This window comes from Macrotis lagotis, chromosome 1 (genome assembly GCF_037893015.1).
Source record: "Macrotis lagotis isolate mMagLag1 chromosome 1, bilby.v1.9.chrom.fasta, whole genome shotgun sequence".
Classification (NCBI taxonomy): Eukaryota; Metazoa; Chordata; class Mammalia; order Peramelemorphia; family Peramelidae; genus Macrotis; species Macrotis lagotis.
The window spans coordinates 10,805,289-10,877,377 of record NC_133658.1 but is presented as its reverse complement, the minus strand read 5'-3'; the positions used below and the strand labels follow the sequence as shown (position 1 = coordinate 10,877,377).

At 39.0% G+C, this 72,089-nt stretch overlaps 1 pseudogene; it reads right to left on the bottom strand.

The window, feature by feature from the left end:
• Positions 1–13,251: 13,251 nt before the first annotated feature.
• Positions 13,252–50,888, bottom strand: LOC141505829 (surfeit locus protein 6-like; annotated as a pseudogene).
• Positions 50,889–72,089: the final 21,201 nt, after the last annotated feature.

Here is a 72,089-nt window from a genome sequence, read left to right as displayed (position 1 = left end):
GCGCATACCCTTTCCTCCAGAAATATCACAACTAGGTCTATACCCCCAAAAGATCACAAAAAAAGGGAAAGACCCACATGTAGAAGAGTATTCGTATTAACTCTTTTTTGTGGTGCCCAAGAATTAGAAATTGAGGGAAGAACCATCAATTGGAGAATGGTTGAATAATGATATATGAATATAATGGATTTTTATTGTTTTATAGCAGCTAGGTGGCATAGTGGATAAAGCACCAGCCCTGGAGTCAGGAGTACCTGGGTTCAAATCCAGTCTCAGACACTTAATAATGACCTAGCTGTGTGGCCTTGGGCAAGCCACTTAATCCCATTTGCCTTGCAAAATAAACCTAAAAAAAATAAAAAGAGCAGGCAGATTTCAGAAAAACATGGAAAGACTTATATGAAACAATGTTAAAGAGAGTGAGATCTGGTTCACCTTAGATAATGATATTAGTCCTTCATTTTTGAAGAAGACCATGACATCAGGGAGGTGATGCCATGAAAAGCACATGAATTGGTTTTGAGTGGGGGGGGGGGGGGCTGTTCTAGATCTCTATCTTTACTTTCCCCTCCAGTGTCATCTAGGTGTCATCAGAGACCAGACATGAACCAGGATGACTGCAGATGATTTGGGATATGAAACAATCAAGGTGAAGTGATTTGCCCAAGGTCACATAACTAGTAAGAGTCCAGTGTCTGAGGACAAATTAAAATTCTCATCCTCCTAACCCTAAGGCTAATGTCCTCTATGTCACCTTCACAACAACATTGTGTAATGATCAACTATGATAGACCTAACTCTTCTCAAAACTACAGCAATCAAAGACAATTATAAAAGACCTGACACGGAAAGTTCCATATCCAGGGAAAGAACAATGGAATCTGAATGCAGATCAAAGCAGGCTATTTTCACCTTTTTAAATTTGATTTTTTGCTTTTTCCTTCTCATGACTTCTTCCTTTTTACATTTGATTAATTTGAAAATATGTATAACACAATTGTACAAGAAAATCATATCAGATTATTTAGTGGTGGGTAGGGAAAAGTAGGAGGGAGAAAATTTTACAAAAATGACTGTTGAAAATTGTCTTGGGGCAGCTAGGTGGCGCAGTGGATAGAGCACCAGCCCTGGAGCCAGGAGGACCTGAGTTCAAATTCAACCTCAGACACAATAATGACCTAGCTGTGTGGCCTTGGGCAAGCCACTTAACCCCATTGCCTTGGAAAAAACAAAAAAAAAATTGTCTTTAGATATATATATATATATAGATATATATATATATATATATATATATATGTATGTATATATATATATATAATTAGAAAAATAAAGGAAAAAATTAAGAAAAAGATAAAAATTCTTTGTGAAGGAGCAGAGAATGAACTAAAGCAACAGACATTTTCAATGAGGAGGAGCAGAATAAATAAATGAACCCAATCTCCTTTGCTTACAATGCACAAAGGTACACACCATAGAGCCCTGCCCAGATACCTATACTTGCCATCTTCTGAGAAATTGGTTTACCCTGACATCTTTAGGATCAACTCATTTTCAAAGGATTATGTGCTTTTTAAAAAGTTACTAAATATTAAATGTTTCATGGCAGAGTAGAAAGAGCAATAACTCTGAAGTCAAGGAGCTGAATTCAAATCTTACCTCTGTCACTAACTACCCCTGGGACTTTGGGCATGCCACTCCTTCCTCAAATCTCAAATTCCTCATCTCTAAGGGTTTGGCCTAGTTGACCTCTGAGGGTCCTTCTACCTCAAAATCTATGATCCTATGAATCCAACATCCAAAAATATTAGAAGAGAGGCAACAAGAAAATAAAATTAGCACTGACTCTAAAGATAGAGGAAATGAATTCAAATCCATCTCCTTGCTGCCCATTTCCCCTTAGGCAAAGTCAAATTCACTCCCTAGACCTGATTTTCCCAAGTCTAAAATAAGAAGACGAGATCATCGTCTTCTACAACTACAAATCCCTCATTTTGTGTTTTGGTACTTCCCCACCCTGGTCCAGGCCCACAAATTTCTGGAGATACAGAAACAAAGCACTCTAAGATGGCTGCAGTAGAAACAATAGCTAAGGAGCAAGAAAAGGCATCCTGTAAGACAATGAGCTACATTAAGGATACTGAGATAGAAAGGGACATGGGGGGAACTTTCCAGGAAGTGGGGATAGTCTGGAGGAATGCAGACAGGAGAGAGCATATACTGTTCAAAGAAAAACATGAAAGCCCATAGGTCTGGGTCATGTAATACACAGAAAAGAGGAATGATAAGTCTAAAACAGCTTATTTAGATTGGAAAGGCCTTGAAATAGAAACCAAATTTGAATCTAGAGGCAATAGGGTGTCAATGAAGCTCATTGAACAAAGGAGTAACTGGTCACTTGTGCTTTAGAAACATCAATTTGATCATTGTGGTGGAAGCACAGAATGGGGGTTGGGGAGAGCAGTCATTTGGAAAGGAGAGAAAATAAAAAAAGCATGTTCTTTCCTCACTTAGTTAACCCCATTGTACAGATGAGAGGACTGAGGTTCTGAGAGATAATTAGCCACTGACCACACTTGTCTGTCATGGTTGGGGCTCTAAACCTGCTCTTCTGACTACCACACAAAACCTTGTCAGTGACTTTAATAAGCTGACTCCAAGATGTACAAGTCACCCTTTTAAAAAAAATCTATATATTTGCCATATGTATTTGTCAAAGTAGATGCTGTAACTGGACTCCCAATTCTTTTGCTGTCATTGTGGATATAGGAGGAATGGGAGACTTTTGTAGAGCAATGGTGTGACCACACTGCCATCTACAGACAAAATAAAGACTAGTTCAACTAGTACCAAGACCTTCCAAATACAAGATTTCTCATTTTTGCTATGAATCTATAAGCTAACTTGGGTGAAGAAGAGGAAAGGAGTCTGTAGCTGAATATCATTCCCAGGAAGGATACTTCTCTTTCATTATTATATGTTTCATTTTGGATCTAATAAAAATGGCATTCCCAAAGCTGTGCCAAAGTGGAAAGTGAAATAAGTTTGAGGCCCAGGAGTAGAGTCTAAATCTTGGGCACATCTTTCTGAGGAGTTTAAGTGATTTGCCCAAGGCTGAATGGACAGCAACTGCCTCAATTTCAATAGGATCTTAACCTCATAATCTGTAAAATGGGGAGATTGAACTAAAAGACTTCTAAGTCCCTCAGTCTAGTTCAGAATCTGGGATCCTGTGAGATTTCATTCAATGAGAGGCAATTTGGTAGCATGGATAATAGGCAGCCTGGGAGGTATAAAGATAGGATTGAGGAAGTTTCCAGTCATGGTCATTCTTGAAGATACTCTTTGAAGACATAGAGGGGTTAGTCATGGAGTGAGCAGACAACTTAGATTCAAAAATATCTTAACTCAAATCTCCCCATGGTCAGTGGGACAAGTCATTAAAACTTTCTTTGGTGGTCTTAGAGCTGGGGCAGACATTGAATCATTGTGTCATGGACCATCAACAGTTTTCCCAACTTTTGTCTTGCTACTGGACTTCAATTACTCTGAAAGACTGGTTCTTGTCCTTCATTATCAAAGAAGACCAAAATGACATCACTGTGTTTGAGACAAATGACAGTGTGTCTGACTGTGGCTGAGCAGAGCAATATAAGCTCCAAATGTTCTACCACAGGTTGGGCACAAATAGTCCATGGGAACCCCTGGGATGGGTACTCTAAACTTATGTATGTCACATTTCCTTTGAGCTGTTTCCATTCTGCCCTTCTCATAGAGTACAGCCCCCTCACTGATGAGGGCACATCATACTGGGCAGTCTTGTGCCAGTATCTCCCCTACTGCACAATCAATTCCAAAGTTTTAAGAGAGACCTTCAAGGTGTCCTGGTATCTCTTCTTTTGACCCCTTTGTGAGGACTTGCCCTGTGGGAGTTCTCTATAGAATAGTCGTTTTTGGCCAATGTACTTCTGGCATTCTAACATGTCCAACCCATCTTGGTTTCATTCTCTGTAGTGATGTTGGAATGCTTGGCAGTTTAGCTTGAGAAAGGACCTTAGTATCTGGGATCTTCTGCCAGGTGATCTTCAAAATCTTCCAAAAACAATTAAAATGGAAGCAATTCAATTTCTGACTTGGCACTGGTAGACTATCCAGGTTTCACAAGCATATAGGAATGAGGTCAGCACAATGGCTCTGTACACTTTCAGTTTGGAAGTTTGTTTAATACCTCTTCTCTCCCAATTAACACCAAGAGCACCCAGGAGCTCCATCAGCCAGCACCATATCCTCCATATGAGGAACCACTGAAGACAACAAATGGAAAAGGTTTTGAGTACAGTGGACAAATTCACTCACCTTGGCAGTGTCCTTTCCAAGGAGGCATACGTTGACAATGAAGTTGACACACGCATTGCCAAAGCTAACTCTGTATTTGGGAGACTCCAAAAGAAAGGGTGGGAGAGAAAACTTGGAAAAAATAGAATGAGTCTGACAGCTGTGCAATTTTCCCTTCGATCCAACTCACACATGAGTCAAGACATCACCCCATGAGGTCACTGACCTCTTTAAAACAAAGGACCAACAAGGGCCATTTCTAGTTGTCCTGATTCCTAGCGGGCCCCTGGACCCCGAGGGCTCTGGAGGAGAAAGTGAGGTTGGGGACTTAGCACAGAACCCCCTCGCTCAGATCCAATTCATGTGCTTGCCATGGCATCACTTTCCTGATGCCATGGTCTTCTTTGAGGATGAAGGACTAGCATCCTTTTCATTTGTAAAAATGAGGTAATAATAGTCCCTACCCCTAGAGTTGGAATGGAGATCAAGTGAGATAACAAATGGAAAATATTTTCCAAAACTGAAGGTGCTAAATAAATACTGGCTATTGGTCTTAGAGTTATTACCACCCCTGATAAAAGAAGCCTGCAAATTATGAAGTCCTAAGGATCATTCCAGATCATGTCACGAGTCCCCTGGCTGAGAATGCTAATGGTATTAGTTTCCACTGATAATCTTAGGACTAACATCCCTGGTCTCAGGTTTTGCATTTGGAAGGAGTTTGACTTTCCTGTTTAAAAAAAGTATAACCAAGTCTCACTAACTGGAAACAACTTATTTTAGCAGGTTCTGAATAATGGCATATTTTTTAAACAAAACTACTCCATCATTTTTGAATGCAAGCTTCAACTCAAGATAGGCTTAAAATATCTAACCTTGCAAAGGTTTTTCAAGGATCTATTTTAATGAAAAGATGGCCTAAAGAAAGACTGGTTTTGATTGCGATAAGAATACATTTTCAATGCTCCAAAAAGGAGTTGTTGAAATATTTTCCCTCTAATCTTGAGTACACAATTGATTTGCTTAGTCAATCCTTTGTCACCAAAAGTACCAAAGTAAACTTCAATCTAGCTCAGGAACAAATGATCACGAATTCCAAATTAGTAAGCTCTAGGTTAATGAGGTTTTACTGTAATGTCTCGAAATTTTCAGGGAGGAAAGTATAAGTCAATATGCAAAGATTAACCACTTACTGATAGAATTGGAGGAAAATCATTTTAATTTGTCACAGCCTCTTAGTATTGAAAGAGATTTAGAGGACATCTGTCCTGCCAGAAACATGAGTCTCCTCTGCACCAACCTTGACAGATGACCAACAGTTTTTACTTGAGTACTCCCATTGACAGGGATCTCACTACCTCCTAAGACATTCCTTTCTCATTTCTAACAGCCTAAATTGTTGAAGGTTCTTCCTTATATTTAGTCTAAATCTTCCTCCCTGTAATCTCTACCTGCTCTTCTCTTTTTTTTGAAAGGCAATGGGGTTAAGTGACTTGTCCAAGGTTACACAGCGGTCTGAGGCTGGATTTGAACTCAGGTCCTCCTGACTGAAGAGCTGGTGCTCTATCTAATGTTACATCTAGCTGCCCCCCTACCTGCTTTTCTTAATTTGACCCTCTGAGACCAAGCAAAACAGGTTTCATTTCTCTTCCACACAACTCCTCAAATATTTGATGGAAGGGGTCGGTGTTGTGTTCAGTTTCACCTGTGAGGAGTTTGCCCACTTAGTCATTCTAAGTCACCCGAAAAATTGTCTATCAATACCCTAGGTATTTGGAATGGGTGAGTAATCATGACCAGGTCTTTCTTGATCCATAGCCTAACACAGTTCCTAGAACATACTAGACCCTTAAAAAATTCTTGCTGACTTATTAAACCAGACAGTGGATTTGGAGAAATAAGATTTATATGAACAGATGCATAATGAAGAAGAACCAGGAGAACAATTTATATATTGACAGTGATATAGTAATGGCAAACTCCTTTAAAAGAATTAGGAATCTGAGGTGGCTCGGTGGTGCAATGGATAGAGCACCAGCCCTGGAGTCAGGAGAACCTGAGTTCAAATCCAGCCTCAGACACTTAATAATGACCTAGCTGTGTGGCCTTGGGCAAGTGTCACTTAATCCCACTGCCTTGCAAAAACCAAAAAGAAGTAGGGATCTTATGAGCCTAATACCCATCCAAAATTTCAGAAGACTAATGATGAAACATTCTCCTCACCTCCTGTTATAGAGGCAGAGGACTCAGAATGAAGTATGAGAAATTTATATTTTGGACCTAGATGATGTGGAAATTTGTTTTGATTAACTGTATGTGTTTGCAGTGGAGCTTTATCTTTGTTTCTTTTTCTTTTTATTTATTTTATTCCTCAAGTGGTTGTAGAGGCAGTTTTTTGCTGAATGTGTATGCGTGTGTGCGTGTGTGCGTGTGTGTGTGTGTGTGTGTGTGTGTGTGTGTGTGTAAAGCAGTGAGCATAACATCTGAATGACAAAAGTAGCAAGAAGCATCTTTGGCTGAATTATTCTCCACCCTGTACTTCAGCTTCTTTCTATCCAACTTTGTCAGACACATTAGGAGCGTTAATCTCTTCCGCCTCCAGATGGCAGAATGAATAGAGTCCTGAAACTGGAATCAAGAAGATCTGAGTTCCAATTCTGCCTCTCATATATCCTAGATGTGGGATGCTGGACAAGAACAATAATCTCTTTCAGTCTCAGTTTCCTAAGCAAGAAAATGGGAATAATTATAGCCTATGTCTCACAAGTCAAATGAGACCATATATGTAAAACTCTGCTGCACATCAAACTCCATTTTGGTGAGATGCACCCTCCCCTAGATCTCCTCTACATCTCTGGGAGACCTGTGGTCCCTTGCCTCAAAGACAGAGGCAAGGAATGATCTATAACATTCTCTTTGCTGGAAAACTTCTTTGCCTTTATGGTGATTGCTGAGAATCATATTTCCTATTTCTACAAGTCATTTTCGATGGATTTGTGTTTGTCCTAAAGTGAGAGTTCCCCCCCACACATGCCTATGGTGGTTGCTAGCCATTCTCTATCCTTCACCCTCTTTGGTGTAGATTCATCCATTGTCCTATGGGATTCTATGCTAAAACTCCTGAGAGTTGTTTTCTGAGTAAAGGAATCAATTGCACCTTGAACCTACCTATCAGAAAAGATGTATTAAGTACCAACCCTGTGCCACTTCCTGTGGTAGTGGCTAGAAATGCAAATACAAACGTATAGGAGTATAGAAACAGCTGGAAGGGATTTCAGGGAGAATGTAATACCAACACTCCTTTTACACCTGACAAAACTGAGGCCCAGGAGAAGGGGTTAAGTGATTTGCTCAGTCATTTCAGTCATGCCTGACTTGTCATGACTCCATTTAGGTTTTGCTTGGCAAAGATCCTAGGGTGGTTCACCATTTCCTCCCTAATTTTACAAATAAGCAAACTGAGGCAAACAGGTTGTGACTTGTCCAATTCCAACTTGAGTAACTAGTCCACGGCTGAATTTGAACTCAGGATGATAAGTCTTCCTGATTCCTTATCTGCTGAACCACCCTACTTATTCAAGTATATATATATATATATATATATATAGTTTTTAAGGTGGGATTTGAACCCAGACCCTCTATATCCAAAAACAATGTTCACTTCATCTTACCACACTGTCTCTCACAAAATGTTCACCGTCCTCAAGAAACTTACCTCTACTGAGAAGAAATGAGCTTTCAAAGATAAATTTTGAAATATATATATATATATATATATATATATAAATTGGGGCAGCTAGGTTATACAATGGATGGAGCATCAGCCTTGGAATCAGGAGAAACTGAGTACAAATCTGACCTCAGACACTTAATCATTTCCTAATTGTGTGACCTTGAGCAAGTCACTTTACCCAATTGCCTTAAATAAAATAAAATTTAAAGGAAAAAAAGAAATATATGCAAATTATGTACTCAGTAATTAACTAGGGGTATTACAGAAAGTCATTTTACTGGAAAGTATTCTTGAGCTGCGAGTTGAGTTCCAACAGGTAGACAGGATGAAGGAGAGTATTCTCACCATGGGGGAGTGCAACCTAGAAAAGTTAGGAAATGAATTAGCCCTTGCAGGGGATAGCAAGCCAACCAGTAGGTTGAAACAGGAGTTTTCTCCTGAGTGGAGAGGAATAATGAAACATCAGGCTGGAAAGAAAGATTGGAACCATCCTGGGAATGGCTTTAAATGCCAAATAGAGAGGTTTATTCAAGCAGAAGAAGGGCGCTATGGATATTAAGTAGGGAAGTAACACGATCAGGTCTAGGCTTTAGGAGTATCAGTTTGACCATTCTATAGGCTATGGCTTGGAGTAGAGATAGACTGAATACACATACAACAATGAAGAAATTAATTTTTATGTAGGATTTTAAGATATTTTAACAAGCTTTTGAGATAGTATATGATTACACTAATTTCACATTACAAAAATAAACGAAATTCAGAGATAGGAAGTAATTTGTTTAAAATCACTGCTTCAGTGGACAAGCCATGACTCCGACTTCTGACTTCAAGATTATGACGTGCTGCTAGGTGAAACAACGTTACGGGGACGCTTAATACAGCATATAATGTTGCAGTAGAAGGTTGTAATTTTACAAGGAGTTTGTTTCTAATGCATTCGTGACATTGTGGCGAAATTGTTTTAGCTAATTCAGTTTTAAGTGAGCCATGCCCCGTCTTCCGATACTTTGAATCTTTGCAAACCATATCCCCCTTGAATTATCCCAGAATAAATTTCAATTCAATTCAATAAAAATATTTTATTTAATTCTTAATCAATCAATTAGTGAAAAAATATGAATTAAGCAAGTATTGTATGCCAGTATCAGCTAAGTAATTTTGGGGCATACAAAGACAGGTCCTACCCTCAAGAAGCTTATCGTCTACTTGAGGAGACATAAATATATATAGTATGTGCATCAGCCATACAGAGAATAAAAAGGAACTTCAGAGAAGCAAATGGCTAGGGGGTGAGGGGAGACTGAAGCCACCTAAGGAGGTTTTGTTTGAGTTGAGTCATAAAGGAAGTCTGGGATTCTAAGAGGCAGAGGGGAGGAGGGAAAGCCTTCCAGGTGTGTGTGTGTGGGGGGGGGGAACAGCTGGTGCAAAGGAACAGAGAAAGGAGATGAGAAATCTTGTCTGAGGAAGTCACATAAATCCCAGGCTGGTCCCTGTTCTCATCTTGATAAAGGAGAAGTACTCATATCTATGAGTACAAAACAAGCCAGACCACCAACAGGGCACAGGAAAGATCTAGACATAATACTTTTAAAAAAATTGAGGATAGAGAGAACACATTGAATGGGGAAGTCCAAGAAGGCTTCATGAAGATTTAATATACATACAATGTGATGGTACCCACTACTAGTACACAGATCTTGGCCAGCTAGGTGACACAGTAGATAGAATGGCAAGCCCAGAGTCAGGAAGACTTATCTTCCCGAGTTCAAATCCAGCCTTGAACACTTATTAGCTGTGTAACCCCAAGCAAAGCATTTGATCTTGTTTACCTCAGTTTCTTCAGCTGTAAAATGAGTTGGAGAAGGAAATGGTGAACTACTCCAGTATCTTTGTCAATAAAACCCCAAATGGGGTCACAAACAGTCAGACATGACCGAAAAGACTGAACAGTGACAATCAAGTTGGATTTGGAGTCAAAGGACCTGGGTTTAATCCCACCTATGTGACCTTGGATAACCTCTCTGTGCCTCAATGCTATTCTCTGTAAGAAAGGGCTGGATTAGACAGTCTCTAAGGTCCTTTGTGATTCTATGAACCTAGTAGGATCTGGATCAAAAGGATTTTTAAAATAAAAGAAAAATTCTTTGTAATAACTCAATAATCAAAGGACTTGGGTTCAAATTCCATCTCTGATGGTTAGTTCCTCTTTGACCTTGAGCAACTCATTTCTTCTCACTGAATTTCATTTTATTACTCTAAATAATGACAGGTTGGATGGAGTAGACTCCTGGTTCCTTTCACTTCAGATCAATGAGTCTTTCTTTCCTGCAGAAATAACAGAGTTAAAAGGAAGAAAGTCAGCTGAGACTAGGAAACAACTAGCTGGTGGTATACTTTGGCTGGCAGACAAAGCCTGTGAAGGGAAAGAATGTGAAATCAGACTGGAAAGATGGGAGTTGCATGGTGAAGGACATTAAAGTCTGATTGGTAAGGCTATATTCTCACCAACAAACAAGAGAAACATTAAAGATTTTTGCCCAGGGGAGTGGCTTTTTCAGACTTATGTATAAATGTCTCCTGGTGAACATAGAGAAGGAATAGAGAAAAGCCTTCATCCAATGGATCAGCGTGGAAAAAGGGGAATAAGGCCTATCTATAAGTCAGGGTTTCTAGAGCTGCTGTTCATGGTCCCTGCCCCAGGTTAGTGGGTTTCCAAACCTCAATACTGTGTCTGAGGGTCAGGTGTCCCTGTCAAGTACAGAAGTAACTTTTCCTCAGTGTGTCTAGGCTGTCTTAGGTGTGGCCCTCATGTTCCTACCATGATGGTTCTAGGGACACTCTTACTGATGTCAATGAGAAGTCCAGGTCCTTCAACATTTCAAACTCTGCTTGATCATTGGGGAACTTCAACCTTCCCTTCTCCAACAAGGCCAATTTCATCTACCATTTCAACATCCCCAATTTCAAACTATTTCTTTGAAGCCACACCAATGATGATGATGATAATAATAATGATGCCATAACATGCCGCCAACTTCATTTTTTCCCCCTCTGCTCTGGCTCTCATTTGGATCTAAGTGTCAGATATGTATCAGAATACTTGGAAATGGCCCTGGAATCAAGGCAACCAGGTTTAAGTGACTTGCCCAAGGTCACACAGTTAATAAGTATCAAGCGTCTGAGACCAGATTTGAACTTGGCCTTCCTGATTCTAGGGCTTTGTCATCATATGCTTTTGACTAGTATCAAAATACTTCATTTCTCCCAAAATGAAAAGAGCCCACACAAACCTAGTTTACACCATTAATCAATCAATACACTCAGCAGGCTGTCGTTTCTGTGTTTAAATTAGTTGGGGTTGGAGGTATGTGGGAAACATCCACATTTACATGCAAAATGAAAGGATTGGACTTTGGAGGACTCTAAGGTCCATTCTGCTCTTTGGATCTGCTTACTTTTCTGTATAATTGGCTTAAATGGACTCAAGATAGTTGGACTAGATGATTTTCAACGTCAATTCCCTTCCCTGATCCTCAGTTTCTTCCTCAGTAAAATATAGAGCACAGCAGCTAGGTGGTGCAGTAGATAGAGCATTGTCCTTGGAGTCAAGAGGACAGGAGTTCAAATCAGACCTCAGACACTTGACTTTCATTAGCTGTGTGACCTTGGGCAAGTCATTTAACCAGACTGCCTCACATCCAGGATCATCTCCAGTTGTCCAGATTCACATCTGGCCACTGGACCCAGATGACTCTGGAAGAGAAAGTGCAACTGGTGACTTAGCACAGCTTCCCCCACTCAAATCCAATTCATATGTTTGTCATGGCATCACCTCTCTGACGTCATAGTCTTCTTCAGAAAGGAAGGTCAAGCATTATTAAAACATATAGACATTGTAGGACATGATTTCCTTCTTTTTTATAAAATTTAATTGCTTATTCTAAAACCCTCAAATGCAATTATTTCCATCCCACATAAGATCCGAGAAGGCTGGTCCAGCAGCTCCTGTAGTAACTGGGAGAGGGAAAGGTAGGTGAAGGACCTAGTCAAATTCTCCTTTTGACTTTCCAATGGGACTATTCAATCCAATGGATGATCAACATGTCTCCAGAAGGAATACTGACAGTTCTTAAATCAATTCTGACTCATGTAACCACTATTTGTCTTAAGATTTCAGCACTACATCTCTATAACAGGGATTATGGTTCCACAAATGGTTCTTTTCTGGTATTTTTTTAGGGTTTTTTTGCAAGGCAATGGGGTTAAGTGACTTGCCCAAGGCCACACAGCTAGGTAATTATTAAATGTTTGAGTCTGGATTTGAACTCAGGTACACTTGACTCCAGGGCCAGTACTCTATCCATTGCGCTACCTAGCCACCCCAATTTTCTGGTATTTTTAATATGAAAAATGTTTGTGTTTGCTGATGTTTATCCACATCACAATAAAAATATATAAATGCAAATTTACAAAACTTGGATAAAGACACTATTCCATTGACTTTTCTGGAGTCCAAAAAGCTTAAGAAACCCATGAGCAAGGGGAGGCTAGATGGTGCAGTGGACAGAGCACACCAGCCCTGGAGTCAGGAGTACCTGAGTTCAAATCTGGCTTCAGACACTTAATAATTACCTAGTTGTGTGGCCTTGGGCAAGTCACTTAACCCCATTGCCTTGCAAAAAAAAACCAGAAATCCATGAGCAACCTTCTACTCCAATGCTGTGGACCATGTAAATGTCCTACAAGACTGGAGAACCTTCGATTCATCATTCATGGTACTGTGCCCTGCTGCAAACAGATGTCAGATTCTGTATCTGACAGGTGTATCGCCCCATTCTGGAGCCCTAGAGATGGCCCGAGGGCTATTGGGAAGGAAAAGAGGGAATGGAAAATAGGTACCAGAAGCAAGCACCATGTGTAGAAAGCTAGGAAAATAGCATTAAAGCAAAGATTTTACACAAGACTTGAACTGTGTCTTAAGGGACTCCTTGAGGAGGTTTTAGATTTTGTCATTGAATGCCCAGCTCCTAGCATGGTGCCTCAGACATCGCAGACACTTAGGAAATGCAGTCCTCTTTCCAATGCATTGGGCAACTATTGGCAGGTATCCAGAGTTGGAAGAAAATGCATGACTGTGGTTAGGGAGAACAGGTCTCCTGGAGCTGTGGGAGGATCCCCACCCCTCAATTGAGCCCAACCTTCTCTAAGGACTCAGGCAGGATGTGGCCCATATTGCAAGCCTTGGTCTTGCCACAGTCTATGTTGGCCATTTTCTTCTTGCACAGGTTGTTGGCTGCTTGTTGTCTTTGCAGCATCTCCTTCACCATGTTTACCATGTCCTTTTCTCACTGCTGCTTCCTCTGGACCCAATGGCTTCTCCTGGGGTTTCAAGCCTGCCTTCAGAAGCTCTTAGTGTTCTGAGGCTTTCTTGGTCCTGTACAAGAAGTTTGTCCACTTCATTTTGGTCTCCATTTCCTGAGCCTCCTCCTCATCCTGTTCCTTCAGCTCCTAGATCTTGTTCTTGCAGGCCTGCCCACACTCCAACAGCTGCTTTCTTCAGGAGAGTCAGGTCCCCCTTTCCTCATATCCTCTTCTTTATTCTTGGGTCTTGCTAACTGGCCCCTCTTTTACCTCCAGGTTGTTGAATACCAGTTCAATCATGTCCTAGGATCCCTCTTTGGGGCCTCTGGTCTAGCCTCCTTAGCTTCAGACTTGGCTGCCTTCTCCCTAACCCTGAGCTCCTTACATTTCTGCCTCTTCCTCTCCCATTCTGTCTTCCTCTGCTGCCTCTTTTCCATGTGGCAGGAGACAGGTCTTTGGTATGGCCCTGACCACTGGCCTCCTGTATTTTCTCATGCAACCACTGATGCAGATTGTCCATGGCTAGGAAGGAGCCCTGCCTGCCTGCTGGCAGGACAACTGGGGAGCATCTATTAGAACTGAAACTTTCTTCTCCACTATGCTTGTACTTGTACTTTCTTGTACTTCATATTGGTTGATGTCAAAGGGCTTATTCTGGACCCTGTTGGCTTTTCATCCTGCTTTTGGGAATCTCTTCCTTTTTTTCCTTTCTTCTTTCTCCTTTTTTCTCCTCCTCCTTCTCCTTTCTTCTCCTTCTCCTTCTCCTTCTCCTTCCTCCTTGTCCTTCATTCCAATGGTTTCCAAGTCACCAGGCTTGGGAGTCCATTTTCATTTCTGTGGCTCCAGTCTACCAGGATAGTTTTTCTTGCTTAGATTCTGTATGTAGGCGTCTTTGACTACCAGCAGCACTACTGGGAAAGGGAAGGAATCACTGAACTCTTCTCAAAATCCTCAACTATCCCCTTGAAAGGCGTAGGGCATCCATGGAAGAGTTTTCCCACTGTTCTTGGTCTCCTGCAGGTGCAAGGTTACTCCTTTCCTGGGAAACCCCCATAGACAGGCAGACTAGGAGAATTCCAAATCATGCAAGAACTGAACTCTATTGACTGGGTTTACTAGGCCCACTGTAAAATGGGATTGTGGAGGACCACTTGTACACATGATTTCTAAGGACCTTTTGCTTCCCTGTGCATCCATTTCCTCTTCTGACCATTGGACTGAATGGTCTCCCAGGTCAATTTCCTTTTCTGCTTTTCTGTTGCCACCTTTATAAAATGAATACTTTCCAACAAATGGTTTCCAAGGTCGCTTCAAGCTCCCATGATTCATTCCTGAGCATACTCCCAAGAAGAAATTTCAAAACTTGAAATGATATTGGGTCTTCATATAAGCTCTGTGTCATTTTTAAACTTTTAAAATATAAATTTTAACAACTTGGGGTGTAGATATAGTAAAAACAATTTGTAAAAAGGCATTTAGAATTAAATTGAATTTTCTTCTTGCCTCTAAAGTGCATTTCATATTTCTGAACTCTAGGACATAGAATCCTGGCTCACCTCACTTGGTCATGTTTTACCTGCCATGTGACCTTAAATTCAAATGCCACACATCCAGATAGGCAATGTGCTTGGCCTCAATTTCAATCAATTTGCTTTCCATCAATGTCTATAATACTTAGCATCTTAGAAACAGCATCAACTTAGCAAGAAAAAAACTGGACCTACAGTCAGATAATACAGGTTAGATTCCCAGCTCTGGCACTTCCTAACTAACCAACCCTGAACCAGTTACCTTCTTTTGGGGGGCCTCAATTCCCTACTTATAAATAAGGGAATGATACTATATAATCTCTAAGATCCCATCCAACTCTGTCATTCTATTTTTGAAACTCTTCAGTTCTCTCTTCTTTGTTCCAAGGTTCTGTTCAGCTCTAGTGTGATTTTTCTTTGTACTGGGGTTCCTTTCTGCAGCCCTGACAAAGTTCTACCTAGAGACATCCACTGATGGAGAGCCCACTTTTTCCCAGAGCAACCCATTTGACTCTGAGCTATATCTCAGTGACAGGAATTTTTTTTTCATTATAGTAAACCTAAATCTCTCTCCAGTTTCTACCCAGTGCCCCTAATTCTTCCCTCTGGGACCAAACAGAATTCCCCCTTCCATGTCTTTCCTCCAGGCTAAACAGCTTTGCTTCCTTATATTTATTCTACTGTAGGATTGTGTCCTCTTGCTATCTTTGCTATCCCTACCTCTCTCCTCTGAACACAATCTAACCCATCAGGCTCTGACCCTCTCTATTCTAAGATCCAATTATGACCTTTATTTTTCTTTCTAATGTCCCTTCCAATGCTGACCTTGTCTTCTATGACCTTACATAGTTTTCTCTTTTCTGTATTCACAGGTCACTTTCCACCTCTGATATTCAATGCTCTCTATCCCAAAGTTCTTTCCAATTTTGAGTCTCTTGTATTCTAGGTTTCAAAATGATTCCTGGATTTACTTCTATAATTTTTATTCTTGTCATAAGTCCTCTCAACTCTAAACTGTGAGAACCCAAGTTAATAGGCTACAGAAGTAATTGAATAAAGCCCAATATTTAGTGTTCTCAGGAAGACTATAGTTTACAGCAACCCCAAAATCCCATTTAGAAGGAGTCTTTCCTTCCTTGGATCTCTCATGTAACTTTTCCATCTTGTATTACTATCTAAATGCATATCCTACCTCCCCAAGTAAATATTAACTCCCAGAGGGCATGGATAGTGTTATTCTTCATACCCTCAGAGGTTTAAAAGATCTGTTATTTCCTCGAAATGTGTCCCATCTCTCAATGCAGACGTTTTCATAAGTTGCTGTACTTAACAGAAATATCACCCTTAGGTAAGCAAAATGACTATCTTTGTCTTCAGAGTACAGATATTCCCTTCATGCCCAAACCTAGACCTGTTTATTCTATGAGATTTTTAAAAAATTGGCAGAGATCGAGCTCCCCTGAAATGAACTTCAAGAGTCCAATGTCACTATCGAAGTAGGGTAATAAGGGAATAGACTGCATATAGTAGGCACTTAATGAATTCTCCAAACTGAATTGGATGACATTAAGACAGCTAATAGTACAATGATTTATTGAATTGATTTGGTGGATAGGATACTTCTTGGAGTGGAATCCCGTGTATTGATCGGGAGAATATTAATCAACTTGAGTTGTTGGATAGGGAGTGAATTGAAATGAATCAGAAATTAAGTGAATCGACATTAACAGAATGAAACAGAATTCAATTTATGGATATCACGTTGAATTGAACTGAACCAAACATGACTCTAAAACAAATGAAATCACTAGATACATCCATTGGATTTAACTGGATGAATGAGTAGGGCACACAATGGCATTGAATCGAAGGTTTAGGACATACAATTGAATCGAATTGAACTGAATTGAGATGGAACCAAGCCAACAACCAGAAAATCTTGGGCACAATGAAGACACCCTTGTGGCACTGACATGTATGACCGTGCATGTTTCTTGGAAACAACTGCACTTAGACTTGAAAAAAAGGAGAGAGGGTTCCATTTTCAGATACCTGTGGAGTCTATATTTTTCTGTCTCAGAAATGGAACTGCTAAAAGGGAACCACTCAAATACCATCTTACTCTTGAAAAAAATAGTCATTTTCTTGCTATCATCACATTTATTTCACAACAATGACATCAGAAGACCTGAGTTCAGACCCTAGTTCCAACATGTCCTCAATATAAGACCTTAGGTGGGTCACACTAACTCTAATATTTGTTGCCTCCAACACAGGAATGCCCACTGATAGAGAGAGAGAGAGAGAGAGAGAGAGAGAGAGAGAGAGAGAGAGACCCATATAGAGAGAAACATCCACATTCAAAATTCTGAGTATGTACACAAGGAGAGGATCTTATACACAAACATATATGCAATGGTCATGGTAGAGATCTGGATTAGTATCCCCCATTTTATGATCTCTTAGAAGATTGATGTCAAGAGCTTTTAGAAGTATATTGCAGCCTCACTTCATATACCAAGATAAACTTGAAATGGATATGGGACTTAGATATAAAAGGTCACACCACAAACAAAATTAGAGGGGCAAAGAAGCAAACAGATTTCTTTCACCATTACAGCCAAGAGAATAGTTCATGACCAAACAAGGAACAAAGAGGATCAAAGAAGAGAAATGGATAATTTTGGACAGTTTTTAAAATAAAAGTAAAAAGGTTTTGCACAAAGAAACCGGAGTAGTTAAAATTATAAAGGTAAAATCCAGAAGGAAAAACAAGAAGCATCTAATAAGTACTCACTGTCTGAGAGACTCTGTGCTAAATGCTGAGGATACAAAAGAAACAAAAAAAAATAGTGCCTGCCCTCATAGGAATTTATAATCTAATAATGGGAGATAACATACCAAATGGATCTGAAAGGCACAGGAAGGGGAAATGAAGGTAAAGAGAATAATAGATAAACAGCATCTGAGCCCCTATTCAATATGGAAATCCTCAAAAGAACTCATCAAGGTGAAGCAAAAGTTGACATATTAGATGGATGTTCCAAGGGGAGGAGACCTCAAATAGTAAGAATCAAATTTTCAGATTTGGGTTACAAACAAATTTGATTTGAAGAATCAAAGTGGGGGCAGCTAGGTGGCACAGTGGATAGAGCACCGGCCTTGCAGTCAGGAGTACCTGGGTTCAAATCTGGCCTCAGACACTTAATAATTACCTAGCCGTGTGGCCTTGGGCAAGTCACTTAATCCCATTTGCCTTGCAAAAACCTAAAAAAAAAATCCAAATTAACAAGAAAAACATTTTCAAGTCAAAAAAAAATCTTTAAAGTGTTTGATATCCTAATATATGAGCAATTGAGTCAAATAGAGAAGAAGATAATCCGTCAAAGGGTAGGAACAAGTATTTATCAAAAGGAGAAATACAAATTATTAACAAACTAATGAAAATGTTCTATAACACTCATAATAAGAGAAATGCTCATTCAAACACCTTTGAAATTCCATCTCATGCCTATCAAATTGGTAAAGATGGCCGAAAAGAAAAATGGGAATCATTGCAAGGCTACAGGACACCAATAAGGCACTGTTGGTGAGGCCGTGATTTGGTCCAATTGATAAAATTCAGAAGTCTGCCCTAAAGTCACTAAATTGTGTTTCCCTATTCAATGATACACAACCAAGTTTATAACTAAAAGAGGCTAAATATAGAAGGGAAAGACTCACATGTATAGAAATGTTTAGAGCAACTCAGTTGAGGCAAGGGCCTGGAAGCTAAGAGAGTTTCTCAACTGGAAAACTGCTAGACACATGATGATAGAGGAATCTAATATAATTATTAGAAGAAACTATGGAAAGGACAGTTTCAGACAAGCCCGGCTCAGAGTATGAACTGAGGCAGAATGAGCAAACTACCCAACTTGATAAGAAAAACTTTCAAAACTTTAAGATAGCTAATCGATAGAATAACTAAGTTTCCAGAAGAATGAGGATGAAGCAGGATGCCTACTTTCTGTCAAAGATGAGATCGTCTCAAGACAGAAGAAGATGCACAGTTTTTTAATTTTTTTAGGTTTTTGCAAGGCAGTGGGGTTAAGTGGCTTGCCCAAGGCCACACGGCTAGGCAATTATTAAGTGTCTGAGGCCGGATTTGAACATTTCCTCCTGACTCCAGGGCCAGTGCTCTATCCACTGTGCCACCTAGCCGCCCCAGGATACACATTTTTTTACATGACCAAATATGGAAACTTGTTTTGCTTGATCCTGCATTTTCATCACAAAAACTTTGGTTTTTCTGTTTGGAGTCAGAAGGACACGCCAGAAAGAGAATGACAATCATGAGATCATGTTTAATACAGGAAGGATAGTAGAAAAACTGAAGAACAGGACAGTTTGGAAGTCTTGTTAAATTTATTTATTAAGTTAAAAAGAAAACAAGTTTTTCTTACTACATATTTCCAGATTCACATAAAATTCTTTTTTTGATTTTGGATATGGAAATGCTCATTTTATTTGTTTTTTTTTAAGTTCAGAATAAAACAGGAATAAAATTAAGAAGTAACCTTAAAAACACTAAGTCTGAAGCATTTTTGCAATAATAGGAGGAAATGAAGCTGTCCCTTCTCAAATCTTGCTGGTTGTCCCCTACTTTGCTTTGACAAAATCAGACATGGAAAATGCTTTGTTTTCACAGCCCTTGGTTTTTCCCAGGGGAATCCCAACGATCTCATGTTTTGACTTGCTTTGTTTGTGGAAGCGGGAGAGTTGTGGATTGCTTTTATTTTTTCTCCAAACCTCTGATTTTATCTTTTGTTCTTGTTTTTGAATTTTTACAAGGCAATGGCATTAAGTGACTTGCCCAAGGTCATACAGATAAATAAGTAATTAAGTATATGAGGCGAGATTTGAACTCATTTCCTCCTGACATCAGGGCCAGTGCTCTATCCACTGTGCCACCTAAGTGCCCCATGACTAAATTTTGTTTTTGTGTAGAACTGACAGGAGAGAAATTCCCAATGCAAATTGGTAACTGTCTTGTAAAGTTATCTGGAGGTTTAGGTGATCTGTCCAGGGTCATATTGCCAAGATATATAAGAGGCAGGACTTGAACCCAGATCTTCCTAACTCTGGGGCTCTTTCTCTCCCCTAACCTACATTGGTTTCCCTTTTATTATGGCATACAAAGAAGTCAATCCTAAAGGTAAAAGATTCCAGGAGTACTAAGAAACATTGATAGCATGTGAATTCATGAATGTGCTTCTCGCTATATGTATTGCTAGATAGATTGGGGAAAGAAAAAATAATGATAATCATAATAACAAATTGCTCTATAATCTCCAGCCTAGAGCATTGGACCTGAAGTCAAGTGGCCTTGTATTCAAACTGAACTTCAGATACTAACTGTATGACCCTGAGTAAGTCCCCTAACCTATATCTGCCTCCATTTCCTCAACTGTAATATGGTGATATTAGAACCACTTATCCCAAAGAGTTATTTGGAAAATTAGATGATATTTATAAAGTGCCTTGCTAACTTTAAAGAACTATAAGAAAGAGAGCTTTTATCACAACCCATCCATATAAAAATAATACCTTGCGCTTCTGTATGGTAATTGGGTTTATATGATATTTTCTTCCTTTTCACTTAGAGGAAGAGAGAAGAGAAAGAGAAAAGTATGGCTAGCTGAGAGCCAATTTTGCCTTAGATAGAGAACCACTCATGAAGCCAGAAAGACCTGGATACAAGTCCTGGACGAGTCACTTGACTTTCCTATGGTCTAGGCAAATCTCTAATAATATAATTTGCATTGGCATCGGAGTATTTTATTCATATGAGTTGTCCCTACATCAGTGAACTTATTGGTTCACTCCGTATCCCACTTCTTTTCTCCCTGCTACAGTTTTACAAATTAGAAAGACTAGTATCATTATCTCCTTTTTATAGATAAGAAAACTCAAACAAGAAAACTGCCTTGCCCATGGACCTACAGTGAGCAGTTAATTGAGCTGGAATTCACTCTGCCCTCCCAAACTTGCAGACTCTAACTTGAACACATCTTTAAAGTTTTGTATTTTTGATGAAAAGATAATTTTAGACATAATTGTGGTATTTTTCCCAATAATTTAGACTAATTCTGCCTTCTAATTGGTTTCATTGTGAGATCAACATGAGCAAAAAGTGTGGAGACATCTGGTATATGGAGAGGGAGAGTTTATTTTAAGTCTAAATCTGAGTGCTTTTTTTTACCTTTAAAGTTTCAGAAAATGGTTATCCCATAAATAAAAATTTTAAGAATTCTCTCCTTTCCTGACATACAACTTGAAGGTGATTCATTTTCCCTTTTTAGTCCTATCTTCAAAGACTCTTTAATGTGAAAGGGACCTCAGAACACATCATTTCCAGCCTATATCTGATACCAGTATACCATTCTCAACAAATAGCCATCCAGTCTCTGTTTACAGATAATCAGTCATGAAGAAGCTGACTATTTAATTATTAGGAAGGGTTTTTTTAATATTCTTTAGACACGCCCATGGATCTCTGATCTTGCCAATCCACAGCTCCCTCCGATGATACAAACTAAATGTGTCTTCTCCTCCATGGACTCTTCATCCATGTCTTCCAACAAGCAGGAAGTCTTTTCTCCAGATCTCTCAACACTGCATGGCTACCAGAGAGGAAAGAAAATGTTGGAACCTACTTTCTTTTCTTCTACTCTCAAATTCTTCAAAGACTGAGAATTCCATGACTTGATGTCACATGATATGACCAGAAGATTCAAGGAGATGCTTGGGACAATTAAAAGTATTACCCCCATTACTTCTCCCCTTCTTAATCTATTACCAGTCTGACTCAACATCTGTTCTGTTGATTGGCCACCTCCATAGTTGTCTATCTTAATGTAGCATGATCTGGATTCCAGGTGTTTCAATTCCCCCCTCTCATGCTTTCACAGAATCTGTCCCCTATTGCTGGACTGTCCCTTCTCATTTCAATCTCTCCAAATTACTCTCTTCCTCCATCCCCAACTCAACTGCCACTTGCTCCATGTTGATTTTCTAATTATGAGTTCTCCCACCTCTCTCTAAATTACCTTGAGTCTACTTATGAGAAGACTTGAAAGAAACTTCAGTGACCATCAAGTCCATAATTTTCTATTTTTTAGTTGATAAAACAGAAGTACAGGAAGATTAAGCAAACTGCCCAGGACCACACAAGACAGTATAGGAGGTAGTATTTGAACCTAGATATTTCCAAACTGCAATGCTCTATTCATTATATCACACTCTCTCTTTACCACACTTATTTCTGTGCATGTTACATCCCCCAGAGAATATAAGGTGATTTGGTTCAAAAACTACTTTATTTTGTAATTGGATCTCTGATGTCTAGCAAATTGTCTGACCCGGTAGGCATTTGGTTGTTTTTAACTGATTTAAGTTTAGTTAAACTAGAAGCACTGAGAGGAATTTGTAGAGTGAGGCTAAGGTTTGAGAGAAGGAAAACCTTTCAGCTAGCAGGTGGATAGAGGCATAGGGCCTGGAGTCAGGAAGACCCTTCTCCCTGAGTTCCAATCAGGTTGTAGATACTTGCTAACTGTGTGAGTTATAACCCTGTTGTCTCACTTTCTGCATTTGAAAAATGAGCTGGAGAAGGAAATGGCAAATCCTGCCAGAATCATCGCCAAGAAAGCCCTACATGGGATCAGAAAGAGTTGGACACAATTGAAGCAATTGAACAACAACACAAATAAAACTATATCAAAGGGGAATATGGGTCCCTTAGAGGATCAGTGGAATCACCTTCAGGAGAGTCCTTCAAGCAAAGGCCAAATGGTCATTTTTTGAAGATGTGATAGAAGACATCTTGGTACTAGAACGGGCTGGACTCAATGGTCTATATTGAAAGTTCAAATAGCAAACTCTCTGAAGCTGAATGTCATAAATAGAGAACAGCAGCAATTACACATATTTATTTTTTATTTATTTAAGACAATGGCGTTAAGTGACATGTCCAAGGCCACACAGCTAGGTAATCATTAAGTGTCTGAGGTCAGATTTGAACTCAGCTCCTCCTAACTCCAGGGCTGGAGCTCTATCCACTGTGCCACCTAGCTGCCCCATTTACACATATTTATTACAATATTATTATTATTGCTTTTCTCTTTTAAAAAGGGGGGGTGTAAGTGAGAGGAAGAAAAAAATAATTCTCAGCAAAAGAAAAAAGTTTAGAAAAGGAAAAAGAAAGAAATAGATAATAGCAATTAAGTCACCTTGTCTAAAATTTAAAATGTATGAATTGAATATTATATTGAACCTCAAAAGCCAGTCTGGGACTAGATTATAAAAGGCTGAAAATCCAAACAAAAAAGTCTTTAATATTTTACTAGAACTGAGAGGGAGCCATGGAAACTTCTGGAGCAGAGGAAGAACATGAGCAGGCCTATAATTTAGGAATATCACTTTTGCAGCTGTGTGAAGAACGAGCTGGAGAGGAGAGGAGAAAGAAAAGACAATGTGGATGCCACTGAAATGATCCAGGTTTGGAGATGATTTGAGGCTTTGTACTTAATTCATATTAGAGATATCTTATAGTCTCTGTTAGATCTGTTAGATCCCATTAGACTGCAAGTTCCTTGAGGCCAAAGATGGTATTTGGGTTTAGAAGAATGGAAACCTGCTCCTTTTTTATGGCTAAAAGCTAGTCTAAAACCAGTTGTTGGAGCTGTGGCTGATACAAATGCCCATCATGAGCAACGGTGACATTAATTAGTAATATGTTACATGAATATGGAATATTAATTGGAATGGTTACATTAATTTGGAGCATCTGGAGGAAAAACTGAAACAATAGAATCCATCCCAATTGGCATGGTGGAGTCTATACATGGAAAACATTCCATAAGCAGCCCCAAAGACGATAGGATCACAGATTGCAATCTGGACAGGGCCTTAGGTGTTATCTAGCCCAACTTCTAACTTTTATAGGTAAGGGGAACTGAGCCCCAAGAAGGTGAAGAGACTTGACCAAAGTCCCACAGCTACTAATTGCCCAATATAATATTTGAACCTAGGGCCCCTGACTCCAGAGTTAGGGATCATTCAGCTACTATAGTCTCTTGTTAAAGGAATGAATGATTGCTGAACTGATGAATTAATGCAACATCCTTCTTATAGGGTCATCTCTAGAGGACTGTGAGAAGGGGAGCTAAAAAAAGCAGCCACTGGGCAGTCCAAAAATGAGATCTGTGGCCATGGGAAGACAGCCCCAAAGGCCTCACTCTGTCACAATTACTACAAAGAGCAGGTGCACCATGAATGATTGCTGAGCTCAGCCAGCAAGACGGAGGAGGCCAGCTGCTCCAGTAATGCTCCAGGCCAATGCTTCCACCTAATACGGAGACGCACAACGGGGATAGCGTACCAGCATCTGTCTACTCGGTGATTCTCATGAACCTCATCATTCAGTTGTTGGTGATGAGAAATAGTGAGTTGTGGGTCTCCCAGAACTTGGGGGTGGACTGGAGCTCCTCAAGGAGGACCGTTGATACTCTCAGAAAGTCACAAGCGAGTTCAAATGAAAATAATTGTTTTGTGATTAGTATTCTTTGTTTTGAGAAAAATGTGATTTTTGAAAAGCTACTCTGAAGAATTCAAGGACATTAAAATGAATTAGAGTGATATTATTCAACATAACAAAACTTCTATACGTTTGAAAATGGTATAGATATGGAGAAGAGTTCATATTCACATAGTAGCTCATTCAGGTGAAACATAATGCTAAGTATTTTACAAATATTATTTCCTTTCGACCTCAAAATAACTCAGATACAACTCATATACAAGTTTCTGTGTATCTCTATGTATAAATAAATATATGTATTTGTACATGTATTATAAATGAATATATAAATATATATATTATATATGACTATATAGAGATACATAAATATTCACATACATACATGTAAATATGTTTAAAATACATGTATAGTCTTTATCAAGAAAGCATATGTTCAGGGGCAGCTAGGTGTCACAGTGGATCAAGCACCAACCCTGGAGTCAGGAGAACCTGAGTTCAAATATGGTCTCAGACACTTAATAATTACCTAACTGTGTGACCTTGGGCAAGTCACTTAACCCCATTGCCTTAGCCTAAAAAAAAACCTAATAAAGAAAACATATGTTCAAATACTACTTTACCACCTTGGATAGTTTCTAGCTATGTGATTTCAGGCAAGTCACAGGATGCAGAGAAGTCAATTGTGGTGAAATCCTCATCCATTAAATGGGAAGGTTGTACTAGAAAACCTCAAAGGTCTCTTCTGGTCCTAGAGCTGGAATCCTATGAGTCACAGACGAATGGTGAGTCAACAGAGTGGGCTTCAGTATCCAAAGTCTCCCACATCAATCTGCCCACTTGTATGTGTACAATTACTCATTTGTTATGTTCATCTTTGGATCTCAAGGTACCTTCAAGACCTTCAGGGGCCTCTAGTGATGTACTGTCCTCAGGTTGGGAGTCTTTTTGCCAGAGCAATAAGCTAAAGGAGGTCTGAAAAAAAGTAAGTCTATTGATCAAAAATAATGGAACCTCTGGGGCTGGGGAGGGAATGAAAAGGCAAATTCGCATGATTACTGCATTGTGTATTTTTTTAAACATCAAGCTGTGCATAGTAGATTTGTAGTTTCATTTGAAAAACATCTTTTTTTAATTATACTGTTATGTAAATGTTTGTCTTATTCCATAACTAATTTTTAAATGGGATCATAGAGGCCAACTCCGAGGCCAAGTAGTCCAACCTACTCTTTTTAACTGAGGTCTAAAGGACAAGTTGGGCAGTTAGGGTGGTGCAGTGGGTAGAGCTCTGGGCTTGGAGTCAGAAGGATGGGGTCAATTCTGACTTCAAATACTTGACACGTACTAGCTGTGTGACCTTGTACAAGTCACTTAACCCTGATTGCCTCACATCCAGGGCATCTCTAGTCATCCTGATCCATATCTGGCCACTGGACCCAGATGGCTCTGGAGGAGAAAATGAGGCTGGGAACTTAGCACAATATCCCCTCACTCAAATCCATTTCCTGTGTTTATCATGGCATCCCCTCCCTGATGTCAGGGTCTTCTTGGAGAATGAAGGACAAACATTATCATTATCAAAGGTAAAGTGACTTACCCAAGGTCATGTAGCTAGTAAGTAAGTAAGTAAGTAACTGAGACAGGATAGCCACCTAGGACTTTCCAACTACAGGACTACCACACTACCACTACCACTACCACTCTACATATATGTGTATACAGGCATCTACACACACACACACACATATATACTTGCATTGGATGCATGCTTTTATGTTTGTTCATCTCTATCTATGAATATATATTTCCAGCAGAGCTAAAGCAGGAACCCAGGTTATCTGATTCCAAATGTCTCCTTGTACCCTGTATTCTGCTATGCTGCCAAGTACACTGATGTTTATGATGCAAGCTAGAATTATAAGAATAACTCACCTCTCTTTAGGAATTTAAGAATGTGCCTCAAAGAAAGCCTGAAAGGTGGTGGATAGCACAAGCATTGGCATTCCCAATTTTCAAATGCAGATTCTAAATTTCTAAGAAGGGCAGAGATTTTCGGAAGCTTTTCAGCATGAGGATGAGATTCTGCTGCAGAGCCAAGCTCATCTCTCTTTAGATAGTATTAGCTCTTCGGGGTCACTTTGACTAGACTACAGAGTGAGTGAGGGTGGAGATGTGAAAACAGTCCATGAAGACCACAACATGATTCAGGGCTTCAAATGGAAAACAAAGAAGCTCCTCTCTTATCTTAAGTCCAATAGAGAGTTGCTACAAAAGCAAGATCCCTATGTCCAGTCTTTCTATAACATTTAACTCCTAGAGAAAGAGTCCAAAACTATTCTTTAGGTGAACAGTTCCTTTAATAGTCACAAGGTCAAGTTTCCCCCCAATTAATCATCAGTCAATAAATATCGATCCCGATCCTTATGATGTTATTCATTAAGGATCAGCAAGTCAACCTATATAACTGAAAAGGGGGGAAAATGGCAGCCTTTGAAAAGCTCTAAATGTAAACTAAATGATATTTGAAATTTGATAATGGTATTTGATTCTGAAGGGACTAGGGAGCCACAGGGGTTTAAGGGAATCAGTGTGTTTTGTGTGACTACATTACAAAATGTGCATGAAAGAAGGAAAGGGAGCATAAAGAGAATGTATGGATTAAATTGAGGACTAGCAGTTTTGCAAAGGTGAGCTCTGAGGTCACAGGAAGAGAAGAGCCTGCAGGTGAATGGGTGAGTAAGAGGAAGAAAGGAGGGCAGCTCTGCCTCAATGAAAGTTCCACTAATGAATGCTCCTATGGAGGAAGAGAGATGTTCTGTGAGAGGAGGGGACCTTGCCCTGGGTATGGTCTGGGAATCTGGTACTTGAAAAGACCACTCATTCAGGGGATGGCTAGGTGGTGCAGTGGATAGAGTATCGGCCCCAGAGTCAGGAGTACCTGGGTTCAAATCCGGCCTCAGACACTTAATAGTTACCTAGCTGTGTGGCCTTGGGCAAGCCACTTAACCCCATTGCCTTGCAAAAACCTTTAAAAAAAAAGACCACTCACCCTTGAGTATACCTGATCCCTGAAGGGGGAATTACTGGGCTAAGAATGAAACAACATTCCAAATTTCTAGAAAGTTGCTTAAAGTAATCCTTAGGGGAAAGTTAATTTCCCTACAAAGAAACAATAACAAAATAGCAAAAGAAAGGATTAATAAACTTAATCTATTCTTTTTTTAAAAAATAGAAATCCAATAAATAAGTTTAAAATAAACACAAAAGAGATTTTAAAAATAAAATATGGATATAAAATAAAACACAAAACTCTAGAAATTATGCATACAACTAAAAATGAGCTCTTTGAAAAGACAAAATTACTAACTCTTTATACAATCTGATTAAAAAGTAGAGGAAAGAAACTAAATCAAGAAACCAGCAAGTGAGTGATGTGAAATCACAACAAAATCAGAACTTTTTTTATTCAGAACATATTATAAATAGTTATAGGTTAACAAAACTATACAATACAAAAGAAATAGAAGAGTGCTTTCAAACTCTTAGAAGATCAGAAAGAAATCTTAAATAAGCCAATCTTGGAAAAGGAATTACATTTATCTGTCAAATTCTGTCAAGGTTTTAAAGAACAGTTAATATCCATACTTACAAATTAGTCTCAAAATATTCTCAAAAAATATTCTCAGAAATTGAGAAAATGTTTCACCAGAATCCTTTTATGAGACAAATATAGTCCTATGACCTGCCTAAACCAAGGAAAGATAAAACACAGTGCAAAAACTATGGACCAGCAACATTAATGAATATTGACTCAGAAATTTTGAATAAAATCCTGTCAAATCAAATAAAGAAATTTATCCAAAAAAACAAGGAAAGTTTATACCAGGGATCCAATGACGGTTCAACATCGAGGAAACAATCAAATAATCGTTTTAAAAATAAAACACCCCAAATCACAGGACTTAATCTTAATGCAGAAAAGAACTTTTTTAATAAAATAAAAAGATAGATAGAGGGAGCCACTATTAAGTAGGGGAATGGCATGACAGAGCTACTATTTAAGAAGATGGCTTCCTATAAAGAGTAGATCTGAGTGGGAAGAAATTGTTGACAGAGAGACTCTCCAGCAAGTGATGACAGCTTGTGCTAAGGCTATGGTGTTGGCAGAGGAGAGAAAGAGATATACAAGAGTGGTTACAAGGGTAGAAATAAGACAGCCAATTATTTATAGAGATGAGATAGAGCAAAGAGTTAAGGCTAAAGCTTAGGCAATAATAGACAATAATAAAAAGGAAATTAAGAAGCAAGGAGAATTTGGAGGAAAAGATAAATGTGTAATAGGTAACTGGAGATGCAAGACTAGAATTTTGAAGAGAGGTTAGGGTCAGACAAGTAGATCTGGAAGTCACCTGCATAGAGAAATTAATTCAGTCCAACTGATGAGATAATCCAAGTACTAAAGAAGAAAAGAGGGTTCAGGACAGACCCAGGGGACCCAGAGTTAACTGATGTAACCTGGAAGAAGATCTAGTAAAAGAAAAAGGGGAATGGTCAGACAGGTGGGAGTGGTACCCAAGAAAGATTAATATTATAAAACCTGAGAGAGAAAAGTATCCAAAAGAAGAATGTAATCAGCATCATCAAGAAGAAATGGTAGAGGGGGTAGCTAGGTGGTGCAGTGGATAGAGCACCAGCCCTGGAGTCAGGAGGACCTGAGTTCAAATCCGGCTTCAGACACTTAAAAATGACCTAGCTGTGTGGCCTTGGTCAAGCCACTTAACCCCTTTGCCTTGCAAAAAAACTAAAAAAAAAAAAAAACTTACAGTCTATCTTAAAAGTAAAAGGGAGGGGGCAGCTGGCTGGCTCAGTGGATAGAGCACTGGCCCTGGAGTCAGGTACCTGAGTTCAAATCCGACCTCAGACACTTATAATTCCCTAGCTGTGTGGCCTTGGGCAAGCCTTGCAAAAGGAAAAAAACCTAAAAAAAAAAAAAAGTAAAAGGGCGTCATCAACGCTTCTGGAGGGGAAGTAAGAAGTGACATGGAAAGACTTGTGCTTTAACAAGACCTAGTTGACAATCATGTTGGGGACAAATTGGAAGGAAAGGATGAAGGAAGCAGGTCTGAACTAGAGGGATGGCTATTAGAATGGAGAGAAGGTGGGAGACCCAAGAAATAATACAGAAGTTGTCCATACGGTTCATAATTGCATCCTGATGGTCCAGAGATCTGACCCCTCCAATCCAAAAGAAGAGATCTGGGTGATGAGGAAATTGTTATAGAGACTCAACCTAAGCCTACATATCTAATGACACTGAGATCTCTCTGTGAGAATGACCAGATGCAGCCCTACATCCTAACTCAACTCACCTATTGTTACAGTTCAAAGAAAACTTCCAGGATAATATTTTGATTGTTCAGCTTAAGAAATCAGAACTTGAAAGAGAGAGGGATTTGCCTAAAGTCCCACAGCTAAGAAATGGAAGAGCTCGATTTCACCCCAGGGCTTCAACTTTAAATCAAAGGTCATTTCCAATTAGTCCCTCTTCCTCCCTGCCCCCACAAGCATGTATTGAGGCCATCTCTATGCATGGCCCTCTTGCAATTTGAATGATGAAATGAAGCCTTTGTTCTCTTACTTGACTGGTCTTTTCATAATTTATGAGATGTGCTTAAGTTATAACTTCTCTAAGAAGCAGATCTGATTTTAAAAGAAAAATACTGAAATTCAGAATTTCACTATCTATCTCAGACTCTAAAAATCACTCTTTTTTTAAAAAAGATTTTTGCAAGGCAATGGGGTTAAGTGGCTTGCCCAAAGCCACACAGCTAGGTAATTATTAAGTGTCTGAGGCCAGATTTGAACTCAGGTACTCCTGACTCCAGAACCAATGTAAAAATCACACTTTATTAAAATTCCAGTAAAAATCCATATTATAGCTGGTTAATGTTAGCAGTTACAAACTCCCTCTAACCTAATACTGAATCTGGTGAGAAAATAAGAGAAGATTTCAATTTAGTTATTGTTAAATTCATATCATTAAAGATAGAAATTTTTTTTTATTTTTGTAAGGCAATAGGATTAAGTAGCTTACACAAGTCACACATCTGGTAAGTATCAAGTGTCTGAGGTCACATTTTAACTCAGGTCCTTCTGACTCCAGGGTCAGTATTTTATCCACTGAGTCACCTAGTTGTCTCTAAATTGGAATTTTTAAGAGTACATAAATGGGGCAGCTAGGTGGTGAAGTGAATAGAGCACCGATGCTGGAGTTAGGAGGAGCTGAGTTCAAATCTGGCCTCAGACACTTAATAAATACCTGTGTGACCTTGGGCAAGTTACTTAACCTCACTGCCTTGCAAAAAAAAAAATAGTACATGAATCTTTTGGTCAATGAATATTAGCCAGACTTTGATCTTCAATCAAAATATAGACGTGTGACCTACCCAACACCATCAATTGCTTCTGCAGGAACATGACTTTAGGCCCCCCCAAAAAATATCTGTGAATTCTAAAGGGTCTGTGTTATATTCCAGTTAGACTAGCTGCTCAGGATGTGTTAGGTTCCTGCTGGCTACCCTATCCTTACCCAGGAGCATTGAAGGGGTGGGAGACAAGGATGGAAAGTCTTCCAAGCTTTCCCAGATCTCCTAGATCCCCACTTATTAAACCAAATACAAGTGCTTAAACATCCTCTCCAGTCCCTGGTCTACTCCCATGGCACTCTACAATCAACCAGTAAAACAAGGTTCTTGTGCTTGAAGACACCAGGTGATGAAGTTTACAATACTCCCACACACTGCAGTCCCTTACAGATCTGTCTTCCACACTTACTCTGTGTGATTTGGTAACAGTAAGCAGACCGATGCTCAAGAGTTTTATTAGCACCAGAGTTCCCATAATAGCTCAGCTCATTCTTGTCCATTAAATGTTCTTTCAAGAAAAACAGTTGCTCTACAGTTTAATGAAGAATGGACACTCTGAATTTGGAGTCAGAATTTGAATTCAAACCAAGGCAAGGCAAGTCATTGAGTCTCTCTGGGTCTCAGTCTCTTGATTTGTAAAATGAGAGAGTTGGAAAAGATGAATCTGTTAGACTTTTTCTTTTGTTGATGTTCAGCTTTCCATATTTTAGGTTACTTCTTTTTCCAAAAAGTCTGTGTTTCTAAGGTCTCTCCCCATTTTGACATTCCATGTTTCATGTTCTAATGGACCTCCAAGCTCTCACAATCTCTTTTCTATGGATCCTCTCAGTTCTTACAATCTATGAATTTGTGATTCTCAGATCTATGGATCTAGGAATTTTGAAAAAATATTTATTTTATTGTCCTGGCCAACAGAGGTTAAAGTGTGATTTCCCCCAGACAATAATAATAATCATTATTATTATTATAAATGATAATGTTTTTGTCATTTATTTTTTAAGAAGACCATAACATCAGGGAGGTGATGCCATGGCAAGTATATGAATTGGATTTGAATTAGGGGGACCTGTGCTAAATCACCAACTTCACTTTCTCTTCCAGAGTCATCTGAGTCCAGTTGCCAGATAGGAATCAGGACAACTGGAGATGGCCCTGGATGCAAGGCAGTCAGGTTAAGTGACTTGCCCAAGATCACACAGCTAGTAAGTGTCAAGTGTTTAAAGCCAGATTCAAACTTGGGTCCTCCTGAGTCCAAGGTCAACACTCTATTCACTGCACCACCTAGCTATCTGTGTCCAGACAATACAATTCATAATGGAATATCTATGATGAGTAAATCTAGATGGTCTAATAGGACTGCCATTTCTCCCATTGCATAGATGGCCTTTGGGTGCTCATGTCGCCCTTCAGAAGAAAGCAAATCAACCCTAATTCCCCTAAGTAGTGGCTGCCTGGACTTAAGTGTTCCAAGTTTACAAAGATGTAATTATTCTCTCCCTTCTGATTATTGCCTATAAGTACTCCCTCATTTGCAACTTTGAAATGGAATTTGAGTTGGTTGCACAGAAAGAGTGGAAAGGGAATACGGAGAGAGCTCATTTTATTCAGCAGAGAATCTTTTCTTTTAAACAGCCGGTTATTCCCAAACATGCATTTGGGGTGTTGCAGCATCCTCCAGGGTATCTCCATATCACCTCAGATTCATGCTTCCAGAATCTGTGGAAACTGAGAGACACAATATGGTTCAGTAGAATGCCCTGGACTTGAAGGCAAGAAGTCCTGGTTTGGAAATCAATCTCTGCTATTTCAGATCTTTGCAATGAGCGCCGGGGTCTTTGAGATCATTCTGTCAACCTCACCTCATTTTACAGTTAAGGAAACTGAGGCTATGATTCAGAATCTAGGGAGATGAATAATAATTGACGACTGGCACTTACTATCTCAGAAGTCATTACCTTGTCTATAAAATGGGAAAAAATAATACCTTACCTATCTCCGTGTGATCTTGTGAGAAAAGTATTTCATCAAGTCAATAAGCTAAGCACCTACTGTGTGTCAGACACTAGAAATAAAAAGAGACAAAAATAAGCTGCTCTCTCAGGTAGTTCACAGTCTAATGAGGGGAAGAACATGCAAACGACTATAAACAAGATATAAACAGAATTAATTGGGATATTCTCAGAGGGAAAGCACTATGATTAAGGAAGAGTGGGAAAGGCTTACTGGGATTTTAGCGAAGCCTTGAAGAAACCCAGGGAAGTCAGTTGGAAAATGCAGAGGGATAGCATTCTCTACATGGGAGATAGTGAAAACATCCAGAGTCTAGAGGCCAATGTTACTATATCCCAGACTATGTGGAGGGGTATAAATTGTAAGGAGATGGAAAGGTGGCAAGGGGTTATGCTATGAAGCATTTTAAAAACCCAAAGGAGCATTTTATATTTCATCCTGTAGGTAATAAGGAACTACAGAAGTGTACTGGGTAAAGGGCCACCATAATCAGACCTGAATTTTAGGAAGATTACTTTCACAGCTGAGTGAAGGAGAAGCTTGGAGACCTAAACTGGAATACTATTACAATAGTTCAAGTGTGAGGTGATGACATAGACTTCACTTGACTGTGGACAATGTCAAAGGAGAGACAGAAGCCTATTGAAAGATTCAACAGAGGCAGAAACCAAAGAACAACTGATCATCATGGAGGGGAGAGTAAGGATTTAGAGCAACACCTAGTTATCTTAAATGGGAAGAGGGTAGTCCCCTCAAATTCAATGGGGAGGTTAGGAAAAGGAGGAGTTTGGATTTAAATACATTGAGTATAAGATGTCTTGAGACATTCAGTTTGAGATGTTTGCTAGGCAACCGAAGGAGTAAAGAACAAGATAACTGAATCACTGTTATGATTGGGGCTTTGTGATTGTGGTTGCTATTGTCATTATTATTATTATTATTATTAGCATGAGTCGATACAGTTATATAAGAGAAAGGGTCCATGGAATCATTCCAAATACCTTAAAATAAGGTAAACTAATATATATTTTATTATATATTATCATTTTGAATCTGATTGTGAAAGATGCAAAGGGACAGATTTAAGTTTTACAATAAGGAAATGCCTCCTATCCTTCTAGCCTGTCTAAAAATGGAATGAGCTCCCTTGAGAGGCAGTGGATTCTCCTCCATTGAAGGTCAGCAAGCAGAAGCTAAATCACCACTTGTCGGGAATGGCATAGAGGCAGTGACTCTCTATCCCCGAGGACAGCCTTCAACCTCATTGTTTGGCACGTGGAAGACACTTAATAACTGCTAGTGAAGTGAATGACTATCACATAAAGCCCTTTGTAGACCTGACTAGACATACCTTTCCAGTTTCATTGCACATTAGTTCCCTTCACGGATTCAACTTGCAAATCAAATTGATGTCATTGCCACTCTCCCGACAACACTCCACCTCCACTGGTCCTCTGCCATGTCTAGCATTCCCCCCCTTGCCTCCATCTTATATAATCCCTCTCTTCCTTCAAGATGTAGTTCAAGCCCTACAATATTTCCATGGGAAGTCTTTCTTTATCTTGCCAACTGTTCGTGCCTTCCCTCTTAAGGAACGGAATATTTAACTGGTTTACAGAAAATTGTATTCTTCTGATAGGAGAATTTCTGGCTCAGGTTTTTGCCTCTCTGTGAAGGAACAACTGCCCCAGATTCTGTCTTGAGCTTCTTGTCATTGTTGGCTTGAAGTAGGTCGAGCACATCTCCTTCTGAAGTATGAAAAAGGCAACCTTGGGACTTAAACTGCAATCCGAATCTTAACCTGCTGGTTTCTGCTGCAGGTAGTCTTATCTTTTTCTCTTTTTTCTTATGTTTTGACTCTCATCTCCAGCATTCTATTCTCTTCAAAATTCACTTTGATTCATTTCACTTATATATTCACCACACACATATACATTACATTACATATGATTGCTGAAACATGCCCTGGACATAGACCCGTGCGTGTGTGTGTGTGTGTGTGTGTGTGTGTGTGTGTGTGTGTGTGTGGAGAGGGGGGGGGTAGGCTTTATCCTATCTATTTGTAGTTGGTTGTGTGATTGGCAGCAGTGCCTAATCAAAGGATCCACATAATTTTTATCACATTGAAATATGTATGGAATAAATAGGAAGTCAATGCAATTGTTGTCTTCTCCATTAGAATGTAAGTTCCTGGGGTGGCTAAGTGGCACAGTGGATAGAGCACCAGCCCTGGAGTTCAAATCCAGCCTCAGACACTTAATAATTACCTAGCTGTGTGGCCTTGGGCAAGTCACTTAACCCCATTGCCTTGCAAAAACCTGAAAAAAAAAAAGAATGTAAATTCCTTATTTAGTCTAGACCATTTCATCAGTTCATTTTGTATCCTGGGTCTCTGGCACATTCTCACACCCATAGTTGGTATTTAATAAATATTTGTTAATTGATTGACCCATGATTGTTAGGGAGGATGCTTGGTCCATTGGAGTTCAATTCCATTCAGCAAACATTAATTAAGCACCTACTACATCCCAGGTACTGTGCTGAGGTCTGTGGATAAACAAGCAAAAGGGAAACTGACCTTACCCTCAAATCCACTACATTCTACTGAGGAAAACAATCTGTGCACAGATAAATTAATATAAAATATTAAGACCTAAATATAAAGTAATTTTGAGGAGGAAAACTAGCAATTGGGAGATATGGAAAGTTCTTTGAAAGGAATTGGCACTTAAGCTGAGCCTTGAAAGGGACGAAATGTTCAAAGAAATAGAAATATGGAAATTATGGAGGCTAGCCTGTGCCAAGGCATGGAATTGGGAGATGGGAGAATGTGGACAAAGAACAGCAATTAGATGATGTGACTTGAAAGCAGAGTGCAAGGGTGACTAATGTATAAGCAGCCTGGAAAGCAGCCAAAGGCCGAAGGCTTTCAATTGCAAACAGAACAGAGGAGTCTGTATTTGATCCTGGAGGCAACAGGGAACAAGCCCAGCCTCTTGAGCATGGTTGGACCAGATGGACTCCAAGGTCCCTTCCAGATGTTCTCTGATTCTGTGATATGGATATAAGTACCAGCAATTCAGATCACAACTCTTTCCCATTTCTCTTCTCTAAAGAGATTTCAGGGACTCTGTGACCACAAAAATAAATAAATGAATGAATGAATGAATAAATAAATAAATAAATAAATAAATAAATAAATAGATACAATTCATCCCCTTGCAGACAATCTAATAACAATTCACTTCAACTTAACTGGTCAACCTCAAACTACAGACTGGCTAAGTCAGATGACTACTCGGATCCCTTCCAACTCAGAGCTCCTGGAATTCTGGGAAAGTCTTATTGTTCATAGTCAGGCCTGTCCTGGAAGCCCGTGCTACCCAGGGAGACTCACTAGCAAGACCTTACCTACTCAGACCAGCTTCGGTGCTGCTGGCAAAGCCTCTGAGAACTCAGGGTCACCTCCACTCCTGACAAAGCATCAGAAGAGAGTCTTAGTAGAGGATTATCATTGTTTGGACTAATGGTAATAATCAGCTAATATTTAAGGTCAGGTCCAGAATGCTGTGAATTGGTAATAGCTTTTCTTTAAGATCAATATTGAAAATGAAGCTCATTTTAGCAACTCATGAGAAGCAGAAATGACTTTGTATTTAAGTCCTGTGTTCCCTATATTCACTATGGAAGAATTCACTCAACTCTGATCTTGTTTCCTCATCTATATAGTTCTCCTTGTTCAGGGCCCTGTGGCTTTTTCTTGAACTAACTTAGGGAAATGGCAGTGATTGAGGACCTGTGAATCTTCTAAAGGTCCAAACCTACCTGGTTTGGGGCCATATTGAATGAAGCAGAGGCAAAGGAACTTGTTTTTTGTCTTTAATATGTGGTATACTTTTGGATATTCTTAAATAAATATTCATAGCCTGAGGTGCAGAGGTTGGAGATTGAAATGATGTCTCCTACTAAGGAAACCTATTTCTGGATTCACATGCTCTGGGGGAACTTGACCCCAAATGAAGAGTCATCAGGCTCTTTTATTTTGATTCAGAATACTCCCATCTTGGAACCTTGAGAGAAAGCTCTTAAAGCTTAGGTTTGTCTCAAATATAATATCTCACATGAGATTAATAGGGTCTCTTCTGGAGAGATAGTCAAGACACAAACTGAAAATAGGTATAGGTTAGCTATTTGTTTTCTCAACCACAGTAGAAATACACGAAATACAGAAGATGCATGTGTATGAACTGACAGATTCTTAAAACATGATGCAATAACCCATTGCATGTTATATTTTCCCCAGATATTTTGTACTTAAAACATAAAATACTTTGTGGAATTTGATGACTAGATTTCACCTTTCCATCAATCCTGAACTGCTCAACTAAGATCCAAATGTTCAGGCAATCCAAGATGGAGCATGAGTGGTAGTGATTATCTTCTCTCCTAAAAGGGTCTTTCAATGATCACCTCCTCCTGAGCAATCAGTGGCCAGACCCAAGAGTTTCTGACTCCTTAATTTCATGACTCAGTTAATAAGACCAGAGGGAGGAATGAAAGACCTATCTCTGTATCACTGTTTAGTGACTTTTATTTACGGAAAGGAACCCAAGTGGAAGATGCCATCTCAGGAGAGGAAGGGGGAAGATGACATTAAAATACATTCTATTTCTATATCAGTCAAGCTGATGGAAGGGGAAATCACATTTCTCTCACAACACTTAAATATTCCAAAGAAGAAATATCTTTGCAGACTAGGTCAGAGATCTACCAATGTAGATCACTCCTTTAAATTCAAGTTTTCTGGCCAAAATTTTACTTCCTGGCAGCTAATCGAGAGTAAAGCCTCTTAGAAGACATCCTACAGGGGCGGCCAGGTGGCACAGTGGATAGAGCACCGGCCCTGGAGTCAGGAATACCTGAATTTAAATCTGGCCTCAGACATTTAATGATTACCTAGCTGTGTGGCCTTGGGCAAGACACTTAACCCCATTGCCTTGTAAAAAAAATAAAAAAGGCATCCTACAGTTCATCAATGGGACCCAAATTCTTCTCAACTTGGCAAGATCTGTATGGATTCATCTTCTCCTAGCATAAGCTTTCAAGAAGCCAGACTCATAATCTGGACAACTTAGAGGATTCTGATAGAACATAATGGGTTCCTGTGCTCTAAAAGAACTGATTACTAAAATGTCTTCAACTTTATCAAATATATGCAGAATATTTAGTGTATAGAAAGCCCTGGACTCTGAAAAGGAGGCAGAGATAAAGAAAATATGATCCTTGACCTCAGGGAGCTTTCAGACAACTAAAGTACATAAGAAAAATTCACCAATAACACAAATACCAGGCAGAATCTAATGTAAATAAAGATTCAAGACATCAGGCAAAAAATCAGCAGATGTTAGAGCTAGCAAACTTGCCAAGAGCTGTAAACACATCAGAAGCTTGTCCAGTTGGGGTTTGTGGGCAGCTGGGGGCTGACTCAGCATGAATTGATTTTTTTTCCTTCATCAATCAAAAAATTTAAAATTTGCTAGCAGAGTCTGCACATCAGTATAGAGATGTTTAAAAAGTTTGTAGATTAATTGAATAGATCCATTTAATTTATCTAGAAATCCAGAGGTTTATATACTAAATTTTTCCCATGGGACAGAAGATGAATCAAATACCGAGATCCTATACACAGTCCATATAGAAACTAGACCAGTGATTCCACAGGGAACTCCAAGATAAGGTAGTTTCTTCCACCAAGGCAGCCAGTCAGCAAAGGGCCTAATATGCCAAATGCTCTGTTAAACACTGAGGATACAAAATGGGCAGAAAGGCAATCTTTGCTCTCAGGGAGCCCATAACCTAATGGGAGAGACAATATGTTAACAACTACGCAAACAACCACAAGCAAACTATGAATAGCATAACAGGAAATAATTTATAGAAAAGATACTAGAATTAAGGGGAATCAGGACTTTCAATAAAAGATGGGCTTTTAGTTGGGACTTGAAAGAAGTCAGGGAAGTTCATAAGGAGAGATGAGGAGCAGAGCATTCCAGGTTTAGAGGACAATCAGAGAAAATGGCCTGAATCTAGAGATGGAGTGCTTTGAATAGAGAACAGTCAGTGAGACCAGTATAGAAAGGAGGTTTAAAAAGACTGGAAAGATGGTAAGTGATGAAAGACTTTGGATGATCCTAGAGGCAAAAGGGAGATATTAGAGTATATTGGGAGGAGGGGAGCATCTTGATTAGGCCAGCGTTTTAGAAAAATCACTAAAGGGACTGAATGCAGGATGAATTAAAATGCAGAGAGACTTGTAGCAGGCAGACCCACCAGCAGAGAAGTGCTGAAGAAGTGATGAGTGCCTATATTAGATTGGTAGCAATGTCAGAGGAGCATATTCAAGAGATATTGCTAAAGTAAAATTGGCAGACTTTGGCGACACTTTGTATTTAAAAAGTGAGAGATAAGAAAAACACCCTAGGTTGAGCCGGGGTGGCATAATAATAAGTTCAGTTTTGAAAATATTGAGCTTAAGCTGTCAATGAGACATCTACTTTGAGATTTTGAGTAGACAGTTGGAGTGGCAAGTCTGGAGGTCAACAAAGAGGTTAGGGCTGAATAAGTAGATATGAAAATCATTGGCATAGAGATGACAGTTGAAACCATGGGAACTGCTAAAATCACCAAGTAAAATAGTATAGAGGGAAAAAAGACTACCAAGGATAGAGCCTTCCGGGACACGAATAAGTTAGTCGATGTGACTTGGATAAAGATCCAGCAAAGGAGATGAAGATTGGTCAGATATATTGGGGAAAAACCAGGAGAAAGTGGTGTCCTGAAAACCTCGAGAATGGTCTCCCCTCAAAGAGGAGAGAGTGATTAACAGGTCAAAGACTATGGAGAGGTAATGAAGGGTGAGGATCAAGAAAAGAGAATCCATTTGTTAATTTAAAAAAGTTCCCAGGTAGCTTAGGAGCGCAGCATCAGTTGAACGATAAGATCAGAATCCAATTGTAGAGAATTAAGACGCTAATAAAAGGAAAGAAGGTAGAGGTGCTAGTTGTCAATAGCCTTCCCCAGAACTCTAGTCACAAAAATAGAACTATGACTTTATCACTAGCAAGAATAAATAGATCGAAGTGAGAGGGTATTGAGAGTTAAGAGATCAGGACCTTCTTTCAACTGACAGGCTTTTTAGTTTCCACAAACCCTGAAGAATAAGGATCATGTTTAGGGTCATGCAGAGGCGGGTCGGTGAATCACGTCTTCTTCATTTTCAGCTCCATGAAACCTTACTTCTTATTATAGCAGAAATTTCTCAAATATTAACTGACTCAGTGAAAGACCCCAAAAGGAAAAAAGGAAAAGTTAAATGGGTCAAAACGTATTATTTTAAGTTCTCCTAAGATTCTTTCTTTGTGAAAAACCAGCTAAAGTGGAGCCAAAGAAGGGCAACCAAGATGGCGAAGGACCTCTAGAGTATGCCATATGGGGATCAGTTGACAAAATCAAGGATGTTTTCCCTGGAAAGAAGAAACCACAAAAGAGGAAGTATAGAGGGAGGAGAAGAGAGAACCATAGCTGTCTTCTATGATGAGAAGTGTGGCTCAGTGAAAACACACTAGATAAGGAGTCAGTAAGATCTGGATTCAAATTTGACACTAAAAGCGATATGATGTCAAGGAAGTCATTTAACCTCTCAATGCCTCAATTTCCCCTTCTGTAAAATGAAGAAACTGGATCTGTTGATTTCTAAGTTCTCCTTTGACTTTAAATAGGTTATTCTATGACATGTTTGGAAACTATCACCTGAAAGAGGAAAGAGATACATTCAACTAAGCCCCCGAGGATCAAAGAATGAGGAATGATCGGAGGAGGAAAAGTTGGGTTTGATGTTATAAAAAACTGTCTCACTATTCCCAATTTTAATGAATTGTCTTGAGAGATTATGGTTTTCCTTCACTGATGCTCTTCCAAAAAGACTAACTGACTATTTCTCAGGGGGGTGATCGGAAGACATCCTTTCTCAGGAAGCCCTGGGACTAGATTGGCCTGACTTCTCTTCAGAAAATCATCCGTTCCCTCATTTGACTGGTGCAAAAAGTTAGACAGGTAAAGAAGGAGTTACATTGTTCTCTGTGAAATGTGGGAGTCTATTGATCCAGAGGGAATTTTTTAAAAGATGTCATTGCTACAATTATGCAAATGTCTTTGTGTAAAATAATAGTGTTAAGGTCATTTTGTTAAGCCCTTGAATATTTTTAATTCAAAAACTGCATTACATTTTAATCAAACTCACTCCATCCCACTCCTTCCTGAGCAATTCACATTCCGGCCCCACCGTGGGGGCAGTTAGGATCCTGCCAAGCTCTCAGATATAATAACTATCAGGAAATTGCTTTGCATTATTCATGTTAATTATGCTGAACCAAACATTGCAAACAGGAAAATGTATTTTCCGTTGAAATATGTTTGCCTCACAGAAATCTTTTGTAAATCGATTGTACCTAGGCTTCTCTTCCTTTTTTTTTTTTTTTTTTTTTTGGTAATTGAGCCTAGAGGCCAAGAATGGTTCAGAATAAATGTACTGTAGCCTTTACCATTTTTTCATAGCCCAGTAAGTTTCATTTGAGATTCAAAAATGGTGTCTTAAAAAACCTGTAGTCATGGAGCTCAAATGCTAGCACTTATCTTTACTGGCTAGGCAGTGGATTGCCACTTAGAGCCTCATCTGTAAGATGGGAGTTGAATGAGACACCATGGGGAGGTGTTGTTAGAGCGAGGAAGCCCTAGGTTCATATCCTACACCTGCTCCATCCTGCTTGGGTTTTCACCCCAATTAAGACTATACCTTGGAGTACAGGCTGAAGTGTATTGACAAAGTGTGTTTCCTCAATGAGAGATCCTTGAACCAATGTGATCACAGGTTCAGACCTCTTCAACCAAATGGGAATATAACACTTGTCTGCCAACTACACGTCTTGCTCTGAACAAATGGGTTCATAAGATAATTCTGTTTAGACCTTTAAAAGCCCTAAATGAGGACAGCTAGGTGTCATAGTAAATAAAGCACTGGCCCTGAAGTCAGGAGGATCTGAATTCAAATCCAATTTCAGATATTTGATATTTACTAACTGTGTGACCTTGGACAAACTATTTAGCTCCGCTGCCTTGAAAAAGGCAAAACTTAAAAATTAAAGGACCAAATCATCATCTCATTTTCTCTCTCATTTTCCAGATAATGAAGCAAGGGGAAGGAGTTTGCCCAAAATCACACAAGTAAGCAAAATTTAATAGCAATCATGATGAAGATGATGATGAATAATATTTAAATAGTGACTAGAATTTGGTGAAATTATCAGTCTTCACAATCACTCTAGGAGGGAAGTGTTATAATTAATCTCCATTTTATAATTAAAGAAATTAAGTTTGAGAGCTGATAATTGACTTGCCCAGGGTCAATTAGCTAATACATATCTCTAGTAGGGTTTGTACTCAGGTTTTCTTAGCTTGGGGCCCAGAGCCCTTATCCATTGTGCTCCACCAACTAGCCATCTCTGTGATTTATATAGAATTATAGATCCAGGTCAAATACAACTCTGAGGAAGGAAAATATACAATTTATAAATAATTGCATGATTCATGGCCCCCAGGTAGATATTTCCTATTTTCTTCTTCATTCATTTCTTGATTCATAAAATGAATATGATGAATAACAAAGACAATATTATTCAAATTTCACAGTTACAAATTGTTGTCCATGGGACAACAAAGTGAATTTCTCCTGACTGTCTTCAATCATTTGCTAGAAAATCAAGTTAGATTTCTCCAAATATTGAAAGCACTGTATTAGGACCTGGTAGGGGAAGAGTAAAGATGAATGAGGCAAGGCTCTAATTATAACAAGCAAACAGTCTATTTTAGAAGCTCAAAAGCTTAGATCTTAGAATTGAAATCTCAGAGAATACACTAGTCTAGTTGCCAAGTGGTATGGATCCCCTTCAAAGTAAAGACTTTGGAACTTAAGATCATGGATGCAAACTGAAAGAGAACTTGAAGGCCACCTAGTCCTACATACTCATTTTATTTTTTCATTTTTTTATTTATCACATACTCATTTTAGAGATGATGGAAAGTTGCATAGCGGACTCTGGCCATGGATTGTTGCTATGTTTTTTCCAGGGAGAATAATCAGGGAGCAAATATGGTAGGAAGTTTGGATCCCAAATAAATGCTTGAGGGCACATGTTGATAATAGAGTGGCAAAGGAAGATAGTGTGTGAAAGGTGGAAGGGTGAGTAATGAGACTGTGTGGAAGCTAGGCAAGTTAATCAAGAACCTATCATGGTAATCATGGTATTCCAAGGCTCAGCTGTGGGCATTCAGTGTATCTTTGAGGATCTGTTTCTGTACTACCATTGTAGATCCCTGAGGGACAAGAAAGGGGAAGTGCTGGGACTAGAAATAAGTGATAGTCTCAACTGAGATTTCAGACCCTGATACCAAGGGTACATTGGACCCTAATTCCATCACAATTCAAAGAAAACTGTTGAAGATAAGGGGATTTAGGTGGCCAAAATGCCTTGCTCTCTCTACCCCTTCCTTGTCAGTCCCATGTGAGAAAGAGATTGATTGATCCAAAGCTTGTCAAATGTTTGAGCTCATATACTTCTAAACACAGATAAATGTGATATAGAGTGTGATAAACTGATGAGAGGAATGAACCAAAGAGCTATCAGAGTTCAGAGGAGGGAGGAATAAAAATACCAACACAAGTTCTTGTTCAGAACCACCCTCTGAGTTATGTAGGGATATTATCATGCCCATTTAACAGAAGACAAAACCAAGGCTCAAAGAGATTATTTGCCCCATATTGCATAATAGGTGTTAAGGTCAGTGTTTGTACTGAGTGAGTCTCCTGGTCTCTAGGTTCGGTACTCTTATAGTCCCAGAAAAGAGGGTTTCTGGCTTGTTTGTGAGGAAAGAGAGACAGAAAATTTAAAAAAACCAATGGAGACTACAATGTTTGAACCAAGTCTTGGGATAGCAATTCAACAGACCAAAATGGAGGTCATAAAAGAAATTCCTATTAAGCTGACATTTAAGAGATTTTCCTAAGCCTAATGAAGAGGTATTAAGTTAATAAGTACAACTGGGAAATGGAATTAATGATCTCTCACATTTACATAGTTACTTAAAATTTTTAATAACTCACAATAGCCTGTGAGATGTGTTGTCCAAGTTTAGGTGGTACAGTGGAGAGGACACTGGTCTTCCAATCCTCCCTGAGATATTTATGAGCTGTGTGACTAAGCGATTCATTTAACCTCAATAAGCCTCAGTTTCCTTGACTATAAAATGGGAAGAATAATAGTACCTGCCTCATTAGGTTGATTTGAAGATGTATTGAGACCATATCTGATAGTTGGCTAACAGTGTGTACAGTTACATGTTTGGAGTGCAGAAGACTCATCTTCCTGAGTTCAAATCTGATCTCAGTTATTCATTATGTCTGTGATCATGGGCAAGTCGTTTAGCCCTGTTTGTCTCAATTCCTCATCTATAAAATGAACTGAAGAAGAAAGTGGCAAACCACTCCAGTACTTTTGCCAAAAAAAAGGGAAAGGGGGGCCATTAAGAGTTAGACAAGCAAAATAACTGAACAATTTATAAAAGCATTTGCCAATTTTAAAGCCCCATGCAATTGGTAACTCAATATTTGTTTTCATAAATTCATAGAAGCGGAAGAGTCATCAAAGACCATCTAATCCTAACATGAACACAAAGACCAATTATCATCTACTTGACATAAGGTAATCAAGTCTTTGTCTGAAGACATTTAGTAAGAGAGAGGTCCTTGCTTCCTGAGATAGCCTGGTCTGTTTGCACACAGATGGGAACTGAAGATTTTTAGTTTGTCAACTTCTCCTTTATAAACTCCACCTATTCCTCCAAGTTCTGCCCATGAAGCCAAACAGAAGTCTAACTCCTCCTCAATATTCTTCCCCCATCATTTTGCTGATGAGGAAACTGAGAGGCAAATGATTTGCCCCAGGTTACACAATTGTTAGATATCAGAACTAGGATTCTAAATCACATCTTTTGATTCCAAATCCCCATTCTCTGTACTCTCCATTATGTTACATCAAACATCTCTCTGAAATCCTAATTCTTTTTCTTCCCTGAATCCTCTACCCTCCTTCAAATTGGGACTTAAGCTTATATAACCATCAAAGTCAACACTTTGGAAAGATATTTGTCCAAGGACTACTGAAGGAAAGAGACTGGGAAGACACATTTTTTAATTCTAAAAGCCTGCTGCACCCTCCTTCTCTATCCATCTATCAACATTTGGCCAAATAACAAAGAGAGTCGGGACAGCAATAGAAAATGCCGACTAATTCACATCCCTCTTCCCCCGGCAGAATCCCAATGGCTCTCTTGAAACCCATTACAGCCATATCCTTGAGTCTGTCTAACATAAAAGCAAATTAGTTGGCATTGTAAGTGGAGACCTGGACAGGACTCCTGGCTGATGAATAGCTCTGCCACTAACCAGTCATTTGGGTCCAGTCAAGATCCATCTTCTCAAAAACTGACAGAGACTTTGAGAACTCCAATCCTTGAAGGACACAAAAGGTTTCGATTATAAGGGAAATCTTTCCTGTCCACAGACACAGAGGTGGTTGTTCTCTGACTGTGAGTACTTTCTTTTTTCCATCTGAATCTGTCCTCTTTTTCCTTAGGGTCCATGAGTCTTGTCATAACAGGGACTGGTTTGGGGGCATCTGGAGGGAAGGGGGTCACCTTTCTTTTGTATCCCCAACATTTATGTCAGTGTCTGACGCACTATTAGGTTCTTAATCACCACTAGTTCAATGGCTGACTTGCAGTCATTCGGGAAGTGATGATGATGAGGCAGGCATCATACTGAGCATTGACTGTGGTACTTTAAAGGCTAACAATTTATCCATGAACACTGGAACAACTGGAAAAGAAGCATAGAGGTCACCAATTTCAACCTCATGATTTTCCATGCCAAAACTTTAGCCCAAAATAGTATTAGTCAATCAACAAACCAACACCTAATTATGAAGACAATTATCAACAAATAATTGCTAATGTTCTAGTGTACGAAGCCCTCCAGAAACTTATATTCTAATCTGGGGAATGCCATATGTTCACAATAATCAAGTCTGTGGGGAATAACAATAAACAGCTAGTATGGTTGAGGAGGAGGACCCAGAGTGATGAAAACAACAAATGAATTCAAATCTTTACACTGCAATATAATAGTTCTGTGATCCTGAAAGTGATGTTCCCAACATCTCTCATCTTTCATAATAAAGGGATTGGAATAGAGCAGACCTGGGATTCATTCTAGTCTTAATTCAATGATCCTGTGATACAGAATATTAAGAGTTGCATCGAAATTGGAGATTGGCTAATACATCCTTTAGCAGATAGGCATAAGGGGAATGGCTCCTAGGCTTAGTATCAAGGAGAAAAATCGGAGATGAATGAGAACAAGGAGAAGCCTGTTCAAACTATAAGGTGGGGAAAACCAAGAGAGAGTGAAAAGAGCAAAACATTGCTCTTGAGATTGGAAGATATAAATTTGAGACTCAGCTTTGACATTTGTCGCTTCAGTGACTGTAGGCATTTCAATTTCTCTGTGCCTCAGTTTTCAATCATTAAGAAGAATTTGTTGAGAGGACATTACTTTATAAACATAAAAGTATGATATAAACCTGAAGTGTTATTATCAGACTGCTGTGAAATCTAGGTTTGGGGAAAGATTTCAATGAGTTTTTTTTTAAGCTGGGTATAACACCACAGTCTGAGATCCTAAATGGTAAGACGATCCAAAGGGAGGAAGCCTATCAAAAATGAAATTCCCAGGGGGCTAGGTGGTACAGCCCTGGAGTCAGGAGTACCTGGGTTCAAATCCGGTCTCAGACACTTAATAATTACCTAGCTGTGTGGCTTTGGGAAAGCCACTTAACCCCATTTGCCTTGCAAAAACCTAAAAAAAATGAAATTCCCTTTAGGATATAATGCTACATTATTGCAACCAGAAGGAAAGGGGGGAAATCCTGTGATGTGACCTCACAGGAAGCTCTCTGAAGAATGCAGCTTTTTTTAATGATGTATATGAAAGATGGAAGCTGAATCACTAGTGAAAGACAAACATAAATGTCACTAACAAAACAAACACAAACATATAGCTATAATAATTAGAGTGGTTTTTAAAGTCAAGAAAGTCATGTCTTTCAGAGAAATCTACAACAACAAAACTGTATTGTATTTTTGGTTTTAATCTATATTAAGTGCCAAAGGAAGAATAAGGAAAAGTGAACTTTGATGTTGGGGTTATTTTCTAGCAGTTTTGACAGACAAGAGGGAGAAAATGGAACAATTAAAATCTTATTTTCAGTCTATTTTCAAAATGAGGACAGAACAAACATGCTTAAGAGGAAAATGAAATTCAAGGTGAGTGGGGCGAAGGTAAAAAAGAATACAGTTTTAGGTTAAATGATCTACCCCCTGATGAATTGCATCTTAGAGGGGAAAGCATATGTAAATGCAATTGCTAAAGACATATTGCTGATTCCTGAGTAATACATGGACAATTGGAGAACTGAAAAATTAGAGTCAAGTAAATCTCTTTTCTTTAGAAGGTTATGCAACTAAGATGCCTCAAATCATCAAATATTAAGCTTAATTTCCATTCCTAAGAAATCTCTGAATGATTTATAAGTGCATTTGGAAGCAAGCAATAAATCAACAAACATTTGTGAAGTAGAAGATATTGTGACAGATGCCACAAATATTAATACAAAAGTGAGACAGTCCTTATCTGCAAGGATCTTTCATTGTTCCAGACAACCAGCACTGATTTGCAAAGAAGCAAGTAATACAAGAATATCCACTTTTTTCATTCTGAGAAGAACAAAATCACAACCCAGCATAATGAAAATCTGATGAACTTAATGTCTAAGAGATCTGGGCTCTAATTCCATCTGTACATAAACTTGCTCTAGTCTCTGTCTTGTCCTTGCTTTGTTGAACTATAAAATGGGATGTTGGGTTCAGATTATCTTTAGAGTTCCTTCCAACTCTAGCACTTTATAATTCTATGATTCTTCGAGTCTGGTAAGTTAAGAGGACTTGATCCTGGGAATCATATATGAGGGGGAGATGTATATAAAATGGTTCTGGAGGCAACAGTTGCAATGATTTGGATATAGGGGAGAAGGGAGAAGGATTCAGGGATGTTGAAAATTCATATGGTTGAAATGATGGTAGTATTCTCAGGTGAAAAGTGAGAAACTCAAAAGTATAGAGATTTGGGGAAGGTTGAGATCATGACTTCAGTTTTGGACATGTTCATTTGGAAATATGAATTTGGACTGAAATGTCCAATAGATAGTTGATGATTTAGATCAAGGGAAAGAAGACTAGGTTTTCTGCTGCTCTCTATTTCTATGAGCTCTGTCCTTCTACAAATTGTCTTGTATTTGCTTATGTATGTAAATATTCTCTTTCAGTAGAACGTTACACTCCTCAGGGTAAGACTTCTTTATGTTGTGTCCTTGTAGCTCCAATGCTAGCATAATATCCAGCATGGTGCCTTGTACATGCTTGATGAATGGAACTGAACCAAAAGATCTCGATGCAAGAGAAATAAGACCAGTTTTAGACTGTCTGCTATGGCCCTGACCCTTGATGTATCCCAGATCCTTGATGTACTCCAAATGGAGAAAGTCATATGGCATGGTCGTCAGATCACTGGTCCTGGAATCAGGAAGAACCACATTCAAAATCTACCTCACACCATTTACTAGCTGTATGATCCTGGGGATATGGGCAAATCATTTATCCTCTGTCTGCCTCAGTTTCCTTCATCTACAAGATAGATGATAATAGCATGACCTCCCAAGGTTGTTATAAGGTCAAAAGGAGATCATATCCGGGAGAGTCTTTTGCAACCTTCAAGCCTAGCTATTAATATGTAAGCCTCACTGTGTCTTTCTTATAGAGCCTCCAGAATTAAGTGGGCATGCCTTTGAACTGGCCAAGAGTCAGGTAGACAGTGTCAGAGACTAGACATGTAAAACAATCAATCACGTGGGGGCTTAATCTGTAAAAAGCACTCTGTTTCCAGTTTTGAGAAGTGGAGAAACAAAAGGTAAATAAAAAGAACCCTCTTTTCTCAAAAAACTTACTTGGGAATAAATAGCTTACTCCCCTGCCTGAAGAGAGACCACATAATTTTAGATGGGTGCGTAGAAGATATAGAGAATCAATAGGAAGAATTCTTAAAGGTGAAGATAGTAACAGCTAGGGAGATAAGGCCCCCCAAAAATAGAATGATTTTCTTCTTTAAGTCTCTATCATATTGAAGCTTGTCAAGTGAAGACTGATGACCATTTTTCAGCCACGGTTCAGCTACAGGGTTGACTCAGATCCAGAGTTCTGAACCTGATGATCTGTGAACTTGTCTTTTAAAAATATTTTGATAACTGTATTTCAATTTAATGGTTTCTTTTATAATCCCATACGATTTACTTAATACTTTAAAATATTATTATTGGAAGGGGAGGACATGTTCACTACACTGTCCCAGAGGTCCATAGTTTGGTTTCACCAGACTATCCTTAACCAAACAAAAGTTAAGAATCCTTGGCTTAAATGATTTCCAAGATCCCTTCCAAGTGTAATACTGTTTCTATGATACTATAACTTGAAGCAGCTAAGTGGCACTGAGAAATGCTGAGGTGGTACAATTTGAACAGCTTCAGATACTTACTTGCTATGTGACCTTGGATGAGTCATTTTACTCTGTTTGCCTCAAGTTCTTATCTGTAAAATGAGTTCAAAAAAGGAAATGACAGACTACTCCAGGGGCTAAGAAAACCCCAAATAGGGTCATGAAGAGTCAGACAAGACTGAAAATGAAACAGCACTTGAGACTTGGGTCGATTTTGAATATCTGTCATATACCTGTGAAAACCTTCCTTTCATTGCTAGGTTTTTGAAAATGTATCTATTTGTTATTCTATAGAATTGTTGACTCATTTTTTGTTTTCTTATTTATGGTTTAAAAAAATTCGAACCTCTACTCCCTCTTCCTTGGATTCTTCCTTGTGACTCGAAGATGACTCTAGCTTCTTAGAACACAAACCCTAGTTGGCTATCCCAAGATGGGCAGTCTTTGAACACAAGTTTGGGTGGACAGTGTTTATCTTTCATCCAGTGACCAATTTAATTCAATAAACACTAACTATGCTAAGAAAAAAATGAATCAGTCCCTACTCTTCAGAAAATCATATTCTATGGGAGTTACTCACGTAGCTACATTTAGCACGGACTAAGACATTTGGACTCCCGATAATGACTTTTTTGTCCTCCACCAATTCATAAACCACATGGGGTCTTGGAGCTGGAAGGAACCTTAGAGACTACCTAGTCTTATGTTACATAAAAGGAAACTGAGGACCAGAGGAGTTAAATGCCTCAACTACAGGCAATAAAAGGATTTGAGCCTAGAGCCTACTACAACAAACTCAGGTTTTTTTCACGCTAACATTATCCTTAGAGAATGTATTGGGTTCTTTTTAGTGGGAGTATTCAGACTGATGCAATTAATTTGCTATGCTAGCCCCGAGAATGAACAGGATCCCAGACAGAATTAAGATAAGACTGGTATCTGGCAATGAGGAGATAATAATGCAGTTGTTCTCTGCCCTGGTTAGATCACATCTAGTTTGTTAAGCTCAATTCTGGCTGCCACATTTTTGAAATAACATTGATAAGTTAGAAAATCCAGAGAAAGGCCATCGTGATAATAAAAAGCTTTGAGTTTACGGAATATGGTTGTCACCCTCCATACTTGAAGAGGACTGAAACGACATCGCTATGTTAGAGCTAAGTTATATTGTGTCAGTCGGTGGCATAACCCCAGAGGGCAGAACAAAGAATGGGAGCTGCAAAGAGGCAAATGAACGGATGGCAACGATGTCAACAAATAGACTTGTCTCAAGATAGAGTAGGCTATGCTCTAATGGAGAACCAATGGAGAATTTCATCTATATACTGATACAGAAATATAGGAAGAAAATGTGTTTTTCTTTAAAACGTTATGCATTGAAATGAGTTTATTAATACTTTTTTATTATTTGATGATCTTGATTTTATTTTTGTTACTTTGAAATTTTTTATTTGAAATATTTTTCTAACATTTTGATTTTACATGATTCCTTTAATTTTATCTTAAAATTTTATTACTTTGAAATTTTGTTATTTAAAATAAAAATATTTGATTTCAAATATTTTTATAAAGATGAAATGTTACCGAGGAAAGGATGTGGTTCCCCCTTTATGGATGTGTTTAAACATAAATTAGATGACTATTTGTAGCCTGGTTCAGAAGGAATTCTTATTCAGGTACAGGTAGACTTAGATGGCCCCCAAACCTCTATAGTACTTTGAGATTCTGTGCTTCTTTCTAATAATAGATCCATAATGAGGAAGAAGTCATGGCAAGCAAATATTAATTTTCCTGGAATATCAGTAAACTCTGACCATTGCGACTGGGGCTTGATTTCAGTATTGTCAGTGGGGTCACAGCCTAATAATTGATGGGGGTTCTTAAATAAAGCAATTAATTGTGTTTTTAGTATCTTATTAATAACCTCTTCTTGGCTCCAGCAAAGGCTGGCTTTTGCAGTGGGGAGCAGAGTTACATTGAAATGATGTTGGCTGACCTTCTATTTTATTTAGCAGGTAAAAGCTTATTAAAGTAGTTAACAAGAAACACTGCATTTTAGTTGACCTGATAATTGGTATCATTGTTTCCATAAAGGGAGATATGTTGGCTGAGATTCACACACAGAGAGAAGAGTAAACCATGGCCCTCACCAAATAAGGACCAATGAAGAAAGATGTCAACATCCTTGAACCACACATTACCATAATACAATGCTCTCTAATTCAGACTGGCCAACGCGGACAAGGAAGGGTTTGAAAGAATTTCCAAGAAAACAGATATAGCGCCCCTTATATCATGGAGTCATTATTGCCTAGACCTTTGAGATATTCTGTAACAAAGATCTCAAGCATTGTACATCACTAAGACTTTCCCAGGAGCTCATACCACACAGAACCACACACACACACACACACACACACACACACACACACACACACACATTATGCCACTCAGGTAAACAGATTCACAGAGTTGTGTACTGTCTCAAAGAGAGGTCTCAGGGCAGCTAGGTGACACAGTGGATAGAGTACAGGCCTTGGAGTCAGGAGTACCTGAGTTCAAATCCAGCTTCAGACACTTAAAAATTACACAGCTGTGTGGCCTTGGGCAAGCCACTTAACCCCATTGCCTTGTAAAAATAAAATAAAAAAAAAACAATAAAAAGAGAGAGAGGTCTCACCATGATCTCATGCCTCTTCTCATGCCTTCCATATTCTTCCTAGAGGGGAATGGTGTATGTAAATGAACAGTAAGTCAAAAAGCATTATATTAAGCTCCTACTATATTCCAGGATCTATACCAAGCACTGGAGATCAAGAGAAAAAGCTAAAGACTATCCTTGCCCTCAAGAAATTCAGAGTCCAGTGGAGGAAATAACTCAAAAGCAAACTATATATAAATAAGATATATAGAAGACAAATTGGAGATGAGAGGGAAATATAAACGCTAGGGTGGACTGAGAAAGAATTAGAGTTGACAAATGGTGGGATACTGCACAATCTAGCTTGACTGTATTCAAGTCTCATAGCCAGAGTCTGGGTTCTGAGCAGATCTTAACTACTTTAATAACCTTTGACCAGTTAAATAAAATAGAATGTCGGACAACATCATTTCAATGTAACTGTGCTCAATGTAACTTTGACAACAAATGACAAGAGGAAAAATAGCCAGTGTCTTTTTTGTGGGACTATATTGGTGACAGAAGGAGAGAATTAAGAATCCTCAAGATGATTAAAAAGTATCAGATTGTACTAAGATATTAATTTATTTAACTTTATGCTTTGTTTCCTGAAATATTATAATCAACCTGTTGCTGTATCCATTTGGAAGCTCCTTCTGACCCTACAGAATAAGAATTATCCACACATCTCCAGATTAGATGATCCTTACCCATGTCCTCCCAAGCACTACAGAGGTACCACCCAACATACTGGAAGCCTTACTTGAATTTTCTTAACATGGTAAGGATGTCAAGGGAACACTCAGACAGTCTAAACACTTTAGAAACAAGGCATCTTCTCTTTCTACCTATGAAACGAAATCCAGTGACCACATTTTAAAATAAATTTATAGCAGTTAAAACTTAGAATTAAAGGAAAAGACCAGGGGGAAAAACTCTTCAAGTTAGCCAGATCTGTGACTGAAACCTGCCTATTTAGAGCATAAAAGTATAACCAAAGTAAAATGACTCAGCAGATAGCAATAAACTTTAACTTCAGGTAAAATATCTAGCAGAAAATAAAGAATCTTCTGAGCAATGAACTTGGAGACCCAAGTATATAAACTACCAATAGTGTTTGGCACTTAACGGCCCTGGGAACACAGGGGCAGAGAGGATCACAGATTTAGAGCCAGAAAGGACCTCAGCTATCATCTTGTCCAACCTTTCATTTGATAATTGAAATTTGTCCAAATCATAGAGGTCAGAAGTGGCCGAGTTCAGATTTGAATGTAGGAGAATTCCACGTTTAGCAGGGGAAGGTCAGTGCTCTTTGCAGAGAACTTTGATCCACACTGGCTGGGTCCTGAAGTATTAAGACAGAGACAGTCAAGTCAACACAGATGCCAGCAACAGAGCCCACAAAGCAGAATCAAAATCAGTTCAGTTACAACTACTGGCCAGAGGTAGTTAGGAAAGTAGAGGCAGGAGCAAGAGGTAGGGGTAATCCTATGCCCAAGAGGACAGGGTCAGCAGAGTATTGAGGCAACCAGAAAGATCATGGTGGAACGAGAGAAGTCAGAGATCTAGTTGGAACACAGTTCAAGTTCAATGTTCAGAAACTTTATGATCTTGGATCAGTCACTTTCTGGATCTGATTCTCTATCTATAAAAATGAAAGGATTTTAAGGTCCTTTGGGGATGATCATATAACACACGACAGTTTCTAATTCACAATAAACAGTAAAGTCCAATGGATTTCTTGGTTAACTGACATAAGTTTGAGGTCCAATTTGACCCTTATTAAACCTCACATTTCTCCTCTACAAAATGATAATAGCATTAGAAGTGTTATCTATTTTACAAAGGAAAGAAAATTGTGGGGAAATTCATGAAAGAATATAAGTTCTCTGAGGGCAAAGTATTTGGTTTTGTATTCTCAGGACTCAGCACAGTCTTTGACACATAGGGAATTATGATTAATAAATAATGCTGACTGACTGGTAAATCAGTGTAGATATGTGAATTGTTTCTAGTAGAAAATATCACAAAATCAGAAAATATCCATTAATCAGGAAGCATCTGAGAGCATTTTCTTATTTAGTCTTCATTTATGATATTACCAGATATGGTATACACACCACACACACACACACACACACACACACACAGACACTTTTTTGACTTAAGAATCATTTAGGCGGCTAGGTGGCGCAGTGGATAAAGCACTGGCCTTGGAGTCAGGAGTACCTGGGTTCAAATCCCATCTCAGACACTTAATAATTACCTAGCTGTGTGGCCTTGGGCAAGCCACTTAACCCCATTTGCCTTGTAAAATCATAAAAAAATCATTTAGCAGTGGTGATCCCCTATTCTTTCTGTGCCTGAAGAGAACAGTCTTACAAAATGTGAATGGTTAGCAAGTTTGAGTAAGGGAAAAGAAACTATCTGGCAGGTGGTATTTGAGTATGTAAGTGGTTTTTGATCCCACTAGGTGGGCTAACTTTGTAGAGTGATTTAAAAAAAAAAGTTAAGGAAAGAGGAACAGGGTTCCAAAGGCAATGTTGCCAGAGGTGATTTTTCTTCTGAGAGTTAAAACAACTGAGCTTGTAGAAGGACATTTGGCAAAAGATGTCAGTCTGCAGCAGCTTTTAATGCTTGCTTCCTTTACTGCTATAATTTTTTTTTTACTTCTTTCCCTAAAATGTATTATCTGAGATAACTTGTTCTACACTTTAATGAGGTTTGGAGTCTACACAGCAAGTTTCAGATGGTATCTCTCCATGTGGAGTCTGGCAAGTCTGCCTTTTGGAGATTCATGAATTTAATGGAAGTGCCATGGACAAGCCATGAAGCATGTGTAGACATTTTCCGACTGATCATGGTCGGCCAAGGGTACGGTAAAGAGGAAACCAACTTTTTCTTTATTTTTTGGCTCTTTTTCTCATGTTAGGATCCTTCACTCATATGCATCCTGGCATAGTAGCCACAGTGAAGACTTGGCATCAGGGAAACCTGGGTCCAAGATGAGCCTCTGATACTTAGTGATACAACCATAAGCAAATCATTGAACCTTCATAAAGAGAATTGTCTTCAAGTATAAAATGAAGAGTTGTACTAGAAATGTTCCAAAGATCCTTCTAGCTTTTTAAGCACACGATCCATGATTTTGAAGATTCCACAGATACTCGTGAAGGTAGAGATCATACAGGGAGCTCTTCAGCTGATAGGAGGATGGGCAACTTACAAGTAGAATTATATGCTCATTAGTCTTTTCAGCCATGTGATCCCAGTGGGACTGTCTGGGTCACAACTGAATATATAACTGGCCTTATAATTTCTCACATTTCTATAGCACTTAGTATAATAACATCATAAATTTAGGGGTGAAAAGGCCCTCACTCTTGTTTTCCCCAATCATTTTAAAGAGAAACAGATCTGGTACTGGCTAAGAAATAGAGAAGTGGATCAGTAGAAGAGAGTGGCTACAAAAGAAACAGTAGTAAAGAACTACAGTAATCTACTGTTTGATTTTCAAAATCGATTTAAAAATTTGATTTGATTAAAAAAGAATTTTTAAAAAAAAGATTAGTTTCTGGTGTAAGAGCTCACTATTTGACAAAAACTGCTGGGAATACTTGAAAATAGTATGACAAAAACCATACTCAGATCAACATCTCACACCCTGTACCAAGATAAGATCAAAATAGGTACAATGTTTTGGAATAGTCTACCTATCACATCTATGGAAAGGGAAATTTATGATAGATCAAGCAAGAGATATAAAACATTATAAATTGCAAAATGGATCATTTTAATTCTATTAAACTAAAAAGCTTTCATACAAATGGAACTAGTATAACCAAGATTAGAAGGTTGGGAAACAATTTTCACAGACAGCACTTCTGATAAAAGACTCGTTTCTAATTTTTAAAGAGAACTGAGTCAAATTTTTCATAATACAATTCATTCCCCAACTGATAAATCATTAAATGGTATGAACAGGCACTTTACTTATGAAGAAACTAAAGCTATCTAAAGTCATGTGAAAAAAAACGCACCAAATAATTATTATTTAGAGAAATGCACATTAAAACAACTCTGCGGTATTACTTCATACCTATCAGGTTAACTAAAATGACACAAAAGGAAAATGATCAATATTGGAGAGGATATGGAAAAACTTGGACCTTAATGCACTGTGGGGGAGGTGTGAACTAAACCAGCCATTCTGGAAAGTAATTTGGAACCTGCCCTTTGATCCAGCAATATTACTATTGGGTCAATACCCCCAAAGAGATCATAAAAAAGGAGAAAAGACCCACATGTACAAAAATATTTATGGCTACTCTTTTTTGAAGAGCTAAAGAATAGGAAATTGAAGGGATATCCTTCAATTGGGAAATGACTGAACAAGTTATAGTATATGAGTGTGATGAGATACTATTGTTCTATAGGAAATCATGAGGAGTCTGACTTCAGAGAATCATGGAAAGATATGCATGACCCAAACCAGGAGAATATATTTTACACATTAATAGAAACATTGTAAGATGATCAATTATAATGGGTGCAACTCCTTTCAGAAGTTCAGTGACCAAGGACAATCCTGAGAGACTTGTCACAGAAACTGCCATTCACATTCAGAGAATAAACTATGGAATCTGAATGCAAAGCAAAGCATACTATGTTCACTTTTTTAAATCCTTTATGGTTTTTTCTTTATTGCTCATGGTTTTTCCCCCTTAGTGCTGATCCTTCTTTTACAGCATGACTAATAAGGAAATATATTGAGCATGATTTTACCTGTTTAACCTATATCAGATTTTTACTGGCATGAGAGGGGGAGAGGGGAAATCAAAAATTTTAAAACTTGCAAAAAGAACAATTTTAAAAACTATCTTTTATGTTATTGGAAAAAAAAGAAAAAATCAATTTTAAAAATGATGGAGAAACAGGGCAAAATAAGGTAAAATCACTTACCCAAGATCACACTGACTTTGAGTGACCTTGAATATACCAGGCAAGGTCAGGATTCCTGGCCTGACAGATATATTTAGAGCTGAAAGGAACCTTATATTCCATCTAATTCTATCATTTTAGAGGAACAAAAAAGCTTAGTGAGGTGACTTGACTTGACTATGATCAAATGGCATCTGAGTATTAAAACCATGACCTGAACCCAGATTACCAGTTTCCAATCTACAATTTCTCTTCCTCGATATCACCATCCCTCTGTTGTTTCTTGAGTATATCTAACTTGACTGTTTTTGATTACCTGAAATCAGCCTCTTATCACTCAAACCTGAACCTTATCTATCACTTAAGAGCCTTAAGTACTGGGGAATATATTATTTAAAGCAAAAGTTCATTTCATTTTGAGGTCCCTGATTCCCCCCAAGCTACTAGTGGGTCCTCAGCTAAATTACCTTGCATTCATTTGGGTACAATAAGGACAGGCAGTGGACTAATGATATCCTTGAACTAGAAAATTATTTAATAAGGAAATTCCATCTATCATCAATACAGCTTGGCAACCTCTCTGAAATTTAGAGAGGTGCCAATAGTTCATACAACCAGGATGCATCTTCCCAGCTCCAAAGGCCATTCTCTCTTTTTTTAGACATGGTGTTTTATTTCTATGTGTATTTGTTGCCTGCCAGAATAGAAAGTAATGTCATTGAGAGTAGAGTCTAATTGCTTTTTGTCTTTGTTTCCCAGTTTTAGCAAGGTAGTTGACAGAAAGTAATTGCTTAGGGGAAGCTAGGTGGCACAGTAGATAGAACCCCTGCCCTGGTATCAGGAGTTCCTGAGTTCAAATCCGGCCTCAAACACTTAATAATGACCTAGCTGCTTAACTCCATTGCCTTGCTAAAAAAAAAACCTAAAATAAGGGATTGTTTAGTAAATGTTTATTGGCTTATTAAATTCTTCAAACATTTAATATGCCTCAATGCTTCTGGATATCTATTAATGTGGACTCTCCATTTAGAGGTTCTTAATGTCATGTTCTTAAGGTCATGACTGCAATTCATTCATGACCTTCAACTTTCTCATTTGTAATTGTCCTGTTTTTTCCTAGATTGGTCAACTAGGGCCAAGAAAAATCCAATCTCAATCCCTGTTCTACAGGAAATAACCTAACAAAGCTCAATCACAAAGTTCAAATTTAGAACCCTTTAAATAATGGGAAATGCATCATTGTGAAGATGTGGTTGACTTTATAAATGGAGTTTTAAATATTGTGTCACTCAAACCCTTCCAACTCCCACACATACTACTCAATAATTTATACTGTTCCCAGCTGCATGGGATTCCAAAACTAAGTCCAGTTTGACTTTCAAAGTCCTTCCAAACTTGTCATTTCTCATGAAATTTAAGTAGAATTTCTTTTTTACCATTTGAGGGAATACATAAACCACCTCTGGCTATAATGGCTTATTTCTACTTTTGTGTTTTTATATAGAAAAATTAATCATTGAATAAGCATTATTAAGTGCTTACCACACACAAAGAACTGCACTAAGTTCTGGAGATAGAAATGCAAAAATTAGGATAAACCCTGCCCACAAGCTTCATTGTAACAGGAGAAAGCAATACATCCAAGAGGGTAATAATGGCCCTAAAAGAAGATGAGAGTTGACCCAAGAACTCACCAAAATAGTTGAGTCCTGAGGTAATTAATTGACATACCACTTTGAGGAATGTTACTATAGATTTGATCATTAGGCCAATAGCTAGAGATAGGAAGTGGGAGTTTGAGGGAAGAAGGATGGCACTAAAAGAGTTGGAGGGCAGAGTGTCAGAGTCTAGACCAAGGTAAATATGGAAAATTCTCACCAATTATGACCTAAGATCTCAAGACTGAAATGAGCGGCCATGGTGAGAAGGTTCGAGAGCAGTGTTGCATTTCTCACACAGGCAATGCCATTTTCCTTCTCTAATCCATTCCTGATCCCTTTCAGAAAGTTGAACTCAAAATTGAATTCCTTCATGTGTCTTCATCCCAAAATCACCTGCTTTTATGAGGGGGAAAAACTGCAGCAATTTTCAGATTTTTTTCTATATATTGATCATTTTTGCTGATTTCTTTCTCCTTTTCCTCTTTTTCCTTTAAAAAAACTTCTTGGGGCAGCTAGGTGGCATAGTGGATAAAGCACCGGCCCTGGAGTCAGGAGTACCTGGGTTCAAATCCGGTCTCAGACGCTTAATAATTACCTAGCTGTGTGGCCTTGGGCAAGCCACTTCACCCCGTTTGCCTTGTAAAAACCTAAAAAAAAAAAGTTCTTGTTAGGGGAGGTAGAAGGATACAGTATATATTTGGGTGATGAATAAAAAAAAGAGTATATCAAAAAGTTCATCTCAGAAAGAAGATTGCTAACAGGAAAACAGAGAGCATTGACTTTGCATCTTAGTCATCACTACTCATCTTTAAACTCCATCATCAGAACCTAAGGAAAGCTTATAGCACAATATAATGTACAAAGCTTTCCCAATAACACAGTCAAGAATGGACAGTACAAAAATAGAGACACAGGGAAAGGCACAGGGAGTTGACTCACTAAAACTTCAAAACTGAAGTCTCCTTTGGCTCTCTTTTTTGCATCTCTCTCTACCCACTCTATTTGGGTTAGTTTGAGAGAAAAAACCCTGAGATCTAGGCTTTTGGTGTGATGTCCCATGTAGTGTGTTTGTGTGGTTGGGATGGCGTGGGAGAAAATGGGAAAGAAGGGGGAGGAGAATGAAAACGAGTGAAGGGGTCAGGGTGCTGATGACCTTGTAAGAACTATTAGCAGCAGCTGCCACCTTTCTACTTACAGGTCAATGATTCTGACAACCTTATTGCCTAAAAAATTCTTTCTTCTCATAATGTTGATTTATCCATTTAAAAATTGTATGAAAAGTGAAATGTTCTCAAAATATTCAAAATAAAATATAGTAGCACCCTCACTTTCATGGTGTTTATAGTATGACTGGGGGAAAGGGGCAATTGGCAATAGAGGACACATACACACACACACACACACACACACACACACACACACACACACACACACAGCCAAGAAGTCATCCAGGATTTGTTTGAAGTGAAACGAAGAAGAGCCGTTCCATACTAGAACAGCTCTAGTTGTTAGAAAGATATTTTCTTTATTTTCTTTACCCCAAACCTAAATCTGCCTTCACAATCTCCATCCACTTCTGGTTCTGTTCTTTGAACCAAGCAAAACAAATCTAATCCATCTTTCCAACCATATCCAAACCAAACTACCTTCAGTCCAACCATCAACCTCAACTTCTCCTCCACTGGAAAACGGAGCTTTGCCACTGGATTCTCTTGCTAGGCTAAAGAAATGTTGACCTTATTTTGCTCAGAACCAGGCCTCCATTACACTTTGAGTTATATCCACTTTATGCCACACTCCCCCTACTCCTTTTTATCTCCTTTCCTTTTATGTGTTATCTCCCTCTATTATAAGCTATTTATTTTCTCTATCTACCCATCTGTTTCCCTATCTACTGTCTATCTTTCGGTCTGTCTGTCTGATTAATCTATTTCTCTCTCTCTGTTAATCTCTGTCTCTGTGTCTAAGTATCTATGTATCTATCTGTCCATCTGTCCATCCACCCATCTATCTGTCTACCCACTATATATCTATCCATCCATCCATCAGTCTATTGATCCATGTCTGCCAATCTCCATGCCTGACTTTTTGTTTCTATCTCCTCAGCTGCCTGCCCATCTCTCTCTAGCCATCCATTTCTCAATCCTCCATCTGTCTTGGTCTATTCAGCCATCTCCTTTCCTCTCTATTATCCGTCTTTTCCTCACATTCTCTTCCTAAGCATCACTGAGCATCACTCTGTGACCCCATGTTGGTAGGAGGCCTTCTTTGAAAATCTGTTCAACCCTAAACTCTTTATTGTACAGTTCTCTCCTCATTTGACCCATGATTCCCTAAACCACAAAAAAGTACAGAAATGCTGACTTTCCAGAGAAAGTTTCCAATTTGTTTGACAACATACTGTGACTTTCCCGCCAGAAGTAGTCTTTTTTCAGATAACCTTAGGGACCAGTTTTGATAAAGTAGAAAGTTCTGGTGTGTTATCAGTCTGAGAATTTGACTTCTTCAGATAAATGAGGCTGTAGCACAAGGGGCTCCTGGACCAAATGTCCCTTCTTTTTAAGTCAACCAGTCCTCTCAGGGGGATTGACTCCATCCTTTCAGAATCTCTATTTGTCACTCAGGAAAATCAGATCTAGAAGACATGAGCTGAATTCTGTCAAATCTCCTGCATCACCAAAGGAATATGTATCAAAGCAATGTCTTGTCATGGGAATTTTTCTACTGGCAAAAACATGAGAACCAAGAGGCTTCATCCTTTATTTCAAAAACCATAACAGACAGCTATCATTTGTCCTCTTGAGTTTTAAAGGGCAGAGAAATAAAATATAAACTTTTCCAAACCAGTGTGGGGGAAGACATGTAAGCCATTGGGGGAGAGGCTGGACAAAGCTTTGGACTGAGAGGAGGGAAGATCAGAGTCTGAATAAGACTTACTAATTGTGTGACCTTGAGCAAATCAATTAATCTCTCAGACTCAGTTTCTTTATCTGCAAAATAAGAAGGTTGTACCCAATCTCTTTCAGATATAAATTTATAATCTTCAAGCCTCTTTCAGATACAAGTTTATAATCTTATCAACCTGTGACTAGGATTCAGAGAATCTGGGTTCAGATCATCAGGAAAATCTCTCATCCTCAGTCTCAGTTTCCCCATCTATAAAATAGCATTCCATAAGTTTGGGCTTAAATATCATATAATGAGATATTGTTGTAAAATGCAAAGAAGATTAATTTTTAGTTAGGAAGCAATAGGGAACCATGGAATATTTTTGAGCACAGGAGTAACATGAATAAAAATCATTCGAGCATAAATGATAAGTTAGGGGTTGAGGGGAGAAGGAAGTTTGAAGGCCAGATAAAAGGCCATAATAATTGTTCACATGGGTGTTTATGAGGACCTTCCCTAGGATGATGGCAGTAAGAAGAAAGGAGAGAGATAGTCATGACCAATATTTAGGAGACTCCATTAACAGGAATTTGTAAAGAATTAGCTCTAGCAAGGGAAGGAGAAAAGACTTAGCTGTTCAGTCAGAATAGTAAAATGCAAAGGAGGAAAAGGTTTAACAGAATGGTTAAAATGCTATATTTGGGACCTAAGATCAAAGGTATAGAGATGGATTACACTTTAGAGCCTATCAAGTACAACCCCCTCATTTTTATGGGCAAGGAAACTGAGGGCCAGAGAGGTTAATTAATTACCCAGGGTCACCCTTAAGTACCCTGGGTGAAAGAACCTAGGCTTTCCTTATTCTTATGTCAGCACTCTATCATCTTCCCTATTCTGCCTAATGTTGATTTTCAGTTGGATAAAGAGTTGGTCTTGGGAGTCAAGAATAGCTGGGTTCAAGCCAGAATCTGACACTCAATCGCTGTGTCATTTCTCTCTGAACCTTTGTTTATTTATAAACTCATTCTAAAAACCTGACGTTCCTACCTCCAAACAATTATCATGAGGCTTCATAAGGCTAACGCATTGAAAGTATTTTATGAACTCTAAAGTGCTAAATAAAATGTCAGTTCTGATCACTGTGCTGATCTGGACTGGTGAATGTGGCCCAGGATGGGAACTTATTCCACCATCGGATAGGCAGCTCTTTTGAAAACGAGAGATTTAGAAAACTAAGTTATTTACCCATAATCACACAGAGACATTATGTAGCAGAGGCAGGACTTAAACCCAGGGTCTTCCTGATTCCAAAATTAGTTCTCTATCCATTACACAATAATGTCATCATTTGAGGTTTTGATAAAAACGTCCAAATGAAAACTGAACTTCCTCCTGTGTGGTGTTCCTCTGTCCAAAAATCTGCAATGGCTCCCTATTGCTTCATAAGCCTAATTTCAATTTTGCAAGATATAATTACTTTTGTTTAGTCATTTCACTCATGTCTGATTCTTTGGAACCCCATTTGGGGGTTTTCTTGGCAAAAGATACTGGAGTGATTTGCCATTTCCTTTTACAGCTCATTTTACACATTTAAGCCAAATAAGGTGAAATGACTTTCCTGGGGTCATATAGCTGCTAAGTGTCTGAGGCCAGATTTTGAACTCACAAAAAAATGAGTCTTCTAAACCCTAGACCTGGAGTGTTATCCATTATGTCTCCTAGCTTTCCAGTTGCAATAATCAGAAAATTCCATAGACAGACTCACCCACCTCCTGTTTGACCTACAAATATGCTTCAGCATAATCATTTCTCAAGAGATCTCACACCCTCCTCTCCACAGATTCTTTCTCTCCCCCGCACCAGGGTTTTTGGAGACCATCCCCCTTACAATCTATTCCATGGTACGGCTAAGTGCTCCTTCTCTATCATAAGCATTAGTTGTAGACTTTACCCTGTCTCACACAAACAGCTGCAAGATTCCAGGTAAGGTCAATGGAGGAGACAAGAAGTTTCTCTACATAATGGAAGGGCCCATCAGTAAGATAAAGAAAGTATCCCTTGGCTCCTAATGACAGAGCTGTAATGAAGAAAAAGCCTTTTGCCTGTAGAGCGTGCTTCAATACTATGATGATAAACCATCACGGAGTTATTAAATTTTGCCACTAGTGCCAGATGGTATTAATCCTGCAGCTTCCACAGCTGAAAACACGTCACCCCACTGCCTAGACGTCACTGAATTTTCCAAAAGTACTCCTCTCATCTTTGTAGAACATCTAAATCTTTCCTGCCCCCAATAAACAAGTATGGATGGGTGAGAGATGACTGTAAATTATTCCTGGGGAAATGCAGGCATTCGACTATGCCCTAGTGATGTCTGAGCCAGTTGTGAGACCCCAGTCTAGGGGGACTGATTTATAAGTTAACTGGTAATGCATTTATCTCTACTCATTACTCTCTCGATAAATCTCCCTGGGTGAGTTATATGCATATTAACTTTCCTCGGGCATCCTTCAGTGTCAGGAGCCCTGTTCTTCAATGGGGCAGCTGTTAACATTTCTGGGTAATGTATAACTGTGATCCTTTCAGCCCAACAAATAAATAACCCTCCAATCCTTTCCCAGTTTCCTCTCATTATTTCTAGGCCATAAATACATACATTGTTTGGCATCCAAAAAGCCAGGAAGGTCCTCCAGTCAAATATATTTTATGTTATTGCATATTCTCGATGGAGAGAATCGTCATCATTTCTGCCTCTGGCTTGGTGTTTCAGAAGTGAACCTCAGAGGAGCTTATGAGCAGATAAGAACCAAAGCAGCTGCTTCACTCACTCACAGGAGACCAAGTACGATTCAGCTAAGTTTGAATGAGCCCTGGGAGTCCAGGTTGTCATATGGGACATCCCAGATATCTAATGAGAGGAATGGGCTTCACAGAGCAGAGCCTCCCCTTTCAGAAAATTCCAGATTCATAGAAACTCTGACATGGAACTCCAAAAGCCCTGGGGGGGGGGAGAATCTGTGGAGAGGTGGGTGTGAGATCTCTTGAGATGTGATTATGCTGAAGCATATTTGTAGGTCAAACAGGAAGGAGGTGAGTCTGTCTATGGAATTTTCTTATTATTCTAACTGCAAAGCTAGGAGACATAATGGACCTCAGATGTCATATAGTCCATCTGGTACCTGTAGTACAGCTACACAGCATCTTTGATGGAGAGTTCATTACATATCAACATAGCTCATTCCATTTCCCAACAAATCTAAATAGAAAAAAAAGTTCTTTTCATGTTGAGTTAAAATCCACCTTCCTACAACTTCCATTTATTAATCTTGGTTGATTCTATCCCTATAATTGGTCCCCAGCCTCTTTTTGGAAGTCTTTAATGATGGAGAATTCATTACCTACAAAAGAAATTAATTCCATTTCTGGTCAGCAATAATTCTTCCACCTTAAGCTGAGCCAAAATCTGGCTTCCCATAACTTCCATTTAGTCAATAATTGCTGATAAGATGATAATGATGCTATGATGCTATGATGATGATGATGTTTGTCCATTTTCAAAGAAGACTATGACATCCGGACTTGATGCCACAACATGCACATGAGTTGGATTGAGTGAGGGGCTGCTGTGCTATGTCACCAGATTCACTTACTGCTCCAGGCTAGAGGCCAATATGAATCCTGATGACTGACCCTGATGAGAGGCAACCAGGCTAAAGTGACTTTCCCAAGGTCACACAGCTGGTGGTCTGTGGTCATATTTGAACTCAGGTCCTCCTGACTTCAGGGTTTGTGCTCTATGCACTGTGCCATCTCATGAATAGCTTTGCACTCATTACCTTTGTTTCCCCAGCACTCTTGCCTAAACATGATGATTGGCACAAAAGAGGTATTTTAGAAGAACATAGCTGATTTACCTCAGTTGAATCTAACAAGTCCCCTTTGAAGTAGGTTCTAGAGATATTGGTAGGCCATTTTTGCACAGGAAGGTCATGACATCCAGACAAATTCAGGATCTCATAGCTAGTAAGTATCCAAGGTGAAATCTGAGTCATCCTGACTCTGCATCATACTGATTCCTTATTCTTCCCACACTCTCCCCAAATTCATATGGATTCCATTGTGGAAATGAGACTCTCTAGGCCCTGGAGTCCTTATGTGAAAAAAAAGAGAGAATTCCCCAGCCATTTTCTCCCTCTCTGACCTGAGTATGAATAGTATCACAATAAAAAATAACAAGGAGGGGAAGAAAAAGAGAAAAGAAAATCTCATTGCCTAACGGAACCAAGAAGCTGTTAAAATGCTGTCATAAGCATCCACCACACCAATGAATAATCTATCCATTGAACAATGGAAAAGTAATTCCCACAATCACTTTTAGAAACCCAGAAATCATTTGAGTGTCTTGGGGAATTATTTAATTGCTTAAACTTTTAAAACAAAATATATCACTGTCAGAAGACCAAGAAGATTCATAACGCCAGACAATTAGACCATAAAATGCAAATACAAAAAAGCAAGGCCCGGCCTAGTTCTAATGCAAAGAGAGTTTCCTCTTATTGGAAATTGTCAAGGAAAGGTTGGGATGCCCACTGGTTGGGTCTGTGTGGAATGGCTCTATTTCAAGGGATAGCCTAACTAGATAGGCCTTGTGGTCCCTTCCAACTCTGATATTCGGTGAGGGAGGTCCTTTTGCCTTGTCCATTCCAATAGCTTTCCCATCAATCTTCCTGTCTCAAGACTCTTCCCATTTCAATCCACACTCCACCCAACTGCCAAAGTGATTTTGCTAAAGGGCAAGTCTGATTGTGTCCCTTCCCTTCTCGATGATCTCCAGTGATCTCTGTTATCTGAGAGTCAATGGAAACTCTTGTGTTTGGCATTTAACGTTTTTCACAATCTGGTCCCAACTTCTCTTTCCTGGCTCCATATCCAGCATAGTCCTTTCCATCTACTCCAGTCCAATCATTGGTCTTCTGGCTATTGGTCTCATATGACAACTCCACCTGCCAAGTCTGTGTCAAGCCTTGATTTCTTTATCTTCCATTTTTTGAATGAAAGTTTCCTAAGGCAAGAGTCTATTTGAGATGTATCTTGGTATTCAAAGCCTAAATATCATTAGAATTTAGGGCAACTAAGTGGTACAGTTGACAGAACACTGGCCTTGGAGTCAGGGGGCAGGAGTTCAAGTCCAGTTAGCTGTGTGATCTTGGCCAAGTCATTTAATCCATTTAACTCAATCCTTCTGATTCATACCTGGCCACTGGACTCAGATAGCTCCAAAGGAGAAAGTGAGGCTGGTGACTTATTCATTCAAATTCATGTGCTTGTCATGGCATCACCTCCCTGATATCATAATCTTCTTCAATATGGAAAAGCAAACATCATCATCATCATCATCATTGGAATTTAAGCTCAACCAGGGTGGGTAGTTTCTAACTCACTTTTGTCTATGTATTCTCTGCTTCCTTGTTGAAAGATTGCTTCTCTGGTTCAGATATTAAGTTTTCCCCAAATGATTTCCACAAACGGATGTGACTTGGGGCAGCTAGGTAGTGAAGTAGATAGAGCACTGGTCCTGGAGTCAGGAGGACCTGAGTTCAAATATGGATCAGACACTTTATACTTACTAGCTATATAACCTTGGGCAAGTCACTTAACCCCATTTTCCCACCAAAAAAATGTATTTAAGACTCTCTGTTTTGGAGCAGAGAACTCTAAAGCCCAGACAGCTGGTGTAATTAGCCCAGGTATAATTTCCCAGAAGCAAGGAAGTGGCAGAGTCAGAATACCATGCACCCATCCCACTGCTTCTAGGAGATCACATGACCCAAACCTAGATTCCCAAAATCCTTTCTCTAATTAATACTTCTGATAGAGGTGAATGTTAAGAATCCCACATAAGGGTTTCTTGGTCAGCCCAAAGAAAAAAGACAAAGAAATTGGCACAGGCAGTCAGAGAGCAAGACTCTTTAGAAAGCCCTGAAGCCAATTCAGAAAGGAGCTTCCTTTGGGAGAAGATAAGATGGTACAAATACCTCAGCCCATTTCTGACACGAGACCCTCACCACCCTACAGATTGTCATGCTTGGATTATGCCTCTGACACTTCTAGTGATGTTAATCTCTTTTTATTTTCATAAACTAAAAACTGCAGAGAATAATTGGAATACTGCATTTGACATCAAAATGTGTTGAACTCACTAAAAACAGAAAAGCTGAGTATAAGATCTGGATAGTGATCTCCACAAGGGAAGAGTCCAGACAAGAAAGTTTTTCTAGGTAAAATCCATAGAGAGTGCCCCATTCTTCCTTTCCCTTTGTTCCTGGCATCCCCCACTTGCACCCAGGGTCCAAAGGCTGGGCAACCTCCCTATTAAAATTTTAACAACTGACCTTCCGACAGGTAGATGATGAACTCACATTGCCACATGTCCAGTAGGGGAACTTACTTTCCATAACTATACATTTGTGACTGTGGTTTTGCTCTTCTTTCTTTCTAAAAAGATGGAGATAAAAGAATTTTAAAAAGAGATGGGGAGGAGAGTAAAAAGGAGAAAAGATCAACTTTCATTGATTGAAAAAAATAAAATTAAAAAAATTTTCCCAAAGGATCAGCACCTGGGAGAAGGGAGGTTTGATATCTTGCCTTGCCTCTTCCCCAGTGGATCTTTCTACCAACACCTGGATATGCCTTTCTCTGGAAGATCCCTCCACTCCCAGAGTCTTCTTTTCATTAACGAGCTCTTCCTCTAACCTCCATTTTAAAGAAGTGCTGGGATCAGCCATGCTTGCCCCTTCACACCTCTCTCACCTTTTTTCCCCCCCTCATTTTCCAGGTTAATTATTTGGGAGAAAGAGGTAAAAAGAGAGGATCGGGAAAAGGCTCCTATAAAAAGTGAACCCTGAATTCAGCTTTGAAGGAAGTTAGGGAGGTAAATATATACAATACATATGAAGTGAAGGAGAGGATAGAAGGGACACTATGACAAGGAGGAAAGAAGGAAATTAGCATTTACTAGTTACCAGCTGTATACAAATTCTCGGGCTAAGGACTTTCCAAACGTTCTCTTATTTAATGCTCACAACAAGTCTGGGTGGTAGGTGCTATTATAATCCCCATCTTGATGATGTTTGTCCTTTGTTCTTGAAGAAAACCATGACGTGTGAGGTGATGCGTGATGAACACTTGAACCGGATTGGAGTGAGGGGGAGTTGTGCTATGTCACCAGCCTCACTTTCACCTCCAGAGTCATCTGGACCCAATGGTCACATATGGATCAGACCGACTGAAGATGGCCCTCAATGAGAGGCAATCAGGGTTAAGTGACTTGCCCAAGGTCATACTGCTAGTGTCTTGTTTCCCATCTTACAGATGATGAAAATGAGACAGAGTTTTACATGCATTGCACAGGGTCACACAACTAATAAGTATCTGAGGCTAGATAAGAATTCAGGTCTTCCCCAGCCCCCCCAAAAACCATTCAGCCCTCTAGCTACCTCTAGGTATTTTGGCCACATTATACTATACCTGACAGAGTCTGAAAACATAAACTGGAGTCCAAAGGTAATGGTTTGAATGCTGGCCTAGAATCCAATGGTTAAAGCTCTGACTTGGAGGAGCATCAAGGTAGTAGTTGGGTGAGTTCAGTGGAGAAATATGGAAGACATTCCCAGTTATGCCCACCTGATTTACAGGGCAAGAGGTGGGATGTTCTAGTGTTCCAAGGATAAATCATTCAAGGAATTAATGAGATTTTTATTAAATTGTTATCTAGGTTCCAGTCACCATGCTAGGCACTAGACATAGCGAAAAACATGAGCAAAATAGTTTCTGCCTCAGGGAGCTTACATTCCAATGGTGGAGACAGCATCATGATGTATTCTGATCAGTCTGGATATTTCCTACACTAATTATAAAGATCAACTCCTCTGTGTCTCCATTTCCTGGCCATTCTCCAGAATTACCTCTGATGGCATTCAGATGACAGACACAAAGTCCTCTTTAGGTAGACTACTTTTTAGTCCATCTGGGTGACTGTGATATTTGTCTCATGGTATTCCATCTCCTGCTTTCACGTCTTTGGAATGAACACCCTTCCATATCTGAATTATACTCAGTTGAATTCAATTCAACAAACTTTTATTAACTGGGAGGCCCAATGCTGAGCACTGAGAACATAAAGGAAAAAACAGTCCCTACCTGAAGAAATTTACTTTATACTGAAACAATATCCAAATTGTACTCACCTTAATTCAATTCAATATTTATTAAGTATGGGACACCATGCTAAGCAACTGAAATGCAAAGATATAAATTAAATAATCCCTGCCCTCAAGGAATTTATATTCTAGTAGGAACATATAGACTACATGAGCAAGTAAATGCAAAGTAAATAGAGAATTATTTAATCTTTATTTAAAATTCATCATAAATATAAAATTATAATTTGGTGGAATCATGATGTGTGAGGAAGACTTCCTGAAATTTGCTTTGAAAATAGAGATTTTGTGAGATAGGAGGGAGAAAAGGATTCTGTGAGTGAGGGATCACTACAGAGACAGAGGTACTATTGTCCTTCGTTTTTGAATAAGACTATAACATCAGGGAGTTGATGTCAGGACATGCGCATGAATTGGATTTCAGTGAAGGGGTACTAAACTTAGTCACCAGTCTCACTTTCTCCTCTGGAGGTATTTGGGACCAGTGGCTTGATAGAGATCTGGATTACTGGACATGGCCTTAATGTGAGGCAGTTTAGGGATAAATAACTTGTCCAGGGTTATATAGCTAGTGTCAAGTGTCTGAGGTCAGATTTGAACTTGGGTCTTCCTTATTACAGGGCCAGTGCTCTATCCACTGTGCCACCTAGCTGCTCTTTTTGATGAGAGACAAAGTAGAAAAAAGAGAATGGACTGTCATATTTTCCAGGTCTGCACTCAAATTTTGAAACGAAACTTGACCACAACAGAGTTTAACAAAATTCCAACTTCCTTCTTTGTGATGCTGGACCTCTCAGAGCAGAATCAGGGTTCCCTGACTTTTTCAGTGGCCACTGAATGCTATAATTGCCTAAAGACCACCAAACTCCCATGTTTGGTTCTCAAGTCCTGCTATCCAACCATGCTTCCATCTTTCGCTGTAAAAGTTTTGTGTTGTAACCCTAGCTTTGATTTCTTGTGCAATTCACCTTCTTAATTCAACTTAGAATCTGGGCTCCTCAAGATCTTTTGGGAAGCTTGACATCCAAGATGTTCTCTATTTCTGCTAGTTTTGTGTCTCCTATAAATCTCAGAAGATGATCTCTCTACCCTTATCTTATTCTTCAGTCATTTCAGTCTGTGATACCATTTCAGGTTTTCTTGTCAGAGGTACTGGAGTGGTTTACCATTTCTTCTCCAGTTTATTTTGCAGATAAGGAAACTGAGGCAAACGGGGTTAGGTGACTTGCTCATGGAAACAAAATGTGTCTAAGGCCATATTTGAACTCAGGTCTTTCTACCCCTAGGTCCAGAACTCTATCTACTGTACCATCTAGCTGCCTTAGCCCTTACCTAAATCACAGATAAAAATGTTGAACAGCATGAGGTTAAGGATAGATACCTCAGTCACTTCACTGAGATGTCCTTCTTAGCTTAGAGCCTTCTATGAGAGCTTAGTTTCCATTTCCCATCAATCAGCTATTCTCCAGACCTTAATCTTGTCTAGCCACTGTCTCTCTCTAAGAGAACAAAAGAAGACAAGAGAGATTCAGTCAAATTCTTGAATGTAATATGTGTAAACTTTGCATATGGCATCCCCAAAGCTATCCATCTCCTTTGCTATTTGCTTGCTTGCTTTTCACTTTTTCTAATAACCTGATCCTGTGTGGAGAACTTCAACTGAGGTAACTTCCTCTATTCATGGCAATCAACACCTTTTCTTCACCTTATAGTCTCTGAGGCACAGAAAAATTAAATGATTTGCCAAGGGTCCATGTACAGGACTTGGTAAAGGGGGAATTTGAACCAGATTCTTCTGATTCAATGAGAAAAGCTCTCTCCTCACTTTGACAAGCTGTCTCTCCTCCAATCTAGTTCACCAATCAAAAAATGGAGGGGAAAGAGTCTCAATTAGTCAAGCCATAATGGCCTTCGGTGATTTGTGTTTCACTATCTAATCTGAACTGGTCCGTGAT